The sequence below is a fragment of the Labeo rohita genome, chromosome 5 (assembly GCF_022985175.1).
Source record: "Labeo rohita strain BAU-BD-2019 chromosome 5, IGBB_LRoh.1.0, whole genome shotgun sequence".
Taxonomy (NCBI): domain Eukaryota; kingdom Metazoa; phylum Chordata; class Actinopteri; order Cypriniformes; family Cyprinidae; genus Labeo; species Labeo rohita.
This window is the reverse complement of record NC_066873.1, coordinates 26,355,923-26,421,619: the sequence shown is the minus strand read 5'-3', so window position 1 is coordinate 26,421,619 and position 65,697 is coordinate 26,355,923. Positions and strand designations below refer to the sequence as shown.

Sequence of the window (65,697 nt, the reverse complement as noted above, 5' to 3'; positions counted from 1 at the left end):
AAAATGTTATGTGAAAATGTTAATAGTAAAAGGTTTAAATAATATTTCATGCTGTAACTGTAGGGCTAATACAGTACATCCCATATGAACAGCATATGTAAATATTATGTAGACCTATTTTTTAAATCAAATTTATGCTTTAAAAGTAGAGTAATCAGCAGTTTTCATCCATAGTATGTACGTTTAAATGTCTGCGTTTAGCTTCAAAAGGCATCTTTGACTACAGTATTCTGTAAAAAAAATTATTTGCATTCTGATTTTGACATCAAAAGGCACAAAAATATTTTGTTTCTCTTATTCCATGGATTTTACCCATTTACCTCCACTTGTTACCAGTGTTTTTGGTCTATTCATTTTTGTGAAGCGCTCCTGTTGAGACGACATCGTGTTTGTTTTCTTTATATTCTTTATTTTAGAAATAAAAGCACTGTTAATGTTTTGTTGATACTGTGAGTGCACACAAATAAAATTAAACTGTCTGAACCCTTAGTTGACGCTCTGCAGCGCACCACGCCCACTTTTGCAGCATTTTTCAAAACTATGGTGAGAACTAACCAGTGCTGAAACAGGGGGGTTTCATGACCCTTTAATGCCACAATGCTTGTCCACTGTGTTTCCACAACTTCCACTCCATCATCAGCTTTACTAACTGGGGATTTAACTAACTACAATGGTGTTTTTTTTTTTTTTTTTTTTGAAGTAAAAAAGTTTTCATTTTTACTTATCGAAGATAAGAAATTGTGATATCAAAATTGCGTAGGCTATTTCCAGATTATGCCAGATCTCACTGTTTGAAGCGTCTGTCATAGCAAATCAACACAGGCTGTTGTGAATAATTAGGCGAAGCGTCTTCTCATAGGATAAGAAAACGCCGGCTCATGAATAATTATGAGACAAAATTAACCAGTTTCCTCCACCAATTAAACTTAACAGATGCTAACATTGTCATCTATGATGTGCAACACAAACACCTCTGCTAAAATCTCAGAAAAAGTAGTCCAGGGTTTCATGAACCTTTAACCCTGACAGCAGTTCTGTATTATTGCCTGGCCTTTTACAGTCAGGCTACGGCAAGGTTACAGCAACACTAAAATAAACTGTAAAATATTCCCCCCAATTCAAAATTACCCAGAATGCAATATAAATTACAGTATTTTACTGTGATATATAAATGTGGTATTGTACTGTAGGTTTTTACAGTACTGTGCTGCTAAATCTACAGCGATTTCTAACAGTGCAGCTGTGTCCAAAGTTTAAACTGTTCGTCTGTAAACGCAATGCAGCCTGCAATCTGTTATATTTTAACTCACAAAAAAGGTCTTTGATGTATTTCAAGGTAGCCTGTCTGGTACAGCTATGTCTATTTTTGACTGCAACCCTGGTTCTGTTCTGAAATTTTGACAAAGTGCTTTCACAAAAAGTCCATATGTTAAATTTGGCAGTACAAGCAGGGGGTGCTATTTTAACTGCTTTAAAAAAAGTGTTTCGGTCAGCTGAAACAATTCCATGAAGGTCCTTTTACTTTCTGTGGTTCTTTAAGTTAAAGAGCTATTTAGCATTTTGAAGATGCATGCATATGAGCAGATGCTTATATTTCTTAAACGAGAGAACTGCCGTTCTGTGTTTTGAAAAGTTAACTTTGCACATGCTTGTCATGGACTTTCTTTTAAAATAAGCATCAAATGACTTGGCTAACAAAATATATTTATAGCTTTACCGGTGCATTTTTCTGTCGACCCTTTCGACAGAGACCACCAACCAGCTTTTGGACTTTTGCTGACAACACCAGTCCTTTTAGTTACAAATCCCTGAATGTGGGCATATACAGTACTATAAAGTAGCTTTCTACCTCTGGAGTAACAGTAGATAGTTTTCCAGCCACCTCTTGTCAGTCTTCCTGCTTTACAGAAACCTCCAGCTGAGAAAATTGAATTCCCCACTGAGGCAGCTCTCAACAGTCACAACCTTCAAACAGTCCATTGCTGGTACAGCCAGTGCAGTCTTCCCATCTTCCATCACCCGCTGTACAAAATGCATAGTCCATGACTAACTGTTCAGCTGTCAGCCAACCACCCCCCTTCATAAGAAGCATGTTTTAGCTATTACTGCCACAACCAACCTACAGTAGATTTAATACAAACAGATTGGGGTTAAAATTAGGGCTACCGAAACTGTCACTAGGCACCCGACACCCTTTTGGAACCTTTATTTTTAAGAGTGTATGTTGAAATAGCAATCAGTGCTGAATGGCGGTTCAAATATTCCCTCCATGAAGATAAACATGCATTAGAAAATAATGGACAAATTTCTTGAAAACTGCAGTTGCGGTTCCAGTTCATTCTTTTTGGCCAAAGAAATGTTATTGTCTCTTAGATGGATTTTTCTCCGGTTTTAATTTAATGAATATCTCTATTGGGTGGAAAAAACTGCTCTCAACTTATTGGAAAATAAAAAGTTCTAGGCAATATTTCAATTTGTTTTCTTTTAAAAAAATGCCAATATAAAAGCCAATTAATTCTGGAAACAGCATGTTGTCTAATATAATAAGCTATCACGTTTGCTTTTATTTCCATGTAAGGCTTACTTGGAAGGAGATCAACATATTTTGGAGCAAAAACCCCTTCTCTAAGTGACAAGAAGTGCGTGCTTTCTATTGTTATTTGGCAAACACTGATATTCTTGTTCTGCTTTAGTAATCATATTGCTGAATAAACCATAAACTATGTCTCAGTCAACAAAAACCTCTAATCTTTTAAATCACAGGCTAAACACCATTAGAACATTTTCATATTTTGCTGTGACTTTAGCACGTGTCTGTTACCAGCTCTCACTTACATCCAGTTTTCTGCATCATCGTTGTAAGACCTTTACTTTATCGTTGAACTTTTCTCTGTGTTTTTTGTGCAAAAGCAATGTCTGTACTCTTTTATAAAAGGATGCTTTAAAGCTCTGACTATTTAATAGCATTTCACCTATTTAAATTTAACAGTGGAATTTTCATAGTATTCAAGTATTCATAGCTAAAGCACAGGTTACCAAGACAGGTTAAAAACATTATTTCCCCAATTCTACATCTGAACATTATGCCTTGGCAATGAATATAATACCTAAATAAATGATTTATTTTACATATTTGACATGGGTTTGATGCAATCTGCATTGAATTCTTTAGGGGATTAACAATTAATCAGGGCTAACATACAAGGCTATGTTTGAAATAGCATATTATCTTGGCATTATTGGCTGCATACTGATTTTCTATCAAATAGAAAATCAGTATACAATGTACATACTGTGCACATGCTATCCAGAAGATACTATTCATTTAAAGTGTATGCCAGTTCCAATGCATGCCATGGTCAATTTAAAGGGGGGTCTATATTCTGTATATATCCACAGTCTCTGAACCATCTTGTTATAAGATGCTGGATTGTCTGCCATTTCCAGTCACTGGTACAATTTCCCAGTGTCAGCCACCTCTGCAGTCTGGTGATAGTATATGCCATGAATAGACTTGTCTTGCCATGACACTTTTTCATCCATACATGTTGGTTCAAGTTGCTGTCTGAAATATTGACTGTATTCGCAGATGCCTCATATTTCGACCAGGGGTGCGTTTTCCAAAACCAACTATGGTCGCAAGTTCCGTCGTTACCAATAGAATTCAATGGACCTAACCACCATAGTTAGCTAACGATGCTTTTGGGAAACGCACCCCAGGATGGTTGGCGTTAAAATGTCAAAGAGCTTACAAAAAGATTTTCTTATTTGGCCAACCAAAGGGTATAAGAGCAGTAGAGATAATATCATCTTAAAAGATGCCTGAGCATAGGGTCATCCTTGCAGTTTTTTTTTAAAGTTGGTCTCTGTTTTTGCCCTTTGGAGGGCCACTGAATTCCTGATGAAGGTAGTTAGTAGAGGCATGTGGGTGGCACTGAGTTTCATGCTGTTTTGGAATCGATCCAGACTGTGCTCAAGTTTTGTGTGACTGCTCTGGTTGCTAAATATTTTATTCTCACCATAGCTGTGCCAAAAAAGTGATTTGTCAGAACAGTTGCAAAGACTGAATGAATGAATGAATTAATGAATGAATAAATAAATAAATAAATAAATAAATAAATAAATAAATAGCAACCATTATGAAAACTACACCAGACAACCATGACATTCACTCAGCAACACTCAAAATAATACCTTCGGCTGTGATACTGTGTTGATATGTAGGTGTTGTATGTTGATATGTAGGTACATATGTGTGTGTGTGTGTTCTTGGAAGAGCAGTCTGGTTCTGTTTTCAGTGTGCTATTTTGAATATTGAAACATTCCAGAAATAGAACAGGGAAAGTGGCAGTGTTTCTGATTCAGATAATTAAAGACAACATGTCATGCACACGTGCACGTTGTGGGATTCCACACTGCTGCAAAGAATTAGCATACATTTTATGTTGGTATGAAAGTGGATTGTGCATATTTAGTTTCTGACTGTGGTAGGTATAGTGTGAACGAGTCATACAGCTAAGGAAAGAAAAAATGAAGGTGTGCACTCGAAACATTGTGTGCTGCACAATAATGACTGTTAAGTCTCATCAAGACTTTTTGCCCTTTGATATGTCGACTTTGTCAGCCCGATTTCAAAGTTCCTTAAAAATGACAAAGGATGTACTTGATGGCCTGTCAGTATATGTACAGTATAAACAAAAAATTTGATTCCAGCATAGCACATCAAACATAGTATATTTTCACTCTCAGAGAATAACAGCTTCCAGCTGCTCCTGGTACACTGTGTTACACTATTCATAATAAGAGTTAGAAAAATAGAATGCTTAATTAATTGACTTTGTAGCTCACACTCTGATTTCAAACTCTCATTGTGAAAGTGTTGAGTGATCTGGAAAAGATTTTGTTAAGAATCTATTTAAAGTGTTGCACTGGTTTATAACAATAAATAAATATAATCGAAGGTACACCAGATCTAAATTACTATCTGTTAAGTAGGAGGTACTAGTAAGAACAAGTGGCATGATCAAAGACAAATGCAAGCATACCCTGTTGAAAAAAACAGCATGTTTTGAAGCATGGCTGGTGGTTATGAGCTGGTTTAAGATGGTCCTTAGCTGGTCATGAGCTGTAACTAACTCCTGCTCAGGACCAGCTTAGGACCAGCAGATGACCAGTTTAAACCACTTTATAGCCAGCACATGACCAGCTTATACCAGCTCATGAGCAGCCAAGGACCAGCTTAAACAGCAGCCATGCTTCAAAACATACCTAACCAGCATGCTGTTTTTTTTCAACAGGTTAGTAAGGGCACTGTGTTTTTAAAATATTTAGACTATAAATGCATCACTGCACAAAATCAGTGCCTTTTTGCGTCCCTAAGAAATAATGAAATGTAGATTGAATATAATACAGTTTAAAAACATAATACTATATATGCTCTCATCAATATTACTTTGGATGGGGGCATCATGCAATGTCAATACTGTTACCATTTTTAAAATGTAAATTTATACAATTAATTCTTACATTTAATACAATCAGTATCTACAAGTAAAATCCTTTCAAACTGTACAATATGTGCTTTTGTGAACTTGACTCTTAGCTAACAATTAGCAAATCTATTTGAAATCGTCAAACCTGTTACTGTCAACCTGTTACTTTTTGAGTAACAGTTTTGGCATGTGTGTAAGAGGAATGACATTGATTATGTTTGACCCTGTTTTTTAAGATTGTCTGTGTAAAATTCAAGCATTTTAAAGATCACCCTTGGTATATTATTGAGATTATGCCTATATCATTCAGTGGCATATTAGTTCTAGTTAAATATAGTATTTAGTAACGCTTGTGTTGGTAACAGGGTTGACAAAAATACCAAAACTTGAGGTAGAGAAATAGTCATAAAATAATACGTTACATAGCCTGAGATGACACAGTACAATTTCTTGTCATTTTAAGGTCTATTCATTTCATGAATATTTAAAAATACTGATTAAACTTATTATATTTTTTAATTTTTCCAAGTGGAAAAGGCATAGATTTTGTGGAATGACCCAAATATCCCTACTGATGCGCTCCCTTAAAACACCTGAAGGCACCTTTATATGGCAAAAATAAACAGTGAATCATGCAGAAAATTCATGTAACCCCATCCCATATAGCTGGTATGTCACAAAAAAACACTTGAATCCATAATTGTCATTATGAAACATAACTTGATTTTTGAGATGGTGCTCTAAAACAATGGTCCATTATAGGCCTATAATCTACAGAAGATCTGAGAATAATTTGTTGAAATTGGTGGATCTGTCCAAGGAGAAAGCTTTGGAAGTCTATTAAAGTTGCCATGGTGATAAATAATTTAAATCAAAGCAGAAACATCACAAAAGTCATATCATGGTCGTATTTCATTTATTTCATATTTTTCCGTTTACAGTACATTTTTTTAAGCTTTTATGGCATCTTTATTCCCTTCAGGGAGACTGCAGCTCGTGTGTAGTTTGTTTCTCCTCCTTTCTTCCTTTCAGAAGCAGCAGCAGCAGCAGCAGCGGCAGGGCGGGAATTTCTCCATCAGGTCTTAATATTAGGAGCAGCGCGTTCAGAAAGAGCAGTTTACTAACCAGCGCGCAGCGGGTAAACAGCGCAAGTTTACTCAGAAGAAAAAAACATCTGTCTACATCTGTTTTCGGATCTTTTTTCGCTTTGAGCTAATTTCGCCTTAAAGAAAACCAATTTTTCTTCTGAATCAAGAGTGGAAAGGTTTATCTCATAGAAGGTGAGACATTTTTGCATTGTTTGTGTATGGAAAGAAAAATTTTTTTTTTTTTTTTTAAATATGGATTATTAAATTATTATTGTAATCGTTAATATATTTATTGTAAGTTTACTTACTTATCATATACTGCTCCTGCGCTTTATGATGTTGTGCGTCCGTAGTAATTAATCACGACTGTTTTATCTCTTTAAATTGCGCTCTTGATGAAATTAGTAAAGTAAACCTACATCTATTTAGATTTTAAGTTCCTACCTTCATTTGCACTGCAACTGATGTTGTAGCATCGTGTTGTGTACTTTCAGTAAGTGGCTTGTATGGGTCATTGTTTTTTATGCCAGCAGAGGACAGCAAATGTCGGTAATGTGTCAAACGATGGAGATACAGGTATATAAATACAATATGAGTTATAGATCAAAACAGATCGGATCGATCAATCATTTGAATTATTATAAAATATATCTGCAGTATATGGTAAGAACAAGTTGACTGTGAAGAAAATTTAATACAACCAATGCTGAAACAACAATGCTGATTATTTGCTGAGTTTGCCTTCATCCATCCTACCTGGAGAGTTGCGATCTGTAACTAATGCCTGGATCAGAACGACTGAATGAACGATTTGTGCTAAAACAACAGTTAAAGAATATTTATGAAATAATTCCATAAATTTCAAATGGAGGCAGTATGTTGTTTCTAATGATGTTCATTTTTCCCCTCCATACTTCTTCTGTTAACTTGTATAAGTGAATGTCATTTGGAAAACTTATAAAACTTGTCTCACATTCAAAAAAGAGGCATTATCCTGTTAGTCAAAGGCTCTCTTGCATAAAAATACGAGTTGTCAGTGCTGTTAGGAATGCTAAATATGCTTATGTTGACACAGTTATGTAAGAAAGTGACATCTGTTTTCTAGTGTAGACTGACTTAAATTTCACACTGAGCCACTGCATGAATTCTGAGAGCATGCTGACAATGTGCTTTATGAATGAAACCAAAGCCAACAATGACATGCCGTTGAATGTTCTGAAATAAGCATGTGACAAACTCCTGTCAACCCTTATTTGATTTATGACATGACAGAACATAGTGTTATTGTGATTGGAAAGGGAAAAAAATTAACTTTTGACCACATGTACTGTATGAGAGGATACAAATTAAACCCTTAAAATGCAACACAAAGTCTTTATTTATTTTATAATAGATGTACTTACTCAAGGCGAGAGAGGGGAATTGACTTTGGCTATCTGATCATACAGATACTTGAATTTCACATTTTAAAGTCAATTTTGTTTTGCAGTTTAAAGATAAATTGGAAAATTTAAATTCTGTGTGTTTACAGGTAATAACAAAGATGAGTAGGGTTTCAATCATTTGATCGAACAGTGCATGGGCAGTTCAGATATTTGGGATGAAATTGCTGCTGTTTTTGAATAGGGAGCTCTGAGAAACCTGGTTAGATAAAGTTCACTCTCCAGAACAGGCACAGTGTGTACCGCTGGATACGTCATTATTTAAGCAGCACAGTTCACCCGAGTCCAAAAGACAGTTTGATCTGCCTTTAGCAAAAGACCTTGCCAAAGATAAATGCTGATTTATTATTACATGAATAACAGAGCGGTCGTGACAGACTGCTGCTTTGAAACTATGTGTATTGTGTAAAGCACTGCGCTAATAAATGTGACCTGACCTGGCAGACTTGTATCAGCAAAGTATTACCACAAATTTACAAATAATATTTTGTAGAGCCTTTCTCACAAGATGTAGCAGATGTATATGTTTGGAGATACAGGCTAGAAAAAAAGGCTGGTTGAAAATAAGTGGCCAACACATGTATATATCTATACTTTGGGACTTTGAATCAGAAATCGTATAAATATTTAACGTATTAACAGCTTTCTTTGAAATCAGTTCTTTTCAGTGCTTTTCAGACTTACTGAAGTTATCAGGCTGTTCTGCAAAGTCATTTAGACAGCAAGGACAGATGTATTATACAATACTAAACAATGAAGCAAAGTTTATGAAGAATGCAGAAGAATTTCTTTTAGCAGATGGCTTTTTAACATCTTTTTGTCCACAATTCATCATAGATGCTATAGGTTGTCTCCACTGACATTGGCCTCGAACTCTACAGAGCCATTAAGGTGCCCATGCTCACAGACGAAAATACCAAGCTGTGTGCAAGAGCTTTGCAAATTGACAAAAGAATGTTGATCTTGTCAGATCTCATCTCTTGCCCATCTCACCGGTGTGTGCAAGTCTTCATGCTTAATGGATGAGTGTCACTGAGCTATTAAGTGGCTGTGAACTCTTGACTGGCAGCCGAAAGCATGTGGGACTTCACTGCAGTATGCATAGTCTATGTCAGCACACTTTCAGTATTGCTTCATAATCTCGAAAAAGCAGGATTAAACTGGTTTTGTAATTAATACAAATCATTGTCTTTGTTCCTGGCTTTGCTTTTCAAAAAACAAAACTGCATTTTCACTGTAACTGAACCTCATTGAAGAAAAAAATGATGTAAGGGGATTAAATGCCATTAAGTCAGATAATAAGGCAGTGGAGCACAAAGCAGGCAGGTTAGGTGTGAGTAATGCTGCCTAATTCAAATACTGCATTTAGATGCTTTATGATCACGACTAAGACTGCTGCCATTAAAGTGCATTAGCACCTCAGTGTTTTCTGTTTCAGTTACATTCTGTACCATTATACTTTCTGATTTATATGCATTTTTCAAAAGAGAAAAAAAGAATGTACACTGTAAAAATATCCTGTTACATATATGGTAAAAAAAAAAAAGTCAACAGCATTATTTTTTTTTTTTTTTTTTTTTTTTTTAGAAATTCACTGTATAAAATATGGTGACAATATTTCTCTAAAAAATCCTGGATTATTTGGCCACCCAGCGCTGGGTGAATATTGGACAGAACACATGCTGGGCTGTTTTATTTGTCAACTATCTTTTAAACAGTATTATATTGCTGGCTTAAATAGGCTGGAAATTAAAAACCACACAACAATTGTAGAGGCAACAGCAATAATCAAAAGATGAACATTTATATCATTATTATTTTTATAAGACAGATTTAATTTATTTGGGTGAATACAGCATAGTTTACAATATTACATACATTTAAACTCGTTTAACAAGCATTTTAGTAATAAAAAATTGAAGCAAGTAGCATTTTAATTTAAGCAGTAAACTAACCCAGCAGGCTAAACCCAGCATTTGGGTTAATAAATAACCCAGACTTTTTTAACCCAGCATTTTTTAAAAACATTAAAAACAACCCAATAATATCCAGCAGGCTGAACCCAGAATCTGGGTTAAAAAACAAACAAAAAAAAAAAAAAAAAAACAGTATTTTTAGAGTGCAGAAAAACTTCCCAGCATATTTAAATAAACCCAATAAAATGGCCCAGCAGGCTGAACACAGCATTTGGGTAAAAAAAAAAAAAAAATAAGCCAGCTTTTTTTTTTTTGAGTGCAGGTACTGTATATGTTTGCAGAGCATGAAGGCAAGACAGTGACAATATAATATTGATACAACACTCACCTTTTTTTCTTTTTGCATTTGCCTTTCAGTCATTCCACCCAAATCAGAAAAACAAATGGGGGTGGACAATATTGAGTGTCAAACCAGTTATAATTTACAACTCATCTACTCACTATCAGCTGGGATATGATGCTTGGATAGGTCATGTCCTTCAGAATTCACAGTGACATAGATCACATCAATTTTATGATAAGACAGCAGTGATCTGAAAGTGAAAAATGACTTTAAATGCAAATGAAGTTCTGTCAAAACAGACTATAAATAACTGATGCATGGTCATTTATATGTACATATGAAACGTTGATCAAGAGTTATGAAGGACAGACTTCAAGGCTATTGCAGCTTATTGTTTGGTGCTTAGCTTTCTTTCCTGAGCATTTTAAGCCTGTCATGTATTGACTAGGTTACTTGAAATTTGTCCTCAATTTGAGTCTAAATCAGCTATAGAACAACCTAATTCATATGAATAAATGCAGCCTGTCCAATGAATCTGCAAGTTCTGTATATAGTCTGTTTTTTTATTTAATAAAAACAAGCTGCATGCACCTCAATAACAAACTATGGAAGGCTTGTCACTCAAATGTATTTGACAGCCTTTTTTCCTGATTGGCAGCACTGAAGCGTCTGTTCAAGTGCAATTATTTTTTAAGCTCTAAATGTTTGTGGACTGTCATATTTTCTTTCACTTCCTTATGTATCTAAAGCAAGCTGCTTTCAAATTAATTTTTACATCTATCCTTCCTGAAATTGCTGGTTTGTGCCACCAGTATGGTCACAGGTGTCTTTTATAGAAAAGCTCTCAAAGAATAGTCAAGGTGAAAATGATAGTAAATTTATGTGAACTGAATCTGCCATTTAGAAACACTACATCAGATTGCAGTGAAATATATTAGAGCTCTCTGTCAGACCAACATGATCTAGTGAGACATTTCATTTCTGACATTAAAGCTAAATAATTCACTAAAAATATCTGTTATGTGCTGTCATATCCTAACCCTACTTGAACTTGAGCTTTTACACCTCATTACTCACATTTACTACATACAGATCTCTCAACAACAAACATACACATTCAAAGTATTTTTACCTCATATCCATAAAACAATGCAGCAGTTGTACTGCTTTTTATATTATGTGTTAGGGGGACTGCAACAAAAGGCTCAATAATCCATGTGCCTTATTTCCCTCATGCGTTTTGTGTCATATCCTGTACGTCACACTTGTTTATCTGCATATGTGACCTCGCCTTAAGCTTTCAAGTCGGAGGAAAGGAGCTTGCTTTCCACACAGATTAAAGATTGTAACCAAGCACGGATTCTCCTCCACTACTCTGTGTGTCATCATACATAATGGAATTTTTTTTACAAGATGTGACTACAATTTAAATGATTCATAACCTCCCTATTTTAGCCATGGAAAGCAAGGACTAGTTGGTTAGAAAATGGAACCTGATTTATAACATTTAAAGCACACTGAATGTTAATGAGCGGTAATGTGCATAAAGCTGAGAGAGGATTTTTTTGTTACACCTTTTAGCTCAATAAAATAATGACATTTGATTGTACCTTGTGGGAATATGACAGAGGGTATTGAAATAGTGGAAATATTCTTCTCAATATAATGTGAAAAGGGGTTCCAGCATCATATGCTGGATAGTCCCGTGAATATTTTTAAAAGGTATAGCGGATGGATGAGATTATCTTATTGTTTCTAAAAAAATCACTGCTGTATCTTTTATATACCTTATTATAAAGACTGGTCAGTTATTATTTTTTTCCTTTTATCCTCAGAAAGATGGCGTTGAAACTATTGGACCCGAACTCCACTGTATCTTCTCTATTCTTCTCACCTGTGGAGAATAGCTACAACATTTCAGTGAACTATACCTCCACTCATCCATATCCTTTCCAAGATGTCACCTATGTGGACTTCTATCTGCATGAGCCCTTGGTATCCGCTATCTTCATTGTATCCTACCTCCTCATCTTTATTGTGTGCATGGTGGGAAATGGAGTGGTGTGCTTCATTGTGCTAAGGAGCAAGAACATGCGTACAGTCACCAATCTCTTCATTCTCAACCTGGCCATCAGCGACCTGTTGGTTGGCATCTTCTGCATGCCTACAACACTGGTGGACAACATCATCACAGGTAAAGGCCTTCTTGTTATTATGATTAGATGTTTCCTCACATCTTTATTTTATTCAAAAGTTTTTCAAATGCATCATTTTTCTTTTTGGAGCGTCAGTGAGCGTTTGAACCTTCTGTAATAGTTGAATATGAGTCCCTCAGTTGTCCTCAGTGTGAAAAGATGGATCTCAAAATCATATAGTCATTATTGAAAAGGGTTCAGATACACACAAATGCTGAAAAACCAAAGAATTTGTGGGACCTAAAGGATTTTTCTGAAGAACAGCGAGTAGTTTAACTGTTCAGGACAAACAAGGGACTCATAAACAACTATTACTAAAACAAAAAACAGCTATGGATCATTCAGGTAACAACACAAGAATCAAGTAAACGTCTTTTATATAAAATATCTTATTCAGGACAGTAGTAAAAAATAACATGCATTTTGTATGATCCCTCTTATTTTGGTAAAGTAATAGTTAAAATTTATGGATCTTTGGTTTCAAATCAGTGGTTTGGAGCTTGTTTCAAACATTCCATTTCATTTTCTTCATGTCTGCAAGTCCTACTTCAGTCTCTACCCGAGGTGATCTCACACACCCTCCACAAAACAAACAATCACGCCAACATGTGTTTGTTTTTGTCCAATTATAGTCATCTTTATCCAACCCTGGTCTGTTTAATATACTAATATACTGGCAGGACATGACTTTGATGGCCACACTGCATTTCTCAATGAAGATATTAAAGAAGTCCACTTCCAAAACAAAGATTCACATATAATGTACTCACTCCCTTGTCATCCAAGATGTTTATGTCTTTCTTCAGTCGTAAGGAAATTATGTTTTTTGAGGAAAACATTTCTGCATTTTTCTCCATATAACGGACTGGTATGGTGCCGCGATTTTGAACTTCCAAAATGCAGTTTAAATGCGACTTCAAACGATCCCAGCTGAGGAAGAAGGGTCTTTCTAGTGAAACGATCAGTTATTTTCATTTAAAAAATACAATTTAAATACTTTTTAATCTCAAACACCGTCTTGCCTTGCTCAACCTTGATCTGCGTATTCTGGCTCAAGACAGTTAGGGTAAGTCGAAAAACTCCAATCGTATTTTCTCCCTCAACTTCAAAAATCATTTCAAAATCATCCTACATCGCTGCAAAAGTACCAACACAGTCTTTGCAAAGTGAACATGCAAAGAAGATCAAACACCCTTAATAAAAAAGGTAAAACAGCGATATAAGATGATTTTGAAGTTGAGGGAGAACATGAGATGGGAGTTTTCTGACATGCCCTAACTGTCACGAACTGGAAAAAAAACAGTCCAGGCTACTCGTGGCACTCCTTCACAAAACTTAACATCTAGAGCAGTTTTATCATGGCTAGAACACACAATATTTCAGATTAGATTTCAAATATAATTTATGCAACACGCCAAACATTCAACCCACAGGGGGAAAATCAACCTATGGCAACAGTTTAAAAGTAACCCATTTCCATGGGAAAACCTCTGACTTAGCAACCCTGATCATCCTTGACATAAACTATATTATCATATATGAGCTGAACTTAGAGAAGAGAGGTTTCATTCTGCGCACTAAATGCAGTACACTTTAACAAGAGGGTGAGAACAAAACAATGCATTCCCATGATACTTTGCAACAGGAACAGTGATCAGAATTATTTTCTGAGGCAATTGTGTCAAGCCTTTTTTCCATACTAGCTCAGGTGGGAAATTATACCAAATACCCACTAGTATAGTTTCCATCAGCAGACTATGTGTTGATTATGTGCAGTGGTGGTAAACCCACACCCGATAGCAGCACTAATTTAATTCCATACCCTACCGACCTGACCCGTTTAAAATAAAGACTGTGACCTGAACTGCACCTGCATTAAATCTTATTTATCTTATTTTCTCATGTAATACAAGCAATCGAACCAGTATTTGGCATTAGGAGCCCAACATGGTAATAATAAAGAGAATGTGCATCCGTTGTGTAAACAGTACAAAGCTTTTGCCTACATCAACAATCCACCCATACAGGATATTTTGAACAAATGTGCATAAATCACACCACAGGCTATACAGACGCTTAAAGGTCTCCATAAATTAAAAGAACATAGACAAACATAAGCCTTTTCAGCAGATTGACACTTCTGAGGTAAGATATAACAGTCTTGCCTTGTTTAGTATGTTTAATGTTTTTTGTGGATAGGTGCTTACAAAAGCCACTTGATGCACATTTAATTTATCAGTATTTCAAGTGGATGAACGCTCAGGCATTGTAGAACTAATCACAGAAGTGTAGGCAATTTGTAGGCAGTCAGGTCAATCTCACTGAACAAGCTCATCCTGAACACAGTGAAGGCTGTTGAACCGAGCAGCATTTTCTTCTCCTAAAAGAAGTATGATTTGTTCAGTCACTTCTTGAGAGAGTAAGGGCATTTGTGACCATGGACCACAAAACCAGTCATAAGGGTCAATTTTTCCAAATTGAGATTTATACATCATCTGAAAGCTGAATAAATAAGCTTTTCATCGATGTATGGTTTGTTATGATAGAACAATAATTGCTCGAGATACAACTATTTGAAAATCTGGAATCTGAGGGTGCAAAACAATTAAAATATTGAGAAAATCACCTTTAAAGTTGTCCAAATAAAGTTCTTAACATTGCATATTACTAATCAAAAATTAAGTTTTGATATATTTACAGTAGGAATTTTACAAAATATCTTCATGGAACATGATCTTTACTTAATATCCTAATGATTTTTGGCATAAAACAAAAATCAATAATTTTGACCCATACAATGTATTTTTGGCTATTGCTACAAATATACCCCAGCGACTTAAGACTGGTTTTGTGGTCCAGGGTCACATTTTTCATTGGCTGTGTCCTCCTGTCTTTCATCTGGTTACCATGCAATCATTACAAACGTTAAAGCCTACCTAGTGTGCTTATTCATCAGAGAATCTACAATCACAATCACCATAGACCTCACGGAGCTGTCATGAATCACAGTTCCTCTCTCTAATCCTGCCCACCGGGATGTGTTCCCCTGGAGCTTAACAAGCTTCCAGTCAGTAAATGGGAAGAACTGTCTCATTGTAATAAGCAGCTAAATGTAAAAATGAACATAAGAAATTATGCTGTAAGAGCTGCTGCAAAGACAGTGCCAGGAAAGATTTTGCAAAATGGTTTGATGTTGTTACTTTTAAAAGAATGGGAAAACATCTAAGGGATATTGACCCTTTGATGTTTTCTGTACAAGGAGGACTATAAATGACAATGACAACTAAAATAACTTGAAAAATTCTAAAAAAAAAAAAAAAAAAAGATCAGTGTTGATGCTGCACTATGTGCACGTGTGTACCAAAATAAGAGGGATCAAACAAAATGCATGTTATTTTTATATTGTACCAACCTCAATAAGATATTTCACATCACATGTTTACAAGAGCATATAATAGTTGAATTTATAAAAATAAGCCCGTTCAATTCAATTTGAACCCTTTACAACAATGTATGATTTTGAGATCCTTTTTTTCACACTGAGGACGACTGAGTGACTCATATGCAACTATTACAGAAGAAACACTCACTGATGCTCCAGAAGGAAAAACTCAAACATCAGGGTAATTGAACTTATTTTTCTTCTTGGAAACATGTAAGTATCTTCTATAGCTTCTGAAGGGCTGTACTAAATGAAAAAAATATGATATTTAGGCAAAATAAGAAAAATATACACATCTTTATTCTGTTCAAAAGTTTACACCCCTGGCTCTTAATGCGTCGTATTTCCTTATGGAGCATCAGTGAGTGTTTAAATCTTTTGTAATAGTTGCATGTGAGTCCCTCAGTTGTCCTCAGTGTGAAAAGATAGTTGTCAAAGGATTTTTCTAAAGAACAGTGGACAGTTTAACTGTCATGAACAACTATCACTAAACAAAAAAACACAGCTGTGGATCATAACAACACAGAGAGAATCAAGCGTACAATATGTAAACTTTTGAACAAGGTCATTTTTATAAATTCAATAATTACTTTCTTTTGTGGACTATATGTAAATGTCTTTTATGTGAAATATCTTGTTCAGGCCATTACTAAAAAAAAAAAAAACATGCATTTGTATGATCTTTCTTATTTCTGTAAAATAATTAACATTTTGCAGATTCTGCAAGGTGTATGTAAACTTTTGACCTCAACTTTACTGTACGTAAAATATGTGAGAAGTGACTCATCTTTAACACTAATAGTGTCATGAATCCTGTTCGGTCTGCCCGCCACCAGAGGTCGCCTGTACATTTCACTAACATTTCACACCACAAAGACTGTTGCATCACACCCCGGACTACGTTTCCCCTAGATTACATTTGCCGTTCATCGACCCTCGCCTGCTTCACGGACTACTCCCACATCTTGCCTACAGTGTACCTGCTTGCTATTGTCTAACCCTGCCTATTTTTCGACCATGTCCTTCAATAAAAGCTTGCGCATGGATCCGCCCACTTCACGTCTCCCTCTCCACGTTACAAATAGTTTAATTACACTGTTAAATATTTAGCTGCTAATCTAACTTTAACAGATTTTTTCATACTGTACATCCATGTTGTGATGCCTAAATGTACTTGTAGCATAGAAAACTATACTTTTTTTTTTTTTTTTTTTTTTGCTTTGTTATGGCTTGCAGTATAAATAGCACACTTTTTTGAAACTGATCACAGACAGATATGAGTGACAAAAAGACTGGTGAGGAGACACTAACAGCAACATCAATGAACCACAAGCTGTCAGACCTCATTGGAAGATTCAACAATTACGTGACTGCACTGAATATTAGTGTAGACTCAATGCATTTTCTCCTGCATATGGCAGAAGAGAAAGTGCATGACATTTACATTTATGGCATTTAGCAGATGCTTTTTTTACAAAGCGACTTACAAAAGGCCTTAGCATTACATATGAGTCTGTTGTGATCAGCAGATGGCACAGCATGCAATCTGGAGCACTATCTGATAGAGAAGTGCAACAAGGATTAAATACAGTACAGTGTAAATAAATAAGCCAATGCAAGATTTTTTATCCACAGAGAGTGGAAGGGAGAAATTAATTCATCATCAGAGCATTATCAACGTGTGAATGATGAGTCATGAGAACTGACAACATTTGCAACACTGCTAAGACAACAGACAAAAATGTATCTATCAAAACCTAAACACTGTACGAAAAAGAAACTTGCAATATGAACTGCACAGAACCAGAAATACAATGCATTCACCAAGCAAAAAATGTAGACCACAAGGCTTTAAATACTTGCAAAGAACTAAGAGTTCAAAGCACAAATTATTCAGAGCTGCACATCCCCCAGACTTTTCAGATGGGCTCTGAGAGAGTATGATTTGCCTCTATAAGATCTCCTACCACATGGTAGAACCTTTGAAATTTCAGAATGACAAGTATTAGGCATAGAACAACACTCAAATATAATGATGGCCACAGACATTTAAAATGGGATGCACTGATGTTCATATAATGACTGATAACAGATAAAAGGCTAAATTCTTTACTATTTTGTTTATATAATAAAAATGCCTTTACAGCCTTCGCAACGTTATAATGTACTTGTATGAAAAGTTGATTTTTATTTTGAGGAGAATACCTGAGATACTAGTTTGGGAGCTGTTGTGAGCGTCTATAGTGACAGCACCTATAAATTCCTCCATCAGCCACCAGAACTACGACCAACTAGCATCCAAATATTCTCCTACGGTTCCAAGCACACACTTCCTATCCTGGGTGCATTTACCTGTCACGTAGCAACACAACCCCAGGAACTTTCTATGTGATACCTGGTGACAGCTGCTCTTTGCTTAGCCACCAAACACCCGAGAAGCCGAATCTCATTAAAACATTTAACTCCCTCAGCTCTGTCCCCAATAGCAGGACTGCAGCAGATGAGCTGCCTAAAGAACCTTCAGGTCAGGATGACATAAATCTTGACATACAACCAACGTTTCACCCTCACCAGAGGTGCTTTTCCACCTAAGGCCTCACATGTAACACCTCTATGTAACTGGCTCCACACCTCACAATTTCAAAGCCGAGGCAAAGTGACAATAAGTGTTGACATATGGCAGGAAAATTACCCTATGTTGTGTGAATATCACCTTCCAACAACAACAGATGACATGAGTTGAGTGTGTTCTCAGCTGTATCTTAAATCAGGATGCTAGGTTGCATCCCAGCAGCACATTTAAACATCAACAAAGGTCAGAGGAGATGCAAGTGCCTCACTTTTGGCATTTTATCTGCTGCCCAGGTATTGGAAAATGCAATCCACCAAACACTCCAAGGCATTTTCAGAGCCAAGAACCTCAGCGACAGTACCATTGTGTGCAAATCAACATGAGCAGACCATGACAGCAGCCTAACGGCAGTATTCCTGAGACTTAACGAAAAAACCTAACACTTAAACGTAGCAAATGTAAGTTTAATAAGCTCAAGTTTGAGATCTTTGGATTTGTGTCCTCAGCAAAGGGCACACATTATCTGCTGCCCTCAGAAAGGTGACAGTAAAGTGCTAGTCTTACAGACATAATCAGTGCTGTTTTGACCATGAATTGTTCTGAATATGATTGGAAAATATTAACAAACTGACATGAATAAAATTGTATAAAATATTAATTTGGCAATCCAAAACCACAGAGGGCTTTTAACATTTGATGATATAAATCCATGTAAATTTCAGCCTTACTCTATGTGACTGTCTGGCCAATTTCATGCTTGCACATGTCATTAGGGAATGACAGCAGTGCATGCACATGTCATTAGGGAATAGGACCTTGTAAGTTGACTTTTTAACTCACAATTGCGAGTTTACATCTTGCAATTCCTACTTTTTTTTTTCTCTGAATTGAGTGATATAAATTCTGACTTTTTTTTTTGGAATTGTAAGATATAAACTCACAATTGTGTGTTATAACATCAGAATTGTGAGATATAAACTTGCAATTCTGAGAAATAAAGTCAGAATTCACATTTAGATTTTTTTCTCAGAATTGCGAGTTATAAAGTCTAATTTTGAGGAAAAAAAGACTGATATGTTCTCAGAGTTGAGTTTATATCTCACAGTTCTAACTTAATAACTTAATTGCATGCTATAAATTCAGAATTGTGAGATATAAACTTGCAATTCTAAGTCTATAGCATATATATATATATATATATATATATATATATATATATATATATATATATATATATATATATATATATATATATATATATATATATATATATATATATATATATATATATATATATATATATATATATATATAGTATTCAGTGGCAGAAATAGGCTTCCAGACAAAACATAATGTTTACAAATGCAAAAATAAGCTGCAGTATATCCTTGCTGTGTACAAAACTGATGGTTTAATATCATTGGTTATTTAGTTTGGGGTCTAATTCTCACTATTAACTAACTATTAACTATAATAATACATCTTAGTAAACTCCTAATTTGCTTTTAATGGATAGTAGGTTGTTAAGTTTTGGTAATGTGTATGCTGTATAGATACTAATAAACAGCCAGTATGCTAGTAATATGCATGCTATTAAGCAGCTAGTTAATGGTGAGAATTTGTCCTTAAACTAAAGTGTTACCCTTCAAAGTTTTACTTTTGTTTGTTTTTTCATCTTCAAAAACTGTATATTGGCTTTCAATAACACTGCGTTAACATTTAATAATTTTCCTATTATAATTCACTTATGTAAGTTAATTTAATCTAAAATTACAATTTAATTCAGATGGATTAAACAGTAAAAATGTAATTATTAGATTTATTGTTTATTTAATATTTTAATACACTAACTTGATGAAATGTTATGGTCATACAAGTTTTTTTCTGTGGTATGTTGCGTTTCATTTTGCATAATAGTTTACTTTAAAGGGAATCCTGTGTATTAATTGTATGGGACTTGTATGGCTTAATGTAACGCAAATCTCTACTTTAGCTCTGATGCCTTTGTGGCTTTTAGTAGACCATAGCTACTGCAAAAGCTTGATGTAAACATGCCGACACTTGTCATGATGCTGCAGCCACTGAAGGAATTTGTCAGCGCAGATTACACTTGATATACTGGGGTGTTTAGACTCCTTGTGGGGAAAAAACTATGTTACGGCATTTGCTTTAAGCCTGCGCTTAATCCATCACCACCTGTAAGCTGATTCAGTAGCTGTGTACATTGTATCAGTATTTTATTTTCTAAGTTGTGTTGCAATAAAAATAGCAACAGGTAGCGTCAGTAACTCACCGAGTGCAACCATCTTACATCATCGAAATAATGGTGCCCCCCATAGTCCAAAATATGTATCAAATGGTGTGGATTTTCTAAATAATGTAAATCTTTCATGGGTTTTCTACTACGTTTATGCTATATTAAGCCATACAAGTCTTAATACCTGGGGTTTCCTTTAACCCCAGAAAAAACTCAGCTCATGATACTACAGTTGCAATTCATTTACAACCAATGCCAGCAGAGCTCTTACTGATGGTGAAAAATGATACTTACAGACAGAGCGTGAAGGATGTGAAAACACTTTCACCTCTACATCTATGGCAATCCATTTCTACTTGTAACAAGTCATTAACCCATCAAACTCATCTGGAACAATTGGTTGCAAACAGATTTCAGGCAATCTGCTTGGATTTAATGTTTTCATTGTTAAATACAGAAGAGGGTCTATAACACCAGTCTATTTCTACACCCTCACTCTTTTGTGAATTGAACAGCAAATTAACAGTCAGGACTCTTGAATAAATCAAAGAATCTAAACAGTCCAGTTTCTTCAAAAGTGTTTTCTCCAAGATTTTGATGAAACACCATCAGGTGAGATGTCTCAGGTCTTCCAACCAGGGATTAATTAGTTGTCCCAAAGCTTTGGAATAGTCTTCATGCTTTTACATTACATCTTAAAAACAAACCTCTTCTCCTTAGCTTATAATCAATAGTAATTTACTGTGTGCTCCATAAATAAACTGACCTCCACCTTTTCACTCATTCATATAGAATGATGACTGACATGTCAAGTGCCACAAACAGATCTCATGCTGGCTCATGAGTCACATCAGGCTATTGCAAAGACAAGACAAAATAGGTTGATTCTTTTCTTAGCTTAATTAAGAGTTAAAGCTGTCCTGGCATTCGAGGTCACAAGTAATAGCAGACAAGGGCACAAGGACAGATACACATTTGTAAGGTCCCCCATGCAATCTAGAAAACTGCAGCATACACTGTATCAAGAAACAAAAGATACAAAATAAATGGATTTGTGCTCCCCAAACAATGACCTTGACCCTCAGTTCATCTCTAGGAATTAAAATGAAAGCGAAAACCACAAAGATGTCTTTAAAGACCACCTATAGTGAATATCTCATTTTTAATGTTGCTTCAATGTCTGTCTGTTTTTTGTAATATGACAAATTATGTGCAAATTCATCAGTCAAAACCACCGCTGAGAATTTTCTGCTTGCGGTGAAAAACTGAGTTGTACCAAAATTAGCCTGAAGAATGCATTTTGAAACATCCCGTTTCCTAAATCACAAACAATCCAATTATGCAGGGCAGGGTCACAGGTTTCAGCATTGATTAAAATAGCTAATCACAGACATATTTGTTGATTTTCTTGAATGCAGTGGCCAATCAGAGGTATTTAAGTTAGTCAGAATCCTCTTACTGCTCAAAATGCGAGTTTTGCATGCTCTTGAATTTTCTCATTTTAACAAACAAGGTGTAGATACAATGATTAATTGTGCAGGGTAGCACTTCATGGATTATAATGTAATGAGATCACTTTGAACTAAGGCGAATGACAGCTTTTTAGTGATTATAAGGAGAGCGCTCTTTGTAGGCTTTCTAGGTTATAATCTGTTCAGAATTTGAATACATTAACTCACAGATTGAGTCTCGAAACTGCAATGAAAGAAACAGCGATAACCATTAATCCAAGATTGCCACTGCCATTGTGTAGCTTTTACTACAGCATTTACTTCTGCTAACTGAGTGAAAAAGGAGCAGATCCAAGTTAGTAAGACTGAGTGGAGGCTGGGACTAATTTGAATATTCATAGATATGCGTATAGTCAATAAGGTAGGGGCTTAGAGTTACTTTTAAACCATTTTAAGGCGTGAAGAAATTATTTAATGGGAAAAAGTTTAGGTGCTATAATCAGCTACCCAGTGCATCAACCAACCCAGAAAACGTGAAAAAACGTAATAACTTTGTTTGGTAAGCCTTTTTCTGCAAGCATGTGAAAAAACTAGCGCATCAGATTTCGCTCTCCCCATGATGTAGAAAGGGGATCTTATTATAATGTTACCGCCCCTTAATCTGCATGTTTCCACCCATGGCGCCTCACTTTGTTTTTGCGAGCATGGTGTACCAGTTCTAACGCCATGCCAAAAATTTGAGCAAAGCATGCTAACTGTTCTGTCATTGGCTGCACAGACGAGCACAAAACACTATTTAGAGTCCCAGCCTTGAAGAAGACGAGAGCAGTTGATTTATAGATTTATTTACTGTATATTACGCTAATGCCACATATCTCTAATATGAACATGCAATTTCTTTCCCAGCTCTCTACCTTCACAGATATGACCAACTGTTTTTGTAACTCCTGTAAGTTTTCAACATAAACTTGTGCAAGCGCAATAAGACATGAAAGAGAAATTTGTTTACTACTCGCATGCCGTTTGGCAGCCGCTTCACAGCGTGTGCTTCAAATGTGTGCATTTAGAAAACCGTATCAGAAGTTTAAACTGATATGGCTTTTAAACTCATGATTTCAAAGTGTTTTTGAGCATATGTTTTTTAGCAGAGTATCTGAGGTACGAGCTGTAAAGGCACAGCTCTGTTCTGGAAAAGGGGGCGAGGAGCAGCAGCTCATTTGCATTTAAAGAAAAATACATGAAAACAGCGTGTTTCTGCTTTCACTCAAAATAGGCATTTTCAAAATGATACGGACACATTCTGAGGACACTTGAGACTTATATTATATATTGTAAGAAGAAGCATAATAAGTCTCCTTTAAGGGATAAAATGATTGACAACAGGGGGATGTTAAATGGTCATTTGTTGGTCAGCATGAATGTATGCTCAATAATACGGAAATAAAACTTGGCACATTAAGTAGTTTATTAAATGTTAACCGTGATAGAGTACTTAAACGCTTTTTGACAGTAAACGGTTCAGTGTTTGCAGACTAGCTTGAATTTCACCACTGCAAGATGACAGAATTCTGGCTGCAGGCGAATGGATCTTCTGAAGTTTGTGCAGACTTCAGACAAAGCGCTTTGCGGAGCTGAAACAGTACAAATGTTATAGAAACAGCAGCTGTGCATCTTTCTAAGAGAACACTATGCAACACTACAGAGATCCCCTGCTGAGTTGGTGTTACAAAACAAACATCCCATCCTTCCCCACAGTAAAATGTGTCTGATGTGTCTGATACAGACCTACAACAGAGAGAAATAACAGCCAAAGCTAAAATGAAACTGTAGGCTGAATGCCATCGAAATTCTCGATCTCAGACTCAGAAAGTTGGCTACAAAGTATTTTTACAAACGGAGGAAGTGACAAGTTTACCCAGAACTCCTCATTCCCCCTCATCAAGATCCTCAACTACATTAACTTTGTAACAGTCCTTTGTAACAAGCTGTCGCAGTGCACCCAAGACAACTGATTCAGAAAAATAAATATCCTCCACTGTGTCTGACTACCACCAAAAGTATTTTTTACAAAGCCTTTTGTTCTCAGTACAGAATGTGGGTGTTTATTTATAAATGTTAACATGCTGATAATGTCATTCAGTTTCAATGAGACATTAAACCTGACATTGGATTGTGTAGATATACAGAATGATTGACGTTATTTTGTTTGATTTGTGTGGTGAAGTAGAGCAACACACAAACATAAGTGGTGATATTAACACCAACAGCAAAATCGCAAAAAGCTTATATTTAGTAATTTAACATTTTGGAGACTGTATTGTCAGCCTATGTTTGCTCTTCCAACAAAATCAGTTCCAAATGAATCACAATCAAGCATTTCTGACTAAATCAAGGCTGCGTTCCAATCTACCATAACTGGTCTGTAATGTGAACATGTCAGCATGACATAACAAAAGCTGTGGGATAGTTACTTCACTGACTATGACATGAGCCCTGATGAAGGATCCTTATGAGAATCAAAAGTGACACGTTTCCATGTCTGTTATGATTAAGATGGAGAAAAGCTTGTTCCTCTTCCAAGAACACCAGTCTGGATTGTTTTCAGTTCTCTATATAAGGTAAATGAACCTTTAATACTGAAAGACCCCTGACATTCTCTGTCTGTATATTTTTGTCTCCTGTTTCTCAGAAATTCTTTCGTTCATTAGCTGTCTTGCTGTCTCACAATCACTATTAAGTACTTTTTCTCTACCACTTTCTGTTCTTTAGACTCATTTTCTCTCACACCAGCTGTATTTTAAAAACTCTCTTCATCTATCACATCATTATTCATACCCACACTTCGACCAGCTGCTGCACAATATCTCCAAATTTAATCAGCCTCTTTAAAGGATCTTCTGGGTTTACTTTCGCAAGAGGTGAACAAAAACAATAGGTCCCCGAGTGACTGCGCTCTGTTCTTCTCTTCAGTCTTCTTTATAATCCCCTCAGCTAACACCACTCAGTGCAAAAAAAAAAAAGTGCCAGCACCGCTTCTAAGCTGGAAGAGTCAAGGGAATGTGTTAAAGTGGTGTCAGTAAGTGAAAAAGAGAGTAAATGAGAGAGAAAACCAAATTGGAGAGAGAAAAGGAGAGATCAGAAAGCTCACATTGTTAAGTTTGCCTGTCAAGTTGCATTAACTGTAAATTAAAGGGGACATATCATAAAAATCTGAGTTTTTCCGTGTTTAAAGTGGTGATGTTATGCTTTTTTTCACTTTTTAAACTTTAGTCAGTGTGTGGTGTGTATCTTTGGGCATAAAAAGGAGATATTTCATTTTTTAAAAAATCCCTTTTCTAAAACTACAACGAACAGCTCCTTTGAGCTACGATGTTTGTTTTCCGCATGCAATGATGTCACAACGCGGTCCATTAGAATATCATTAAAATAAATCCCGCCCATGGAAATTCAAATTGTTGGAGGGAGGGTAGGGACGAGGTGGGGAAACTAAGTATGGAAATAATTAAATACATTAGCACGATAACATCATGTATTGGCGATCTCGCAGGCTGATGATAGGACCCGACACTACTGTAGCATATTATTTACTCACCCTCCATGCATCTTAGGTGTATATGACTTCCTTCTTTCAGACGAATGCAATCGGAGTTATATTAAAATTTATCCTGGCACTCCCAAGCTCCCTCTGGGGGTTAATAAAGGCCTCCTATAGTGAACTGATGTGTTTTTGTAAGAAAAATATCCATATTTAAAATGTAAGAATCACTTTAATCTAGCTTGCGCTAACAGTTGTACACAGAACTTGCTTCTTTGACAAGGGGCGTGGCAGTACTGAAACACCATCTAAGCTGTTTGCTAATTGCAACGCAGTGGGAGAGCTAACCAATAACAACACGTTTCACTTTTCGGAAGGCGGGCCTTCATTAGACCCGGAACTAATCGAGCGACTAATTATGTGCGTTTTTCGAACCATCAAGCATGAAAGCATGTTCTAGTACACCCCAAAACAAAATCAAGACTTTGTAAAAGAGCATAATAGGATTGTAAGTGCTATAAATGGGTGCATCTACCACCCCAGATAACATTAAAAAGGACAACCTAGTAACTTTGTTTTGGTACGCCTTTCTCTGCCATTTTGTTTTCAGAAGTGACAACGGTGTACCAGCTCTAATGCAATGGCAAAGTTTGAGCAAAGCATGCTAACTGTTCTGTCGTTGGCTTCAAAGACGAGCACAAAAAACTATTTAGAGTCCCAGCCTCAGAAGAGTCAAGAGAGGAGTCGATTTATTGATTTATTTGCTGTATATCACGCTGCTGCCACACAGATCTAATATAAACAAGCGATTTCTTTCTCAGCTGTTTACCTTCACAGACATAACCGACTGTTTTTGTAACTTGTGTGTTTTTAACAGTTAAAGCACAATAACACAAGAAACAGAAGTTAAGTTTAGTACTCACACGCTGTGTGCCGTGTGTGTATGCTTTGGATGTTTGCACTCAGAAGACCCTATATCAGAAGTTTAGACTGACATGGTTTAAAGCGCATGATAATCAAAACCAAACAGATGTTTTTTTTTTTTGTTTTTTTAGCAAAGTATCTGAGTTGCAAGCTGTAAAGGCACAGCCCTATTCTGGAAAAGGGGGCGGGGAGCAGCAGCTCATTTGCATTTAAAGAGGCATGCACAAAAACAGTGCATTGCTGCTTTTACTCAAAATAGGCAATTTCAAAATTAGATATTAAATGATCTGTGGGGTATTTTGAACTCAAACTTCACACATTGAGCTGAGACATTCTGGGGACACCCGAGATATATTACATCTTGTAAAAAGGGGCATAATAGGTCACCTTTTAAAATTGAGGTCGAAAAACAAAATATACTACAGCATTGTATGTACGCAGGTGTGATGGCCATATATTGTGCCACACATAACTTCTACAGACTATCTTTGCACTGAACAATAAAACCCAACGCATTGTTACATTGGTTTGGCATGTTATCTTTATTGGTCATTTTTACTGAGTCAGTGCACGGGCTTGGTTATTTGAACAAACAACTTCTGATTAGCATACAAATAAAAAGTAGGATTTGAATAATAAAATGTACCTGCTATGTTACCAAGCCAGACTGGTAACAAAGGGATTCAAACAGGAAGTTGAACTGTTTTATAGATTTCTAAATGAAGTTGGAATCTACCAACTATGCGTAGTTGGAGGAAACACTGGAAAATGTGATGTCCTGATCCATGTGATTTTTGTTTACACTAACGTTATCCATGGCTCTAATTTTAGTTGAATGTACTTAATTTCAGAATTTTTGTGGTTTATGTCTGTGTGTATTTGTCATTTTTGTTACTTCCTTTTTCTTCTTAAATGGTGCTGGCCACCTCCCTTAAATTCAGTGTATGTCTTATCTACAGAGTTAGTTGGTGATAGTTTGTGTCCTGGTAAAGTTGTGCTGTAGTTTGTCCTCTGTGAGTTCAAGTGACTTCTGAAGTCACTTTTTTCCTTGTGTAAGCAAGTGTCATTAAAGACTGTCACAATTTCTCTCTGACCCTTGTTTGTGGCAATGGACTTATTTCTTTGTTGATGTGATTTTGCTAATGCCTGTGGCAGATCCATCACAACAGTGACTGTCTTGCATAGACAGTAAAATGATATCTTAGCATAGAAAAATGTATAAATAGCAAAGTTTTATAATTTCAAAACAGATGCTTGTAAATGACATCACAATTTGGGAATGGGGCCTCAAGTATTAAATAAAAAGTGAATGGTTTCAAGATGCATGCAATTTCTGCCCTGTTTTTCATGTTTCACTTTTCTTCTGCAGGCTGGCCTTTTGGCAGTTTGGTGTGTAAGTTGAGCGGGATGGTGCAGGGAATATCGGTATCTGCATCTGTCTTCACACTAGTGGCCATTGCTGTGGACAGGTGGGCTAAAACAAGTGAATATATTAGTAGTTAATAGTGTGATCAAAATCTGTATTTTTTTTTTTTTGTTTTTTATTGACACTACTTCTCAACTTTGGGGTTCTCTTAGATATTTAAGTATTTTTTATAAGAAGCCTCCTGTGCTCACCAAAGTTACATTTATTTAATCAAAATAATGCAAAAACAGCAATACTGTGAAATATTATTACAATTTACACTAAGTTTAAATGTTACTTATTCCTGTGATGCAAAGCTGAATTTCCAGCAGGCATTACTCCAGTCTTGAGTGTCACATGATCCTTCAGAAATCATCCTATATGCTGATCTGCGGCTCAAATAACATTTAAAAAGATTTGTGCAGAGGACAAAATGACATTTATATAATTATTAATTTCTTTCTGAATGGTAGTGTACATTTAAAATTTAAATGTAATAAATTGATTATCTTCACGTTTTATTTTTATTGTACATTTTTCTTAAAGCAGTTTCTTGAAACACATATTTTCTCCTCTGCTCTGTTTTCTGTCACCCATCTCGTTCCCTCTCTCATTTTAATGTCTTTCCTCACACTCTCTTCCTTGTTTTATATGAATGTGTCAGATTCCGCTGCATTGTCTATCCCTTCAAACAGAAGCTCACTATCTCCACCTCCACCATTATCATCGTCATCATCTGGGTTCTGGCCATCTCCATCATGTGTCCGTCTGGTGTCATGCTACAGGTCACCAAAGAGCACAGAGTCTCCATCTTGCTAAGCGACGGCAACACCACGCAACCCTTCTACTGGTGCCGTGAAAACTGGCCAAACCTAGAGATGCGCAAGATTTACACCACAGTGCTCTTCGCTAACATTTATTTGGCACCTCTGACCCTAATTGTCATCATGTATGCCCGGATTGGAATCACACTCTTCAAAACGTCAATGCCTGTCCCTGTGAGCCAAGTTGGGACGTCAGGCTCCGGAACTAGTGTTGGGAAAAACATCAGATATGAAAGTCGTCAGCTGGTGTCCCGAAAAAAGAAGCGGGTCATTAAAATGTTGCTAGTGGTGGCCTTGCTCTTCACCCTGTCATGGTTGCCATTATGGGCACTCATGATGCTGAGCGATTACGCAAGCCTGAGTGAGCGTCAGCATCGCATTATTAATATCTATTTTTATCCTCTGGCCCACTGGCTGGCGTTCTGCAACAGCAGCGTCAATCCCATAGTCTATGGGTTTTTCAATGAGAACTTTCGCAAGGGTTTCAAGGCAGCCTTTAAGCTTCAGCTGTGCTCAGCCCATTCTGGAAAGAGGAGGAGCTACTCCCACCGTCTGCAGGGGAACGCTGTGTTACCTGCCAACTTGCCCCTGACCAAGGAGTCTGGAGCACTGGAGGCTGGGGGTCCGAGACCAGGACAGGGGCTCATCCAAGAGCTGGTGTCTGTGGGCAGTGGGAAGGGTTCAGGTGAAAAAAGCCAGTCTTCAGGCAAGGACAACGTGAAAGAACAGGATCTGATCATGGAAGATCTGGAGAAGGTTTGTGTGTGTGTGTTAGAGAATACTGAACTGCCGATATCGTTTTTGACCCCTTAAACTCCAAGTATGATATACTTTTTTTAATATGTGTATGTAAAAAATACCATTGAGTCAAAAGTTTACACCCCCCTTTCAGAATCTGCAAAATGTTAAATATTTTAATATAATTTCAAGTATTATTTTCTCTTGTGGACTATATGTAAACATCTTTTATGTGAAATATCTTATTCAGGTCAGTACTAAATAAACAATAACATGCATTTTGTATGATCTGTCTTATTTTGGTAAAAGAATTAACATTTTGCAGATTCTGAAAGGGGGATGTAAACTTTACCTCAACTGTATGTATACATACTACCTTTCAAAAGTTTAGGGGTCTGTAAATTTTATTTATTTAATTGATTGTGAGGAAAAAAAAAAAATCAATGGTGCGGTATTTGGTTTAAGCCTACACATATATCCATTGCCACCTGTAAGCTCTTACAGTAGCTGTGGTCATTGTATCAGTATTTCATTTTCCAAGTTGTGTTGGGGTAAAAATAGCAACAGGTAGCACCAGTAACTCACCGAGTGCAACCCTTTGACATATTCAAAATAATTTTTAAATAACATAAATCTTTGATGGGTTTTCCACTACATAGCTCAGTAAGAGACATCATTTACATTATATTAAGCCATACAAGTCTTAATACCTACACTCTCAGACAAAAAGGTACAGTTCTGTTGCAGTACCCTAAGGTACAAAAGTGAAAAGGTACATCTCTGTACCTTACCTACCCCTAAACAGTACATATTAGCACCTTAAAGGTACATTTTAGTACTTTGAAAGTACATATTTGTACCTTTTTACTTTGTACCTTAGGGTACCGCCCCAGCGACAGAACTGTACCTTTTTTCTGACAGTGTAGGGTTCCCTTTAAGCAGCATAACCATTTTCAACATTAATAATAAGAAGAAATGTTTCTTCAGCACAGAATCGGCATGATTTCTGAAGGATCATGTGACACTGAATACCGGTGTAATGGCTGCTGAAAAAACAGAAAACAGTCATTTTAAATTGCAATAATATTTCACAATATTACTGTTTTCACAGCTGTTTTTAGCTTTTTTGTATCATACAAATGCAGCCTTGGTGAGCATAACAGAAGACTTTCAAAAACATTACAGATTCAGTAATTCAGAATTAAATATTTAGGTATGCTGTGAAAGTACGGTGAATGCTTTTTCTTTATTTGATATGAGAAAATAATCAAGAGATGGTTAAATTAAGTAAAGAGCAAAGTGACATTCAAGAGAAGTCACAATCAATAGGATTTAGTATTCAGACTCAAAATCCACATCATTAAACTGGCATATAATACAATTCCTGAGCAGTTCACCGTTACAGCAGATGCTGTAGTAACAAAAACAGCATTTTTTTCATTGGCAACCAAGGCAATTTTACACATGTTCTTCACTAAAGTGTCAATTTTCACCCTCCATCTCCTTTTGGCATGAGCAGTTTTCTCTAATAGTCCCTGTTTGGTCCATTTTTATTAAAGAAGATCCAACTCAATCTTCAGAGAAAATTCAGGGTATTATAAATGGTTTATACCATTATACCAATGTAACCATTGTTTGTCTGTGTTTCTTCACAGGTAATGTACGATCTATAAGTGCTTAATGATTTCATGGAGCCGGTCAAAGATGCTGTGCGCTCAGATGATCTGATGCTCATGAAAGGCTGATTTTTTTCCCTTTTCTTTGACTGTTTTACTGCTGGGAGGACACCATGAGTTCATCTTTCATCTCTTTTCATCTCTTTCATCTTCTAGGCAAGGATGTGCTCTGTCTTTCTTTTTATGAAATTTCAAATTTTATGACAATGATTGTGGCAGACAGGCAGACTGAGCTGGAGGGGTTAAAAATCAGACACTGTGTGCGACAAACACAAGGAAGGCCATTTTGTGGGCTTGGCTTTGACCTAATAAGATGAGAAATGAAATGACATCTCACTGGCTGCCAAATTATGCCCAGTGTCATTCTTGGATGTATAAGCTGATTGCATTCACCCTGTTTAACCTGAGGAAAACACCCTGAGGTTTGTAGAAAACTACACTGAATGTCAAGGTCACAACTTATGTGGATATTTCAATGGGAGAGGCCATGAGTCGAAGCCACATCTCAAACTATCTGAAGTGCCTGAACGGGAAGTTTCAGAGTGTTTTCTATTGCATCTCCTCTTTATCTGGATGGTTAAATGGCTGCATTTTGTTAAAATGGCCTGTTCAGTTTCTGCTCTCTGAGTTGTATGATGACTACCATTTTTTGCTCAACAGATTCTCTCACTAACCAACACTGAAAGTACTAATGTCAGCTGCAAAACTCGCTGGCTGGCGTGTTTACAGGGTGAATGTAGTAGGTCTTCGTCTGTGACTATTTAAATAAGGAGGATCATGACTATGAATCTATATTAGCTTAAAATAGCTCATCGTAACAGGGTGGGCATTTTGCCAGTGATTTTCAGAAAACACTCAACAGTTTGTGCCCTGACATGGGGGACAGTGCCTGAGGACCTTTTCAGACTCTTGAATTCATTGCAAATGAGCTGCTGAACCAGAAGAGCTGTGCCTTAAAAAGAGGGCATTAGCGGTCAGAAACATTGAGAACTTGAACATCTCATACATGGAAAGAGTCAAGAAACAAATCCTCGAGGGAAATGGCAAGTGTCCAGACTGTCACTGGTTTTTGCATTTGACATTTATGCGTATCTCACCATTTCTCTTTTGGCTCTACTATGAACGAGAATCTGGCGATTTGTATGTGTAGAAAAAGAAAAACCTCACTTTAAAATGTTATTTTGTTGTCTGGGTTTCTAATGTGAACCTGGTGAGTGTTCAAAAGTGGTATACTTGAGGCACACAATGTATTGCTGCTACAATGTCTTCTGTGAACTTTTTTTTAATTCATGATGTGAAACACTTTTCAGTTTGGTGATGCATCCTCTTGGCTGCAGTTCTGTGCTTTGCAATGATGTGTATAAAATGACTAATCAAGCGAACAATCTGTTCAGAAAACAGTCATTAATGCAAGTTGGGCTGGAAATTTGATTTGACTAAAAATGTTGTGCATTTTGTATTTTCTCTGAGAGCAAGGGCATACATAATGAAAGTTATGGTAAATTACAGCTACACCTGCAACCTGTTAGATATTACACAGCATCAAATGCTTAAATTACATAAGGAATAATTGTTATAATTTCACCACAGCTTGTTGCATATTGTGTGCAAGACAGAGAGGAAATTGTAAAGAGACCTTTTTGAGATGTGTTACTGGTTAATGGTCATCTTGAACAACTTTGATTTTTTTGTGAAAGTAAAAAGCAGTGTGGGATGTCCCACTCGTCATGTCAGTATGTCGTGACAGTACAATCATGTCTTTAAAGTGACATTTCTGACAGTGTATTTGTTGGATGTTGGCACTGTTAATGTCATCATCAACAAGACAGATGCTATATGATAACGTAGCCTATGAAGAACATTACTTTGACATACTGCACAAGACACAAAATATCTTTTTTTGTTGTTAAATGTCTCCAGCACTGGTGTAACTACCGTCGGTGCAGTCACACAACAGTCTATGCTGACATTAAAGAGATAGTTCACCCAATAATGAAAATTCTGTCATTAATTACTCACCCTCATGGCGTTCCAAACCCATAAGATCTTTGTTTATCTTAAGAACACAAATAAGATAAAATTTGAGTGCTTTCTGACCCTGCATAGACAGAAGTGGTACTACCACAATCAAGGCCCAGAAAGACAGAAAAGATATCATATCATATAGTCCATGTGACATCGGTGGTTCAACCTTAATTTTATTAAGCTATGAGAAGACTTTTTGTGGGCAAAGAAAAGAAAAATAACAACTTTATTCAATCATTTCTTCTCTTCCGTGTCAGTCACGAGAGTACCATGATGCCATGGTCATATTACTTTCTTGCTTACTACATCTTTACGTACTTAAGTAACCATGTTAATGTGACAAATTATGTTTTTTCCTACTGTCATTTTATTGTTCATCCTGTTAAACACCTCTTTAAATTCCAAAGCTGCTACAGTAAATGATAAAAATTATACAGTATATACATACAGAGTTCTGGCATGAAACTCTAGATGGCACCTAATGACGTCATTATCACATGGCACAGCTGATTGGTTCTCTCCTGTATCAATAGCCAATGAGATCACTGCTCAACATTCAAATATATGACTAGTGCTAGCTGTAGCAGTTTTGCAGCATGCTTCAGAAACCCTCCACCTTCCCCAGCTCCACCTGTATAGCTCTGCTATGAGGTGATTCATGTATGCTATGGGGGTTATTCATATATTTTATATGTGCAACAGCAATATTTGTATATTATCATGCCAATCTGCCTAAATAAAATATGCCTAAAATCTTACTCATAAACGGAAGTAATTATTTTAAACTAGTTCTGAAGTAAATGTCACCTTTATAATGGGTTAACAGTATAATGCATCCTAAAATTATTTTGTGTGACAAGGGATAGTTCACCCAAATGAAAAATTCTTTCTTCATTTCATCAAAACTGTTTTGAAGAATGTTGGTAACCAACCATTTTGGTTGCCACTGACTCCCACAGATCATATTTCCTTTGAAATTTCTAAAAATATCCTTTATGTTCTTTTATGTTTTATGTTCTCTTATCTTCTTTTGTGTTTTACAGTAGAATGACAGTCATGCAAGTTTGTACTGACATGAGGGTGAGTAAATGATTTGAAAAAAAAAAATGTGTGCACTGTCCCTTTATAGATAGTATCACTGTGTAAAAATAGTCAACGATGACACTGAAAGTTTCATAGTTCAGGTAAAAAGATGCCTTGTGAGAACCAACTTGATTAAGATTGTAAATACAAAATCAGAGTATTATATTTTCATGTATATATGTTAATTCCTATAAGCTGTGGGGGTTGCACCATCCCTGGAGCCTGTATGATTCTAGTTGCATCACTGGTCATCAGTTTTAATACTAGAGCTCTGAAACACCCTACTGTATTCAAATGTCAGTAATATGCTTGTTATGTTAATCTTCTCTGTGTTCTCTTGCTTGTGTTGTGGCAAGCCATGAAGACATTTTATGTAAACTCAAGTATGTACTGACAATGTGAATATGCATGTTTGTGTTTGTTTGGGAAAAAGGGCTTGTACGTGCTGTCTGAATTCCAGCTGCAGCACAGCATCTTCAAGAGCATAAATCTGCACACGTATCTTGATAGTATTTAGCAAGCCATGGCCTCTGATCTGAAACAACTTCTTTATTAAATTTGAAAAGTTCCTGTTTCAGCTCTTTGAAGCTTATTTTCACATATCAAGTGGTAATGACAGCCTTGTGGTTACGGTCAGCATGAAACAGAAGTTGCAATCGTCTTATCTTCCCTTTTGGGATATATTAGTGTGAAACACACTTCTTAATATACGAACACCAGGCTACTCTGTCCATGTAAATGCCGCATGCTAATTTAAATGAAACGAGTCTGCTACTAATAAGTAAACAGGGGAAATAATGAGTATTTTGCAGATATTTGCGTCATTTAACATCCTGGTACCCTCAATAATTTGTTCTAAAAGTACTGTGTGTTTTGTTCTGATCTGTTTGTAGATTATTTAAGGCTGAGGTCCAGTGGTATACTTGTTTCAAGAGAATTCGGTGAATGTGAGCATAAATGAAACCGGGCCAGTAAAGAGTGAAAATATGTTAGATAGTGGTATTAAATTGTACATTTTGTGCCGTATGGTAGTAATCGCTGTGTTTGAACACATTGGAATGGTGTTTGTATTTACATGGAATGTAAAATCTATGAAACCGCACTATGTCATATTTGAAAATTTTCTTGGCATACTTATTTTTGTAATTGTTTAACAAATGTGACCCTTGTGTGACAGTTTGTGTGTACAAACCTCTTATCAGAGTCTACAATTCACTGAACACTCCTTATTTACATATTTATACAAGCACTAAAACAGCAAAATAAGGGACTTTTTCTTCACCTTTTAAGATTTGTATAGCTTTGTGTGTCATTACAAGAAAACGACTGCTCATCTTTGTTGTTGTTTAAATATATGACTAAATATATTGAGTTTTTGCCTTAGTAGTCTCTATATTAAGTAAAACAAATAAATAAAACATTGTGTATTAAATGTGTCTGAGAAATAAAACTTTTGAGTCGTGATTTCAGAATAGCTATGGTTGACATTTACATTTTCTTCAGAAATTGTGCCAGCTTTCGCAGTGTAGAGGTATTCTCAAACTTTTTCCCCTAATGTTCACATGCATCCTAAATTAAGGTGAACTTGATTGCCATTGTCATTGTCTGAACGTCCTGATTGCAGACCAGTAAATAGACAGGCCATGAATTACACCTATTGAGTGTTTAAAACTCACTGAGGTAATGAGGAAGTTCAGAACAACCATCAATGCGGGCATGCAAAGCACATGTGAAAAGGATGTTTGTGCAAAAAAATGCAGACATTGCAAAAGAATGTAATAAAAAATGTGACCTTTTAAAGAGGTGGCCAAACAGTTGTTTTCGAAGGCTTGACTGTGTTTATGGGGTGCACCATAACGTGTTCAAAAAAACAAACAAACATTATTTTGCACATATTTTACCTTCATTCTATACCACTTTTTCAGTTATCCTAAAATGGTCTGTTGACTTCCTGGTTACTCCCTCAGAAATACGCAATAAGCTCAGATTTGTTAGCTGGCCCACTAACTGCCTAGTGCACGTTGTCCGAAAAAGTTAAACATGCTTACAGGTTGTGGCCCATAAACAGCTTTTAAAACTCTTAAAGTGGGAACTGCTCCATCTTTTAGGACAAGCTTTAAATGTAAGCAAATATGTAAGCAAATACAGTGTTCTAGCAAATAATGCTACCTATCAGCACTGTATTTTCAATATTGCAAGGTTAGGTTTAGGGTTGGGGTAGGTGTAAGTGTTAATAAAGCCTCAAACCACATTAATATCGTGCTGGAAGCACATTTTATAAAAATGTGCTTTTAACCTTGTCATCACTTTTTTTGCAATCAAAAACACATTTTCATGTTAGCAGACCGATTGCATTTTCACATGTGACCAACTATTCTTTAAAAAATATAAAATATCATAATCAAATATCATCAAAATATCGGAAGTGACATAGACCAGACACATCTGACGGCCCTGTGAGTTGACACATCTGACGGCCTTTTTGAAAAAACCACCAAATGCTGGTTAGGTAGGTATTGAAGCAAGGATGCTGGTTTGAGCTGGTTTAAGCTGGTCCTTAGCTGGTCATGTGCTGGTCCTAACCTGTTCCTGAGCAGGAGGGACCAGCTTAAACCAGCTCATGACCAGCTAAGGACTAGCTTGGACCAGCTTAAACCAGCTCAAACCAGTATTCATGCTTCAAATCCTACTTAACCAGCACAGGCTGTTTTTTTCAACGGGGTGAAGACAAAAACCTTATAGTCATTTTATATCAAATTCACTGAATCAACAGTGAGTATGGTATTGTTTATAACTTTTTTTTTTTTTTTCAAGATTCACATTTAAGTATTTTGATAAAACATTGGAACACATCTATTTTCTCTCATCTCAGATCATGTCTGCTGTGCATCTGCTATGGTAACAAAGGTAACTTAGAAACAGGTAAATGAACAAATAAAACAGTTAGTTGTTACCTCTATCCATTTACATTCATCAGGATCTTAATGTTCAAATTTAAACATTTTAACAAATGATCTACATGTGATCAGAATACAAACAAACTGTATTATAGATGTTTTATCCAGTATTTTTCTCAACCCTAACTCTAATAGAAGTTATGACTATCAATCCACAGATGCAATATATGCTGTATGTTTAATTGTTTATTATAATGTCTAATAATGTTTATTAATACATTAGAATAATAATAAAAAAAAGCATTTTATGTTTAATGTAATTAAAAATGACTTAAAAATGTCTTAAGCCTTCCCATGACAATGCCATGCAGCAAGCAAAAATGAAGAATTGCGCTCCACAAAAATACGACGACTTCACGTTGAATGTCAACTCATTTTGTCATTAGCCCGTCACCACTGTCAGACAGAAAATATGTTGGAGACATCTGACGGTGTTGACAAATTTGTGTTGACAAAAAGTGAGGACACAACTTTGAAACATTATGAAACACATATGTGTCCTTGAAAAACAACCTTGCTTTAATATGAGATATTATTGTGTTGCTTTTGATAAAACAAGTTCATCTTCATTTTTAAAAAACATTTTTTATCCATTTTATAGCATATGAATGATTGAACCCTTCTTTGTGGACACACTGTTTTGTAGTGAGAAGACAATAAGTGTCATAGATTTGATATAATAAAGATACAATTAAACTGAAGGGGATAATTGTGTTAAATACATTCTATTATTAATCCCTCATAAAATTGAAAATATTTTCATTTTTTAAACCTAATAGTGCCTAATCTCCGGTCCTCCCTCGCTTACCCCAGTTCTCCAGACCTCCTCCCTCATCCTCAGCCCAGAACCCGCGGCCAGCTCTCGGACTCGGGCCGCGGCTCCCGAGCGTCCTCCTGTGCCTGAGCCTCCCGAGCGCCCTCCTGTGCCTGTGCCTCCCGAGCGCCCTCCTGTGCCTGCGCCTCCTAAGCCCGGCCTTCCTGTACTCTCCTGGGCTGACAATGCCCTAAATTCCCCCAAGAAATTTTTTTTGGGGGGGGGGGGCTACCCCCTGATCCTCCTTGGCCACACGGACTGTGTTTGGCCGTGGCTTCCCGAGCTCCCTGACCCGCCATGGCACTATGGACTGTGTGCTCCGCCGTGGCTCCCCGAGCTCCCTAACCCGCCATGGCACTATGGACTGTATGCTCCGCCGTGGCTCCCTGAGCTCCCTGATCCACCCTGGAGGCGTACCTCCTATCCCTCCTGTGTCTGCCCTGCACGAGCCTCCAGGGCGCCCGCCCCCCCTCCCCGGTGTATTTGTTACGGCGCGAGTTGTGCCTTATGGAAGGGGTGGGGGGTAATGTCACACCCCTGTGGACTGTGTTTGTGGTTTGTTCCTTGTGTATGCACTTATTTGGTCTTCCTGTTCCGTTTTCTATTATTACGTCACTGTTTAATCGATTACACCTGTCCTCATCTGATTAGTCTGTGTATTTAAGTTTGGTTGTGTTCGCTGTTTGGTTGTCGGTTCTGGAAGTCATTTTGTAGATTCATTCTAGTCTGTATTGCCTCTGAGTCTTTTGCGTACGTGTGGATTCCCTGCTGTTCCTGTTCCTTTTGTGGATTGTCTAATAAATATGCAAGTTCCAGATCTCCTCGTCCTACTCCTCCTTCCCACACACGACGCACGCTGACAAATAGCAGTTCCAATTGCTGGACATGTTTTGTCCCATGTCTGAAGAATCAGTACTGTAAACACTGAAAGTACAACCAGAGAAAAAAAGTAGTACTCAAAAGAACCATAGACTAATGCAATAGAATAGGTGATGGGTGTTTTGACTGTGATTGATACGAATTATAGGTTTATGTCCTGCAAAACACAGATGGACACAAACATTCTTGGCAAAATTGCTCAGTTTCCCTCCACTTAGAGAAACACAGCATCCCTGAGAAAGCAATATGACTCCAGTAGCTAGTCTTTGATTGCAGGATACTGGTTTGTCATTTGTTTCCAAACCACATACTTCGTTCTGACACTTAAAAATCTGTCTTGACATCACGTCCACACTTTGTCCTCTTGTTTTGGCACTGGTGGCATGTGGTTGATGCAGTGAAATGGTGTGGTTGTTTCGTAAAAAGCAAATGAGTAGTTTTTGTATTTCATAGACAAGCCACGTGAGCACAGGAATACATAATATACATTTACAGTAATGTAGCCAAAGTGTTACATATTACAATTACAGTGCAATGTTTATCTAAAGCGACTTACAACAAGCAAATCATCTCATAAGGAAGATAAAATGGGACACTGTCTGCCATTCATTTTTAAGGACAAAAAGTGTCTTACTTTATCTGTATTCACTGTATTTCTATTAGAATAATGATAATTATTGATTCAGAAAGACTGAGTTGCTTGACTGAGGTGTTAGAAGAAGAGGTAAATGGTGTCTTAAGCCTTCCCATGACAATGCCATGCAGCAAGCAAAAATGAAGAATTGCACTTCACTTACAACAAGGGCTTCCTGAGGGAGGACTTGCAAAGAGCTACAAATCATCCATTATTAGATTATCTCTAAAACTCTTTCGATAAGGGAGAGAGATGCCAGTTGTCCATTAGAGGATTATTGTAAGTGCAATTAATTAGAAAGAGAGAGAGAGACTTAACTTAAAGAGAGAATCTTTTGCTACTGTTTATGTTTTTGATTCTCATTACTAGTCACTGAAAATTAATGGAAAACACCTTGTCTCTGATGGTTGCTGTATGCTGACTAAGGTGCTTTAACTTCATCAGTGACAAGCGATGTGTTTTGACAAATGACATGAATGTAACTAATGCAATCTCACAGTGAAACGGAAAGCATATTATATGAAATAAAACAGCTTGTAATTGAATTCAGGTTGTAGATTGAATATTGATTGAAAGCATGCACTGCTTGGGATTGAATTAACTGATTTTGAGTGCATTCCTTTGCGTTATAAAGTGTCCTTGTAAGTACAACAAAATGTAATAGAAAAAAATAGCAATAAAATCCCAGCAATTTAAGAAATTGTATTTGCATCATATAAACAGATATGTGCATGTTGAAGATTCTGAACACTAATACCATGTTTACATCTAGAGCAAAATGCATGTAAACACAATTAGTATTATTCTTTATTTTTCATTTACCTGCTTACGTTTTTGGTAGGTGAAACTTACAAAAAATACAAATGTGAACAAATGATTTGAAAAAAAGTAGCCACTATTCCCTTATCTCGTTATAAGATGAAACCGGCAGTTGTAAGTTGTGCTTTTTTGTCTCTATTCAAACTTGACACACTCTCTGTGACCCCTTTTTGTCACTAGGGATTTTCCCCCTTCCCCATTTTTTTGTCTCCTGTTGCAGCCGCCGCTGCCTCTGCAGTGTCTTCTTCCACTCTCACCTCTTCTTCATTTATCCTCTTTTTTGTCTCTGGTCTTATTCCCCTGTGGACTTCTGCTTCTCCAGTACTAGTGTGATATCTCTTGTACACCCTACTTGTAGTCAAACAGTGGCTCCTCAATATATTATTCTTAATAATACAGTGGAGATCAAAACCAGAGAACAATCTATGAAAACTTTTTCCTGAAATATTGCTAATCTTCATAGCTCAAAATCTGAAGGAAAATTTGCTGTAGCTGTAGCTGTTATACCACTGCTCTACTAACATGTTTGACAAAATTTCCAAGGTATTTTAACAAAAACTTTATTTTGTGGAAAACACAGTGGTCAAAATTAGAGAACAGTAACTACTGTAGCACAAAAGAAGATTGCAACTAAAATTTTGGAGGGTTACAGCTAAAGTGTAGAGGCCCTTGACTTCAGTGCATCTGCGACCACAGGATATCTCTATTTTGTCAGACTGTGCAGGTGTGATCTTGGCCCATTCTTCTTCCATTCTCTTTCATAGTTTCTTAGTGGGTAACTTTGTCACCAAGGTTTAGATCAAGAGTCTGGGCCACCCATCTTATTATTTCAGTGTTCTTAGTTTCAAGGAATTGCTTTACGCATTTTGCAGTGTGACGAGACATTGTCTTGCATTAAAATCGCAGGCTGATTGGCATGTTTTACACACTCAGGGTTCAGTCTTTCCCCGTTTGACACCGAACAAAATGTGTCCCATCAGACCCAAATAAATGAAACTTGCTCTCACCCTTAAAGTGAACTTTGGACCAGGTCTTCCCTCTCCACACAACATGCTCCTCAGCAAAGGTGAGCTTAGCCATTGATTCTCTCTGCCGATGAAAGGTTTGTTCACTGCATTGTGTGCTTTCAGTCCGACTTCTCTTATACATGCTGAGACAGATCCTTACCCTGTTCAGCATTAAACTTGCAAGCAATTCCAGCTGCAGTGCTGAACCGATTCCCCACTGAGAGTCTCTGCATTATCCGTTGAACTCATGCATTTATCTTACGGTGGACGACCAGCCTTTTTGAGGGACTTGAATGAACTAGTGTCAAAGATCATAGATTTGTAATGAACAACTTCTCTTGCAACGGCAGAAAGGGTCATCCTTTTGGCCTTCATCTGGACAACCTCCTGTCGCAGGGTTTGAGTCACCTTAGAGTTAACTTACAGTCTCAGTAAAAGTTGAAGGAATGCTGGCAGTTTAATTGGATTTGTCAAAAAAATTAATTAGCACCAGGTGTCAGATTAACATCAATAACTTGGAGGTATCTGTAGGTGTTCTCTAACTTTAATCAGAGTTCTTTAAATATCTAATTTAAGTTTTTTTACTCTGTTTCAGAGCACAATTAATTTATGAAATACACTTAAAAAAGCACCCTTCCACTCCTGTAAAAATGGTAGGTCGTTCTCTAATTTAGATCTCCACTGTATATCATAAGTTTATATATTCTTTTTATAGTAAAAATAATTGTCTTCATTTCTCTCAAGCTTTATGATTTCAACTCTCAAGCTTTAATTCTGCTTAAAACTGCCTTTTCTTTATAAATCAAGTGAAATGCTGCAATCAACTGTTCACAAAAATGTCAGAAATTATGCAACTGTGAAAATAAAGTGCACCTGACCCACATTGTGTTTCCAAGCTAAAATTGAAAATACATGCAGAGATTGAGTTTGGTGCAATTCTCTTTTTGAGTTTGAAAAATAGACAGAGAGAGAGAGAGAGTGGCGTTCCCAGAAGAAGGTGTTGGACAGAGATTACAGACTAAAATCCACAACCTGAAACACTAGCATTCAAGCATGTCTGCATAAGGGGCTGTTAAAAGCCTTTCAGGAAAATTAATGTCACATATTCCGGGTACAGCGTCTGATGTTTCTGCTTCAAGGAACTATCTCTTGGGTGCTGAGGTAAATTGAGCTTCTCTGTAACACTGTAAAGAGGGTGAGAGAGAGAGTATTAGATTGGAAAAAATGCAGTGTTGGTCAAGTGCTTATTTTCTCACCAAGTGCTGGCGGAGAATGGCTATTGGCATGTGGATATCTCACAGCACAAACCCAAAGCAGTTGCAAAGAAAGGACCCTAAAATGGCGAAATGATATTGAAGGGTACTGTTGTGTAGTTTGTTTGTCTTTTCTTTCCTCTTTCCACTTATGTAGACATCCTCATGGATTCGCTCCAAATGGCCACAGCTGTCTCTTACTTTTCCAGCTGTGCCCTGCTTGGAGTCTCTCCTTCCCAGTCATGTGATTTTGATATATTTTGTAAAAGGTTTTGTAGTGCTTGAACACACACAAACACACTGTAATGTTTCAGTGAAGATAAACAGATTCTCTTGAATCCACATTCTATTTTAAATGCAGACTGAAACGATGGCTCGTCATTAAAATCTTAAACACCTCTGCCTCGGTCATGATTGTAAACACACAATATTTAAATATGTATAACTGACAACCTATATATGCTTTTGTAATTATGCACATCTATGAGTATAAACATGCTTTCTCCATGTATTTCTCCATGATTAAATTAAGTTCTCGTTATATACAAGTGCTTTTAGATCTTCTAAGCTGTGTTTTTTTCTTCTCAGGTAACCCATAACATTCATTATGGCTGTAATATGCAATCCTGAGGTGAAGCATTTTGTTTTTGTTTGGTCACTGCGAAGGTCTTTCAGAAACATTAATGTAAAATGCATTGCTGCAACCCACTGTAAACTCCTACATCATTTTATTAATGATTATGGAAATATATGAATGTACTGTAACTAGAATACTGTACCTCTGTGAGACATGGGCTCTCAAGAGGTCCACTTACAACATTAGTTGAGGTTTCTTACACCATGTTTCTTGCACCAAAACTCAATTACAAATTTCGGGTCTAGTATACTTGAAGATGTCCCACTAGTCACAAAGCCTGAATTTTATTTATTTATTCATTGATGGGTTCACAAAACAATCAGCACTGAAACGTGCAAACTATTATGGTTGAATTGATGAAATGAGGGACCAGCAAACTTCAGCCACTTATTTCTAAAATCATATCATATCTTTATCATTTTTCCATGACTGTATGCAGACAGAGTTGCCAGTCACCAGCATTTTGTAAATGTGGGCAGACATGTAAAGTGCTGGTGAATAACCAAATGAAATAATGTTACTAACTGGTTCAGTATCACTGTAGGGTGCCTTTTGGTGTCCTGTACATAAATAAACTAAACTAATTTGCCATGATAACTTAAAAATGACTATGAAAGGGTGTGTTATATTAGACTAGTGACTGGGTTGTTTTGACCCAGCGGTTGGGTTAAATGTAGTAACCCAACTGCTGGGTCAAAACAACCCAATGGCTGGGTTTGTCCATAATTTAACCAGCACTGGGTTGTATTTAACCCAGCAGTTTTTAGAGTGTTGTTTTGCCAAAGCTTAATATGTCCAACCTGGCGCCATAAAATATGCCGGAAGTGATTAGAATACAGTATTTTCAAAATATGTAAGTGTAAATATACCAAATTCTCTTCAACAACCAAACTAACTATTTATCTAGTCACAGTTTGTTGTAAACTAATATGCTAATTAAAGCTCAAAATGTTCACCCTGTCAGCCACTTGGACTCGATGGGGTGGACATAGCATTCATTTGATTTAGAATGTAATTATATAGCTTAATTATTATTATTTAATTATAAAATGTTGTCTTATTTTGTCATGCTTTGTTGTGTTCTGCTTTATGTGTCCCCATTGTCATTTGCTGTTCCACCTTGTCATCTTGATATTTTAAAATAATAATTTAAATAATAATTCAATCATATCTGTATAATCCTGTGTGTTCAATGGTGTGTGGGCAATAACACGCAAACAAAAGACTGCTTATATATATATATATATATATATATATATATATATATATATATATATACATATATATATATAATATTACACACACAAACACACACACACGTTTGTTTTTGTGAATTGTGGGGACTTTACTTTAAATTACAGACCTTTCCCAGAATAATTATTGTTAGGAAGGCACATTGTTTTTGTTGAGTCAGTTGTTAGAGCATGAATATCTATTAATAATTCAAGCAGTAGTCCAACTTCACTTTATTCTTGACTGGTAACCCATATTACTACCTATTTATTTATGGGAGAATCCTGAGCCATAAGGACTGGTATGCTTTCAAGAATCTATAGTGGATTTATATTATATATTAATATTATTAGGAAAAGTGAAAAGCATAAATGCAAGTACTATAGCCACTTCAAACTCAACCTTTTGGGGAAAGATCAAAAACATCTTTTTTATGATCTTGAGATGTGCTCAGCTGCATTTTCTCTGAGTGTGTTCTGTCAACTGTGACATTGAGGCTCTCGCTGAGATCAAAGCAATCATCCACCACAAATCTGTCGGTCAACACATTTAACACGCTCATGGTTTTAGAAAGCAGGAAAGTGTTACTGCAGACACCATAAGAACAAACGTCCCCACAAATTACAATAATAAATAGTTAAGATTCGGGGACATCAACATTTTTGAGAATTTCGCACATCCTATTTGGACCCAGCTCCAGATCAACATGGCTGGGAGTCAAAAATCACAAGGTGACCTAAAACTATCGATACTCTAAATTCACTGAACGGGCAGACGCGACCTTGCTTTTAGAGAAGTGAGGCCATTTTAATTTAATGAGACATTAGTCGTCACAAGTTCTTGTTTAACCCTTGAGGGAGGCATTTGAACTTCAGTTATTTCTGGGTCATTAATGTGTCACTGCTCCTGGCACTGCAGTCTCATTAACTGTCTCTGTATGTTCGTCAGTGTTGAATTAGCAGGGGGGAAGTCTATTTTTTCAGTTCTATAGATGATGACTGTAAACATCTGAAACCTAAACATGCTTTTATAATTAGTTTTAATTGATCTGCGACCACTTTTCATGAACAAAACAAGTTTCTTGAGTTAATAAACCCATAATTTATAGTTTCTGTTTTTAAGAATTTCATACGCATTGTGTGTCCAATGAGATCTCCTTTGTAATACTCTGAGTGATGCGTGACTTCAGAGGTGTTGCTGTTATTTTTTTCTTTATATTTATATTTTTCTTGTACACTAAGTTGTTTCTATCATGTTTATGTTCTGTTTTAGTCTAGTTTTCTTTGTGTTTCTGTTTCTTCATTTAGTTCCTCATTAGTTCCTATGGTTTTTGATTAATTAGCACCACAACAGTTTCAGTTCTCCCTAATTACCTTTTTAGTATTTAAGTCCTGTGTTTTGCCTTTGCTCCTCAGTTCCGGTGTTAATGTTGCTTGTATTGGTTTCCTGTGATCTTCCTGCCTGTGGATATGTTATTAAAGGACACTATTTGTTTCTCTACTCTGGCGTCGTGTGCCTTATGTATTCAGCACGTGACAGTTTCTTCTGCTGGAGTCTTTTTTAATAACAGAGACTATGAATTATGTATAAATGTGAATGCATGTGTGTTAAAACCTGTGACATTAATATTAAAGCTTAAGGAGGAAATTGGGGCTAGTTGTCATATTTTTAATCAGAGCCTCTTTTTACTTGCATGGTATGTTTAAACATATGATGTTTAAACATCATATGTGTTGGATACAGGGAAAAAATCCACAATTATATATACTGTATACAGTGTTGGGGAGTAACAGAATTGTGTGATTAAATTACAAAACAAATGTAACTGTAACCTGTTACAGAAAAATGGTGTAATTAAATTACAGTTAATGATTACAAAAGGGGATACATCTGAATAAATTCACACATATACAGATTTAATAGATTTCTTTCCTAAATTGCATTGACTACTCTAAAATTTAGGACACAGAATAGGACACGTTTATTTAATACCACGTCTATTTTCTATTTGGGTTGCTGTATTATTTAAATATTAATAGTTTTTTTCCAAGGCATCCCATAATTTCCTGTCATAGTTATGTAAAGATTTGATTTTAAAAGCACAATCATAGCTATTAAACTATATCTTATTTTAAATCAGTATTTAACCTCAGAATGATCTCAAAGTACAAAGTCTGATTTGATTCATTTCCAAAGAACCTTACCAACATTAACTGTTTATAAATAATATGTATATAAACCTAAACCTAAACTGTAACGGTCACAGAGTTGTATAATTATTATTACAGAGTTGTATGCATGTTGCATGTGAAGGTTTCAATTTAAACCTCCCTGTCCATTAAGCAATGATTCACTGGCTGTTAGATGACGTCTGACTCACCAAAATACATATGATTAGCTACACGGCTGCAAAACTATTACTTTTCTCAATCAAATTGTGTTGCTTGGCAACCTAGTGATTGAAAGAAACTTGAAGGAACGTAATTGTGATTTGTCACTTATGGCTAAATACACATTGAAAGTCTTTCTAAAAAAATATGAATCATATTCTGTATATCATACCATGTATTTTACAGAAAAAAAGAAAGGTTCTTGGAAGATGAAGTATAGCTGCAAACAGAAGTGTCATCAGTTACACACTTCCACAACCCTTATATTTGCTGTAACGCTGTTTAAGTGAGAACATCACACAGACATGAATAATTAGCTCTTTACTTGAATAATGACTAATCAGACTTTGAAATACTCAAAGACGAATCCATCATTACTGATGGAAGACGGAAACTGTTTGACTAATTAAATATTATACTTTCAACCTTTATTTAATAAAAGATTTAGTCATTACAAACAAGAACCTTAGACACACAACAAAATGAATATCAGACACCTACACAATGCCAGCAATGAGAAATACAGAACAATCCACAAAACCCTCCTTGTTTCAGATGCGACATCTCATGTGAGGTTAGCATTTTTGATAATCATTTTAAGTTTTTTTGAGGGGTTCAAGCGCGTTTACAATTACACAAGGGGTTCAAGCACATAGCACTGAAACCCAGTTGTAATTGTTAGAATGTCCTAGGTCCTAGTCCTAGGTTTTTCACGCAGTCCAAACCAAACCAGTGCAGAAAGATTCTCTAGGGAGTGAATATCTGTAATTAACAAAAAAAAAAAGAACTTTTGACTCACTGTTGCAAAGAGATGCTAAAATTCTCAGAACACCTATGTAAGAGCTCAATCTGAGGTCACAGGAAAAACATTGCAGAGTTTGGCCACTTGGTGGCGCTATAAGAGTGAAATAATCTCTGTAATTATGCAATCATTTGTCCTATCAACATGAAAATCGCTCTGCACAGTGGTCCGTGGTCCAAAGTGCCACAAGTAACTCTAAGGACATTTGCGTATCTCAAAGAAACATGGCTGCCATTGGCCGATGAAGTTTGAGCACCTATTAGACAAGGTTAACGGAAGCCGATCGGAACGAAACTCAATGGGCCTGTTTGACTCACAGCCTCAAAGATCTGTGAGAAATTTTAAAGAAATTGGCCACTGGGGGCGATATCGCATTTTTCAAGGGCGTAAACGATTGTATGTTGTGCAGTTTTTCACACATATGCATGATATTCGTATCTTATGATAGAACTTAGAAAAGGGGCCTGTCCAAATTTATCCAAAATCCTATAAACCCTAAAGGAAAGGTCAAAACTTCACAAAACCTGATGAGCACATGCAACAGGTGCTTCTTAAATGAGCATGCAAAGTTTTAAGGAGATTGGACCACAGCTGGCCCTATAACAGTAATAAACATTTTAAAAAACATAGTATTTCTATGGCAAATTTCCTGTATTTGCCATATTTTCTGTTATGATAAGGAAAATCCATATCCCAAAATCCATATTTAAATCTAAATTATAACTCCAACCATACTCTTTGCAGATCAAAATGTAGATATCAGCTTAAATTTTGTAAAAAGCTAGAATAATAGGTTCTTCAGCATCTATTTATAGTAAATATATTTAGTTGTAGATAGCACAAGATGTCTCAATCAATATTCAGTCAATTTAAGAGTGGCCTATCATCCAAAAAAAAAAAAAAAATTCTGACCGACTGCACTGACAGCACTCCAGCTCATTATTGCTAACAGTAAGAGGGCCCAAGAACCACAGGAATTCTGATTCGGTTATGGCTGTAAAATAATTGACAAAAAACACAATCAAGGCAGAGAGTGAAGAGAGAGAGACAGAAATATGGAAGGAGAACAGACCAATATCTGTTGCTGGATCTGGCACAGCAAAGATATTGATGTTTTCTCTGCTCAACAGACCTAGAGCTGCTTGTTTATGGATTTTGTTTTCTACTCTTTTTCTACTCTTTGTTTTCTAAAACCAGTTGTTCTGTCTTGCTAAACTGGCTCTTGGTGTTCAAACATGTATTCCAGAACATGTCATATCAAAGGCATTTTCCAGTGTGGTTTTGTCACAAATGAGGCAAAAGTGTAATTAAAGATTAGAAATCATTTTATCTATCATCTTACAGTGCTTACTGTCACCTCATTAGATGACAAAATATTTAACCAAGTGGCATTTAAGAAGTGCACAATTTTCAAGCAAAATATTTCTCAAAAAAGAAGTTTGTGAATATTTTAATAATAAAAAACAATAGATATTCTGTTCAGAATGAATATATTTTCAGAGGACTAACTAAATCACCTTAAATAACCATGAAATCAGCTGGTTAAAGTTCTCATACAGTTATCTAGGAATTTCTTAGCAGGAAAATTCACACATAGAAAATCATGAATATACAGGTGCATGCGTCGTGGAAGTTCATTAATTTCAGTTATTCAACTCAAATTGTGAAACTCGTGCATTAAATAAATTCAGTGCACACAGACTGAAGTAGTTTAAGTCTTTGGTTCTTTTAATTGTGATGATTTTGGCTCACATTTAACAAAAACCCACCAATTCACTATCTCAACAAATTGGAACATGGTGACATGCCAATCAGCTAATCAACTCAAAACACCTGCAAAGATTTCCTGAGCCTTCAAAATGGTCTCTCAGTTTGGTTCACTAGGCTACACAATCATGGGGAAGACTGCTGATCTGACAGTTGTCCAGAAGACAATCATTGACACCCTTCACAAGGAGGGTAAGCCACAAACATTCATTGCCAAAGAAGCTGGCTGTTCACAGAGTGCTGTATCCAAGCATGTTTACAGAAGGTTGAGTGGAAGGAAAAAGTGTGGAAGAAAAATATGTACAACCAACCAAGAGAACCGCAGCCTTGAGAGGCTTGTCAAGCAAAATCGATTCAAGAATTTGGGTGAACTTCATGAGGAATGGACTGAGGCTGAGGTCAAGGCATCAAGAGCCACCACACACAGACGTATCAAGGAATTTGGCTACAGTTGTTGTATTCCTCTTGTTAAGCCACTCCTGAACCACAGACAACATCAGAGGCGTCTTACCTGGGCTAAGGAGAAGAAGAAATGGACTGTTTCCCAGTGGTCCAAAGTCCTCTTTTCAGATGAGAGCAAGTTTTGTATTTCATTTGGAAACCAAGGTCCTAGAGTCTGGAGGAAGGGTGGAGAAGCTCATAGCCCAAGTTGCTTGAAGACCAGTGTTAAGTTTCCACAGTGTGTGATGATTTGGGGTGCAATGTCATCTGCTAGTGTTGGTCCACTGTGTCTTTTGAAAACCAAAGTCACTGCACCCGTTTACCAAGAAATTTTAGAGCACTTCGTGCTTCCTTCTGCTGACCAGCTTTTTTAAAGATGCTGATTTCATTTCCAGCAGGATTCGGCACGTGCCCACAATGCCAAAAGCATCAAAAGTTGGTTAAATGACCATGGTGTTGGTGTGCTTGACTGGCCAGCAAACTCACCAGACCTGAACCTCATAGAGAATCTATGGAGTATTGTCAAGAGGAAAATGAGAAACAAGAGACCAAAAAATGCAGATGAGCTGAAGGCCACTGTCAAAGAAACCTGGGCTTCCATACCACCTCAGCAGTGCCACAGACTGATCACCTCCATCCCACGCCGAATTGAGGCAGCAATTAAAGCAAAAGGAGTCCCTACCAAGTACTGAGTACATATACAGTAAATGAACATACTTTCCAGAAGGCCAACAATTCACTAAAATGTCTTTGTAATGGTCTTATGATGTGAACCAAAATCATCACAATTAAAAGAACCAAAGACTTAAACTACTTCAGTCTGTGTGCACTGAATTTATTTAATACACAAGTTTCACAGTTTGAGTTGAATTACTGAAATAAATGAACTATTCCATGACATTCTAATTTATTGAGATGCACCTGTATACCAGGGGTGATAAACTCCGGTCCTGGAGAGCCGCAGCCCTGCAGAGTTAAGCTCCAACCCTAATTAAAACTCACCTGCCTGTTGCTTTCTAGTAACCCTTCAGACCTTGATTAGCTTGTTCATGTGCGTTTAATTAGGGTTGAAGCAAAACCACCCCTGATATATACAGTACACAGAGTAATTCTCTTGTTAAGTAAATATTGCACTTCTACCATATAAGAAAAATGCAGGCATAAACATAATTTTCCTTAAAAGAGATTTAAATTGGAAAATTTAGTGAATTATATTTAAATATAATTAGTTTAATCATCTTAACAGCGGTACTTAAACTTTAAAGTCCTTCATTTAATGGGAAATGTAAAGTAATCATTGAAGTACAAGTAATTATCGAGTTATTAAGTGATTAGATTTAGCATTCACATCTAAATCTTTTGCAGTCAAGGCAACTAAAGCAATCAAATTACACTGATTATTGTTTGCCTACAGCCATGTTTCCACATGTAAAACTGGATAGGAACTGAATGTCATCCCACCAGCTAAATCATCTGTCTTCATAACAACTGTACTGTCAAAGAATCTTAAAGAGTTTACAAACCGTGCTAAGTGTGGAGCCTTGTGCTGTGAGCTGCTGGAAATGCAGCATAATGGATACTGAATGCCTAAAAATGTTTGTTTGGCCAGGGCAGGTTCACTAAGAGCCAGAGGAGCAGAATAAAAGTGCTTTATCTACTGCACGCAACTGCCAGACTCTTCAAGGGCTGTGAAAGTGTTTGGCGAAAAAAAACAAAGAAACGAAAGTCATTCACAATGTCGGGATAAGAAATAGAAGGAAGAATTGTCGGGTCATCAGTCAAAGAAGGCAGATTGTATGGATATTTACCACCTTTTACAGGGCACGACGATATGGACTGTCTTATGGCCCAGTGCAACTTGTATATTCACCATGCTGTATTCATGGTCCAAAATATAATTTGTGTGAAAATATTAAGTTTAAATATTATTATTAAATATAATATTTAAAAAATAATTTATATTTATTTATTTATTTATATTTAGTCTGTGAAAGGCCATTAACAGAGGCCAGAAACGCTGAAGACGGACATAAAGAAGAGAAAAATCTGTAGCAGGCAGATCAATCTCACTGTTCACGATGCACAAAATATTGGGAGAAACTCCTAAATAATGAATTGGGGGTTGGAGTTTATATGAATGTATCTCTGAGGGGAACTGTCTGTCTTCAGAAAAGTTTACATGGCATTTTCTTTTCATCTAGCATCTGTATAATACATTATAAGGCAGTGTTAATAAGCGTAGCACAGCTTTGTGTACAGTAGTAACCAAGGAAACACTAGCCCTGTATTAACTTTAGTTTGTCAAAATATGCCCTTTCCTGCTTACTAAGTCCTTCTCTATATGATTTAGCAGCTTTCACACATTTTCTCCATGGTTTAGACAGCATAAATACATTAACCGTGCAATCCATGCTGCTGTTTATAATCCAAGTATCTCCACAATAGCCACGCATCCGGTTAACTGACCAAAACGTGACGTAGGTGCAAACCCTCTATATGCAGTATGAATGACACCTAAAATTGACATATCATGAAAATCTGACATCATTCTGTTTTCGCATGCCACAACAGTGCACCAGTTCTAACGCCATGGCGAAAGTTTGAGCAAAGCATGCTAACAGTTCTGTCTTTAGCTGCACAGATGAGCACAGAACACTATTTAGAGTCCCAGCCTCAGAGGAGACAAGAGAGCAGTGGATTTACAGATTTATTTACTGTATATTAGATCTAATATAGACATGCAATTTCTTTCCCAGATTTTTACCTTCACAGACAAAACCGACTGTTTTTGCAACTTATGTATGTTTTTAACATAAACTTGTGTGTATTTGATAGTTTAAGCACAATAATACATGAAAGAGAGCTTAGTTTAGTACTCACATGCCACTTTCTCTGTGCATGTTTCAGATGTGTGCGCTCAGAAAAATTTAAAAGTTTAAACTGACATGGTTTAAAACACATGATTTCAGAGCAACAGACATGATAATCAAAACCAAACGGATATTTTTTTAGTAGAGTATCAGAGGTATGAGCTGTAAAGGCACAGTTCTCTTCTAGAAAAGGGGGAAGGGAGCAGCAGCTCATTTGCATTTAAAGAGACATGCACGAAAACAGCATATTTTTGCTTTTTCAAAACAGACATTTTCAAAATGATATAATAAATGATCTGTGTGGTATTTTGAGCTCAAACTTCACAGACACATTTTGGGGACACCTTAGACTTATATTACATCTTGTAAAAAGAGGCATAATATGGCATGTCCTGATTTTGCTGAGTTAGATGTGTTCCTGGGTCAACATATTTTGCTGACCCTGGAACAACATTTTAATCCAAAAATTTAAACTTGACCACATCCCTACACCTAAACTTAACCTTACCCATGAGTAATCAACTAAAATCAGAGGAAATGATAGATGAATGACACTGATGTACAAGCACCAAACACTGATTGTAAGCCTAAACTTCACAAAAACTATAAACTGTTTTTTTTTTTCAAATCTGATATCACAATGACAATGTTGTTCCAGGGTCAACAAATATGTTGATCCAGGAACATGTTGTACTTGGTGAAATCAGGTTCTGCCTTAATATGTCTCCTTTAAATAAATGTGACTTACATATATAACTAAATTTCATAAGGAACATGTACAACATTTATAGTAGCATAACTTAATTGTACAAAGTCTAAAAAAACAAGTTAACTGAAGTATGTGAACTCTTATGTTAACCTCATTTTAATGCTCTCTGTGAGTGCTAATTAAATCTGGGCAGCAATAAATGTGCCCAGCTGCTCTATATAAAATGTTTGATTGAATTCATGCACTGCATTCCATTTCTTTGCTTTACATACTCAGGCAAAGTATGTTGGACTTTTGCTTAGATATTATAGGTGGATTACGGGATTATTCAGTGAATATATTTACATAACATATTTTGCAGTACATTAATAGGGTTAGAAAAACAAACAGGTGTGGTCATTTAGCTGATATGTTGAATACATCAACATGGCTAGAACTATAGCTAAGACAAGGACTAGAGTCTGAGAAGCCAAGGTTAAGAATAGCCAATGTATCATTATTTGGGTTATGACTTAAAGACCAAATTGAGCTTTTTAGCAGTACCTAGACACTGGACATTAGACACTAATCTGCAAACCCAATGCACTAATCCACACAAATCATTACAATCTGTTAACATTTTTTTTTGTAAATAAATCAATAAATATAATAGATTGTCTTCATTAATCCCCCAAACAGCTGTCATGATACAAATCTGCACCAATGTCTTGTAGTCCTTTACCACACTGGCAAATAATAATTGGCTAGCCACATTGCATTCATTTGTATCTGTTTTACACCACATAAAAGGTAGATACAGTAGTTTATTCTTACTCTTTAGGCCTTATATTTGTATTTAACATGACTCACTAAACAATAAGAGTTGGGCTGGACACAATACAACTCACAGTGTAGTTATAGTAAGTGATCCTATCACAGATATTGTGGTCAATTCAATAACCTTTGATTTGCTTTTCCTCAGCTTTAGCTTCTCTGATTCCATCATGATGATCGCAGAAACTTCTTCACAGGTGTGATCAACACTGGGGATTTGGTGGGATTTGTGTGATTGTCTTGTACTTAATCTTTTCTTCTAGATGTTACTGAACCCTTTGTAGTGAGTGAATTGCAGTGGAGCCCATTTTGCTGCAGTGCAGAGTGAGAGAATTTGCTTTGTGTGAAAAGAAAAAAGAGCTGCAATGTCATTTTCAATAGGTTGTAAGATTATCATTTCTGTCGTGTTGATAGATAGATTTCAGTGCCGTAGAACAAAATTTGTCAGATGACTAATAAGGGTAATGAGACATCTTTTTGTATAGGGCTACTAGCAATAGAACAAAAAAGGTACTTTATTCTAGCAATTATGAGATTATATCTCACAATTCTAATAAGAAAAATCAACTCGTCATTTTCTCTTTTCCCCTCGGCTCAGAATCATGAGTTTATATCGCAAACTTCTGGCTTTTTTATACAAAGAATAGAATATACAAACTTGCTATTGTTGAGTTAAATCGAGTTATAAAGTCGATTTATATTGAAAAAAAAGTCGACATATTATGTAAACATATTGTTTAAATCAAATTTATGCTTTAAATATAGGGTAATAATTGCAGGTTTCATCCATTAGCCTGTCCAAACTGATATGATTTTTCCTCTTTGGAACACAAAAGAAGATATTTAAAAGCTGGTTTTGTCCATACAGTAAGTCAATGGGGTCCAAAACTTTCAAGTTACAAATGACAAAATGGTAGCGTAAATATAATCAGTGTTGGGAAAAGTTACTTTTAAAAGTAATACATTACAATATTGAGTTACTCCCTAAAAAAAGTAACTAATTGCGTTACTTTTGCGTTACTTTTTAAATCTGGCCAGGGCTTGCTTATTTGTTTTTAATATAAAAAGTTATATTTTTGGCAAATGTAAAAGCCTTTTCACACCAAAAGCCTCAGGCTGTAAGAAAAGTGAATTCACGTCTGTACAGTAGACCACAGAAGAAAAAATATAAACTCTTCAGCAATATAAAATAAGGAAAACTAATGTAAGATTATCTTGAGTCATTTTTGCTTATTAGTATGGTTGAATTAGATCATTGAAGGTCGGCAGCAAAGACATTCGTTAATAAAATGGTATTAAATGCTTAAAAGATATTTGTATTTAACATATTTAATTATTGCAGGTTTGCGTCATATTCTGAGTTAAATTTCATCGTTTTTATTCATTTTGAGGAATACTGCATCTGTTTTTTGTGAGTGAGATGAATTAATGCATGTTCACATTTATTCTAAAACTAATATCTCACTCCCGATTTCTCTCAACGTAGGGAAAGGAGAGCTTTTAATCAATAAATGGGGGAAAAAGTAACTGGCATTACTGATTTGAAAAAAGTAACTCAGATATTTTCTTGTCAATTAAAAAGTAATGTGTTACTTTACTCGTTTGCTATATAATCCACAGTGGCAATGGTTTAATTCAAGTTGTCTGAAGCAATTCAGTAATAACAAAGTAAAACTTACATATCAACCTCATATTTATTCCCAAATCAAATACGTCAACATCAAACCTCATTGGTTCTCATGTAATTACATCATGTAGGTCACACACAAAAACAAATAAGATTTTGATGTTATATATGTAATTACTGATGGTATTTTGATCTTGTCAGGTTTTTCCACTCAGTGGTTTGTCTTCCCTATGAAATCTTTTTTTGGTTCTTTCTTCAAGGATACCAAGTGTCCGACGAGAATCAGTTATGTTGCTGTGTTACACTTATTATTGCTGGTTTAATAAAGGAAACGTGTCCAGTTTCCTGATGAAGATGTCAACGTGACAATCATGGCAGAAGTTTGTGGGCGAGCAGTTGGCCTCATGTGGAAAGACACCCTTAATTACTGTCAAATTGCCAGCAAGATATCAATTAGGACCTATAGGCTGAAACAGAGCTGTAGATTACACCTGCTAGAACAAAAACCAAATTGGAAAAACTAAGTTACTGAAAACTCTAATATTCAAGTTAGGGACTATTTATAGGACTTAATGCTGTCTTTAGCTGGCAGCTAAAGAAAAAAATCTCAAAATGACAACTATATACTTGGCCACATGTCACGTCCTTTCCTTTCCTCCTATAGTTCTAATTATACAGTATAATTAAGACCTATTTTATTTATATGAAGCTGCAACCGCAATTGCTAGTCAGTGATTACCACCATGACTCTTGAGTAAAATAAACTTAAGAAAGACTAAAACATGCAAGTACTTTCATCTTGATAAACAAAATTCTGACAAACGAAGAATTTTTTAATTCAATAGCGGATATGCATGAAACAGTATATACTGTATACAGTAAGCATGCAGTGAATGTTAGTATAGTATTATAAGAGTCCCTTGTAAGTCAGTTCATAAATATCCTTTTGATGGCAGCACTCAGCAGTAGTAATCATGTCATTATTTCTCTCTATGGCTATGACTCACTGCTCTGAATGAATGACCACTCTATCAAAGTGATCACAAGTTTTTCTTTGATAATGAGAATACATGTGTACTCAAGTAAGAAAATCTGCACTTGTTTGATAGAATCAATACTTTTGATCTGAAAATGTTCTTTATGTTTATGTAATGTTTCTTTTAAAAAGAAATTCTCCTGCACCTCCCTTTCTTTCTGCCACTCACAATCTCTCTCATTCCCTCTTCAATTTATTGGGATGCCAGTGTTCAGAATTATGTTAGAAGTTTAAGAAGAGAAGAACAGATTTGATTGGTTCCAACAACCCTGTTAACAGGAATATTATGAGCTCTAATTGTGACTTTCTTTTGCCACTCAGTGTGAGTAAGAGGTCAGGAGACTTTAAAGATTTTAATGAGATGTTTTTCCAAACAGTTTTAGGTGGAGCCTAATCATATATTATCCTCTCAATCATCATTACGAGCCTACATAAGTAGCAGTCATTGCGCCATCCCAGCGACAAGTGTTCCGGCATCCCTCCACCACTATTTCTGTGGGCTCAAGCTGAGGCTCGGATTAGAGCCTTCGTCAAGGACAGCAAGTCAGGTTTATTATTAAATGATCAGGACTGGATGGGCAGGCGAACAGATGAATTTATTTCTTCTCTCCATTTATCAATTCAAACCAGCATGCCTTTCTTTCATCTATTTAACTCAACAGAAGATATTTTGAAAATGTTTTTGTCCATACAGTAAAGGTCAGTGGGGTGCATTGTGGATGAAGTCATTCTCCAATATTTTTTGCATTCCGCACAAGTTACTACAACTATCACTTTATTAAGCAGAGTTTTTGGGATAAGCTCATTTGATGATTATCAGCAACTGCTAATACAGCAGTAAATCATTTTAATATTAAATAATGCTTTGCTCAGAGCCTATTTCATATTGTATTTTTGATTGCAATACCCAACCTCCCCCCACTCAACACTGCATCAGCTTTCACAGAGACGGTTATCAAGCTTTCAAGCTTGAAGGCAACATATAATCTATCAGGAAAACAGCTGGAGAATAGACTTCAAGATAACATACCAGTGGTTTGATTAGTCTGTACAGTGCAATCCTCAGAGAAATAATGAAACATGACTTAAATGTTTGTATATTATGTCTTTGTATAATGTCTATATTATGTGACTCACTCACATTTTTTATATTATGTTTTAAATCTTACATTTTATTGTATGTATTTTTAAAGGGGTCATAGGGTGATTCCATGTTTTCCTTTGTCTTTGGAGTGTTACAAGCTTTTTGTGCATATATTAGTTGGTTAGTTAGTCTCCGCGCCGTCTGGTGCATGAGGTTTTGTCTACCGCGATCCTGGGGGCTGTCTGGAGAGTAAGCCTTTTTCTTTACAGCTCTTTCACGACTGCCATGTTTCTTTCGGTCGCCCGCAGTTTCTTTTTCCTTGTGGTGTCCGTTTCAGGGCTGTTCTGGGTAGTGAGTTGGCTGGTATGCGGCAGACATGACCAAGCCAGCTCCATCGGCGTGACTGGACTGACTCTTGCACTGACTTCACTCCAGTCCTGTCCCTGAGTTTGTGCATATATACGCATATATTTGTGCATATATAAGATCTGTAAAGTTGCAAAAGATTAAAGTCTCAAACCCAAAGAGATATTCTTTGGAAAAGTTCATTCATTCAAACACTCCCCCACATGTCACGGTGTGGGAAGGTTTGCATAATACCGCCAAAATGTATACGCAAACAAAGAAGGCGTAACTTTTATTCTTGCAATAGTATTGTTGCAGTCGCTGCCATGTTGTAGAGATGCAGTGTGTTTCGTTGCGAAAGCAAAAGTACTTTGTTTGGCCTTTCAAATGAGTACATAAATAGAAGTCAGTGGTTAAGTTATATTTATAACACTGTTTCAGAACAGTACAATGCAAATATCAATTGTGTGCAGCGCATTTTACGAAGGATTGTTTCCTGAACCTGGGAGAGCAGCCTACAATTAAAAAAAAGTGGGTCAATTCCAACTGGACAGTCTGGTGCTTCTGACTCGCAGCCTGTAAGTACGTTTTCATATTTAAAGAATTTGCTACTGGTTTTGAGCAGTGTGGAGTAATGCTTGTTTGTCGTTTCTACAGTCACAAATGCAGACATAGTATTATGTTTACACTTATAATCAGTTGTTACGTCCTCACTGGATGCAACAAATGCTTCATTTATAATGGGGTTTATTGTTTTATCTTGTTGTGCTGGGTCATGGCAAAACAACATGGTAAGGGGCGTAACATTTCTGTCACTAGCTTGAGGTATTTGCCCAATCATAATGCACTAATTAGCTGGCTAATCAGAGCACACTGCACTTTTCAGAACAATGAGCTTTGTAAAAATCCACACGTTTCACAAAAGTGGGGCAGAGAGGAGCAACAATAATGTACAGTGTGTGGAAAATAATGTGTTTTTTGAACCTCAAACCACGTAAACACATTGCATTACATCAAATAAACAAAATAACATTCTTTTGAGCAACATCATATAAATGACAGTTGTTCATGAGTCTCATTTGCCTCAGTCAGATACCTATAAGCTGTTCTTCCGAAGAATCCTCCGGGTCTTGCACATTCTTTGATTGTTCAGTTGAGCATTTACACTACAGATCCTACACTATACAAAAGCAGCAATTCTTTCAGAGACTAGTTTTATGTTTTTGGATTAATGATGATGATTAAACACTATCTTTCATTTCAGCTGCCTTAAAAATCTGTGATTAACTCAGATTTCCTCTGCTTTTCTCCATTGATTATCCAGTGCCTACCTTCCATTCCAGTATGCTGTGTGGTAATAAAATTGCATGAAATTGCTATACCATCTCTAGCTAGCAGCCTTATAAACAACTTGTGACACACCCTAATAATGTCTTATATTTCTTTCTGTACGTCACAACCCTTGGGGTATGTCACTTCTCTTTTCATTTCATTTTATGAGCTTTTTTTGTGTCTGTTCTCTCTGTTCTTTTTATCCACGCACTATTTCTCCATTATACCATTTTCATATCTTCTTGCCTTATCAACTCAAAATACCCATTCAGACAAACACTATCAGCACCAACTGAGTCATACTCAGATCAGCGGGTGCCTGAACATGTTTCTCTCTGGAACATTTTCCATTATGCATTACAGTATATTATGTGTTACGCTATAGGTTACTAGATGGTAATTGTAAGAATTATGATGTACCATTCACATCCAAGAAATGAATTTGTTCAATTGAACAGGAACAGATGGAATGGAGAAAATGTTAAAGGGGTAATTCACCACTGACAAGATGGGCTTTTAATTAAAACTCGGCTGTCTATGCAGTAGAAAGGGTGTATTAAATAACTCTCCAATTAGGACTTAGTTCACTTCCAGAATAAAAACTTCCTAATAATTTACTCACCCCCATGTCATCCAAGATGTTCATGTTCTTCCTTTTTCAGAAAAGAAATTAAGGCTTTCGAGGAAAACATTCCAGGATTTTTATCCATATAGAGGACTTCAGTGGGAGGCAGTGGGTTGAAAGTCCAAACTGCAGTTTCAATGCAGCTTCAAAGGCCTACACAATCCCAACCAAAGGTCTTATCTGTGTAAACATGTATATACGTTTTAACCACAAAAGCACTTCTTGCTTCTGCAACCTTACACATTATGTACTCATATTTGAAAGGTCATGTGTGGTTAGTTCTTCATCTGTGTATTTTGGTTCAAAAAGGTAGGGTAGGGGGAAAAACATCTTGTCTTGTCTTCCAACTTCAAAATCGTCCAACATCATTGTTTTACCTTTTTACACTTTCCTTGCATGGTTGCTTTTTTCACTTTCATTACACACGTCCTTTGGATGGATCGTTAAACATATCTCATCCTAAAATACTTTTCCTGAAGAATCTGTATAAAGTGAGTCAAGGGATGAATGTATTGACCACATTGTATATGTTACATACAAGAAAAAGATTTAAAGAGGAAAAAATGAGAGACAAATTGAAGGGGAAATCATTATTGTGGTGTGTGCTTGAGAGCAGGTGATCGTGATGAAGGCTATTATTTTTCTATTGCCTTCAAAGGTTATATTTGGCTTAGAATTGGATAAAAGAGAGAATCACTATCTATTCTTGACAGCAACATAATCTCCCATTTAATAATGTTTACTTGACCATTTTGACATTTAAGGTGCTTCTTTCCCAGTTCAATCATGTGGTCTTTAAGTGTCATCACTTCATAAACCTCTCACACCATTATTTGTAAAGAAATCCAATCAAGTACAAACCAGCACTGTGTGTGTGCAAGGGTGGGGGAGCAGTCAGTGCTATCTCAGTCTCATATGTTCTCTGTTCACTGTGATGCACATGAATGTCAGTGACAAAATTCTGATTACACATATATTTCTCATCTATCACAACCATCTGTTTAGTCTTTTTTTTTTTTTTTTTTTTTTTTTTTTTTTCATTTTTACTCTTTTCTTCATACCTTTCTTTCTCCTTCCACACTGTCATACCTCCATTTACTGCGATTTGTTGTTTTTATCAGACAATTTAATGTTCGTCTCTGGGGCAGCTGTAAAGGATCTTGCTCTGTCACGTTATTCTCATAATTCACCTGTCAAAGCTCCAGAGGCACATCAAATGTTCTGGTTCTCCAATCACGCTGTAATAGCTGTCCCATCTCTTTTTCTTTATCACTATTCTTCTCTGTACACCCATCCTGTCTCTTGAAAACTCTTTGAAATGCACACACATCATTTATTTCTTCATGCCACAGATGGACTATAAGCAAACTTACACCAAAGTATTAAATAAGCCTTAACACTATGTGCTCAAACACAGTGTAAATCTACCACATTTGTTACATGTTTTACCTCAGGCCAAAGTTTTGTGAGTGATACCCGCATATATATATATACACTGACCAAAATTATAAATGCAACACTTTTGTTTTTGCCCCTATTTTTCATGAGCTGAACTCAAAGATCTAAGACTTTTTCTATGTACACAAAAGGCCTATTTCTCTCAAATATTGTTCACAAATCTGTCTAAATCTGTGTTAGTAAGCACTTCTCCTTTGCCAAGATAATCCATCCACCTCACAGGTGTGGCATATCAAGATGCTGATTAGACAGCATGATTATTGCACAGGTGTGCCTTAGGCTGGCCACAGTAAAAGGCCACTCTAAAATGTGCAGTTTTACTGTATTGGGGGGTCCGGAGGGGTCCGAAAACCAGTCAATATCTGGTGTGACCACCATTTGCCTCACGCAGTGCAACACATCTCCTTCGCATAGAGTTGATCAGGTTGTTGATTGTGGCCTGTGGAATGTTGGTCCACTCCTCTTCAGTGGCTGTGCAAAGTTGCTGGATATTGGCAGGAACTGGAACACGCTGTTGTATACACCGATCCAGAGCATCCCAAACATGCTCAATGGGTGACATGTCCGGTGTTTGTGCAGAAATTCTTTGGTTATGCAAAGCGATTGTTGCAGCAGCTGTCTGGGTGGCTGGTCTCAGGCGATCTTGGAGGTGAAGATGCTGGATGTGGAGGTCCTGGGCTGGCCAAATTCTCTGAAACGCCTTTGGAGACAGCTTATGGTAGAGAAATTAACATTTAATTCACGGGCAACAGCTGTGGTGGACATTCCTGTAGTCAGCATGCCAATTGCACGCTCCCTCAAAACTTCCGACATCTGTGGGATTGTTCTGTGTGATAAAACTGCACATTTTAGATTGGCCTTTTATTGTGGCCAGCCTAAGGCACACCTGTGCAATAATCATGCTGTCTAGTTAGCATCTTGATATATGGATTATCTCGGCAAAGGAGAAGTGCTCAATACACCGATTTAGACAGACTTGTAAACAATATTTGAGAGAAATAGGCCTTTTGTGTACACAGAAAAAGTCTTGGATCTTTGAGTTCAGCTCATGAAAAATGGGGGCAAAAACAAATGTGTTGCGTTTTATATATATATATATATATATATATATATATATATATATACATATATATATTTGTGGTGTCAAAATTAACGCGATAACGCAGGCCACGCTAGGTTTGGCCACCCCACCCACAACCACTAAAGAATTCAAGTGCATGCACAAATATGCCGGTGCACACTGTATTAGGTGTAAATTAAAGCACTATATCATATTTAAACCCAAATGAAACAAGAAGTATGTAGTTATTCATAGTTATGTTGTTCAGTTAAGTCATGAAGTTACAAAAAAGGTGACTAAAGCTGCCTTAAAACTGTGCATGTAAGTGTGTATTATTTAAGAGTCACATTTAAAGCAGTGTCAGATCTGCTTCATGTTTTATTTGCTTCATTTTTGCAATATAAAAGTATAATTAAAAATTGTAATGTTAGGTGGGATTAATCGCGATTAATTTCAGAAAAATGTGCGATTAATTAGTTCGTTTTTTTAATTGATTGACACCACTATATATATATATATATATATATATATATATTGTCCTCAAAGTTGATGTGTTAGAGGCAGGAAAAATGGGCAAGCGTAAGGATTTGCGTAAGGATTTGAGCTAGTTTGACAGGGGTCAAATTGTGATGGCTATATGACTGAGTCAGAGCATCTTCAAAACTGTAGCTCTTATGGGGTGTTCCTGGTCTGCAGTAGTCAGTACCTATAATAAACTTGTAATGTAGCTTACCGTTGTTTCTGTAGTTTTATAGCAGCTCAAACAACACAACAACATCCAGAACAGAGTGATGTCACTGAACAATGAACTGCTTTCGTTTGGTCCCATACACGATTATTATTATTATTAATCACTGATGCCCAGCTGGCCTACTCAGATACTTCGGGTTGATTTCCCAGGACATATTGCTGCTATTCAAGTGTCCCTTTAATTATCTGAAGTGGCACTTATAGGCTGGAAAAATAATATTGGCCTATATTTTAAACTGGCTTGTAACTAAAAAAAAATGTATGGTGCAAAAAAAAGTTCCTCTCTCCAATGAAGAGGCTGCTTTTATTCCTACTGATTAAGCTTTCAGATGTCAAGCCCACCAGAAGAATAGGATTATTAGCACAGCCATGCCTCTAAACTATATAAATTGCGTTGCACAGCCTCCCTTGACCCAAGAAGTCTTTCAAATGGCACTTCCAATATCTGTGGGAATCACTCATTTGCCGTCTTTGTCCAGGTCTCTTCCTGCTGAAATGTTCTTCACAAATGATCAGATTCCAGGACCCGTGTTCAACAACACCCACATTTCACTTAAAAAGGGGACAAATGTGAAGAGGAAAGAAAAAGAAAACAAAACAATAAACCTGATTTAAAAAGTGTTTGCGCGTATGCTTTGATGGGTACGGGTGTGTGTATTCTGTGGAGAGGAGCACATAATTCAACAAAGACAAACAGAGAGGAAAAGAGAAAAGAGTGATAGAGATCATTTCATCCTGAACCACAGGACGCATTGAAAACATCAATATTTTACCCAAAACTATCAGTGGCCCAAGCACAGCACTGAGTGAAAGGATAGTGGCAGTTTCGCAGATCACTCTACTAGATTGATTACCTCCAAGCTCATGTTGACAGAGCACTTCTCTTCTCTTGTTGAATGATGCCTTCAGTTGTGGATTGTGTCTGGGCAGTGGGACCAAAACATGTTCAGTGCTATTTCTGTGTTATATAGGCTAGTAAGTATTGTGTTCTACTTGCTTAAAATGGCTAACATCAGATAAATTGTAGCTCAAGAAAAATAAATGGTTTAAAAACATTTTTTTGTAGATTTTTTTTTTTTAATTAATTTTAAAACATTTTTACATTATTATTACAACATGCTCAAAATGAATCTGACATGCTTCTACAAAGGGGGGCGGGGGGGAATTCACTTGAGAGTAAAAGCATTATATTCCAAACACATTCCGGATTGAAAACATGAGGTGAGCCAAATATATTTCCAGCTTGTTTAGCATATCTTAGGCATACCATCCACCAAGTATGACTAGAAATAACAATGATGTAAGGCTGATCAGCATGACGGGGTACTCTACATCAGCCAGCCTTATATTTAGTTTTATTATTCATGTGTTTTATTATTCATACGAAGAGGCAAAGTTCTGTTTTTTTTTTCGTGTGTTTTGAGTTTTTATTAGTCTAGAGAAAACTCATGCCACATTTGCATTAGATTTTTTACAGTTTTTGTAAAAAAACAAGCAATGAATAATTCGTAATCTCTACTAGAGGTCGACTAACTGATCGTTTTGCTTTCATCTACGTCACGATTTGGTCAGTTACCTGGATGTGTGGCCATATTGGCGATGATTTGTTATGACTTTTGGCAATCTGTAGTACTCCAAATGTTTGCCCCGGTCTGACTGATTAGTACAGCCCAAAACATGACAATAATTGATCATTTTCAGCAGCAATAATCAGCAAGTTTCATTCGATTCAGTGGCACTGTTGACATTCAGTGCTGCCAATATGTCCAATTGATGACGCGTCGTGAAAACACTATATAGTTATCGGCTACAGGCAAAAAGCCATGCCGATAGATTTTCGGGGTTGCGTCCATTGCTGGAGCGAATGAGAAGGTCCGCTATTATTTAACAGTACCGGAGCAACCTCTCTAGGCGGAAATCACTTCTGACACGTGACACTGCGCACAA

General features: G+C 36.5%; 1 protein-coding gene across 1 annotated transcript; it reads left to right on the top strand.

Moving 5' to 3' along the window:
• The first annotated feature begins 6,568 nt into the window (after positions 1 to 6,568).
• On the top strand, positions 6,569 to 35,825 carry LOC127164767 (neuropeptide FF receptor 2). The gene is made up of 5 exons (XM_051108824.1): positions 6,569 to 6,772; positions 12,117 to 12,475; positions 28,027 to 28,126; positions 28,727 to 29,642; positions 31,280 to 35,825. The coding sequence occupies exons 2-5, from the start codon at positions 12,121 to 12,123 to the stop codon at positions 31,295 to 31,297; spliced, it is 1,389 nt and encodes a 462-aa protein (XP_050964781.1). The 5' UTR covers positions 6,569 to 6,772; positions 12,117 to 12,120; the 3' UTR covers positions 31,298 to 35,825.
• Positions 35,826 to 65,697: the final 29,872 nt, after the last annotated feature.

Coding starts and splice junctions, on each gene's coding strand:
- LOC127164767 (XM_051108824.1), top strand. CDS start 12,121: ATGGCGTTGAAACTATTGGACCCGAACTCCACTGTATCTTCTCTATTC. Junction 12,476..28,026: donor GGTGGACAACATCATCACAG/GTAAAGGCCTTC, acceptor TTTCTTCTGCAG/GCTGGCCTTTTGGCAGTTTG. Junction 28,127..28,726: donor GTGGCCATTGCTGTGGACAG/GTGGGCTAAAAC, acceptor TGAATGTGTCAG/ATTCCGCTGCATTGTCTATC.